Source organism: Buteo buteo, chromosome 14 (genome assembly GCF_964188355.1).
Source record: "Buteo buteo chromosome 14, bButBut1.hap1.1, whole genome shotgun sequence".
NCBI classification, from domain to species: Eukaryota; Metazoa; Chordata; class Aves; order Accipitriformes; family Accipitridae; genus Buteo; species Buteo buteo.
In genome coordinates this window covers 15175998-15236945 of record NC_134184.1, presented here as the reverse complement: position 1 = coordinate 15236945, position 60948 = coordinate 15175998, and the positions used below count along the sequence as shown (strand labels likewise).

Genomic DNA, 60948 nt, shown 5'->3' with positions numbered 1-60948 from the left:
TGTCTGTTTGGCATATAATGTTCCCTCACTATGGTCTCCTGCTTTTAACCATGCCTGTGGCCAGCAAAGGTAATTAGTGTAATGGAGGCAACAGAGACATAGGGATCTGACCAAGCTACCAATTTAGACAAAATACAGCTATGCACAGATATGAGCTTGTCAGAATATACCTGGACTAGTTTAAAACTGCTGCCAAGGCTAATGGGAAATAGCTGTGGCAGCATAGAGATCCATGCGGACTGCAAAATCTATCCTAGACCAAGGCAAATACTCGAGATGTTTCCCACTCTGAGCTCTGTGTTGCACTAATGACATTTAAAGCTGGTTCAGATATATCCGTACGGTACTTGGACATATGCAAGGACCAGATTTACAAGACTGTACACATGTGCGCACACACTGAACAAAGATGACGACAATGTAATTGAAAAGCTGTATTCAGCTATGAAACCTTAAGAATAGCCCAGTGTTCCTGTAATGATGGCTCTGGCATGGACTATATTGCCTAAAAAAGGAGAAGAAACGAAAACCAAGCCAACCTCTCCTGTTTCTCTCCAGGAAATTCAGTACCAGTGGTTTCTTTAAGCCAACTTCCTGCTTAAAGTAGCTATCTAAAGCCATATAGGGATCAGAAATTTTGTGCCATTTACATAATTAAGAACATGGAATTAAAAATAAATAGCTTATAAACAGAGTTTGAAAACAGTGAGGAAAACATATACAATCAGTAAATTCACAGCCTGGTTTCAGGTCAGTCCATGAGTAAATTAGGTACATTAATATCATTAGATTTACATTTGGAAAAATCTATTTATTTCCTCCTGACATTATCTGTACTAGAGGTTTGAAAACCAAGGCTTAAGATGCAAAACAAAGCTACAAAAACTGAATTTCTTTTTTTTTTTGTTCAGTTTTTGGATAGAAATGTACAACTTTTATTCTAAATTCTTTATATGGTACAGCAAGCAAAATAGGACAGTAAGCATAATATTTACTTAAAATAGTACAAAATTGTAGAGTAATGTAAATATGCAGTATTGGTTTTATGTATGTTTATTAAGATAAATTAACCCAGTTCTAAAATCTACCTATTATATAAGTTCCATTGGAAACCTTAAAAATTTGAATAGGCTTATATAGGTGAAGAAGTGTAAAGTTAAATATAGTGCTTTCTTATTTGCTGGTCATTGATTGAATAATGAATGAAAAACAAGTTTAAAATTGCTAACAGTCTTGTACTGCTTGCCTTTGCACAATTATGTTCAGACTTGTCTGAATTCAGATCACATCCTTCAAGTCAACTTTTTGCAGAACTGAGCTTGCAACAGCTATTACTACCAAGAAGATTCTTTTTTTGGTTCGTTTTCATGGTGGAGCAAAGTTTAAACTGTTGTAAACTTGCTGACTAAGAGCAATTAAGTCTCTTCTTTCCTAAAACAAATCTGAAGCAATACTTTCTTTAAATGTCATTTTGACACTATTTTGTTCACATGCTATTTAGAACTGTTTATGCTTCCTTAAATACAGATCTTTTAAAATAAACAATTTACTGCAGGATCCAGAAAACAGTGCTAACATTTACTGTAGGCCCTTAAGGTTTAAGGTCAAACTGAAAAAGTAAATCTTAAAACTAGTATTAAAAAGTGTTTTAGTCAGCATGACTTGTTCATCTAAGTAATAAAGTGATAACAGTTCTGAAATACACATTTCTCATATTCAATATGTATTTTGTACAAGAGAGTACAAGAGAGACGTGGACATACTGGAGAGAGTCCAACATAGGGCCACCAAGATGATGAAGGAACTGGAACATCTCTCCTGTGAGGAAAGTCTCTGAGAGCTAAGACTGTCCAGCCTGGAGCAAAGAAGGCACAGAGGGGATCTCATCAATGTGTATAAATACCTGCAGGAAGGCTGCAAAGAAGACGGAGCCAGGGTCTTTTCAGTGGTGCCCAGTGACAGGACCAGAGGCAGTGGGCACAACCTGAAACACAAGAGGTTCCCTGTGAACATCAGGAAACACTTTTTTGTTTACTGTGAGAATGACCGAGCACCGGCACCGGTTGCCCAGAGAGCTTGTGGAGTGTCCATCCTTTGAAATACTCAAAAGCCATCTGGACACGGTCCTGGGAAACCAGCTCTATGTGGCCTTGCTTGAGCAGGGGGGTCGGAGCAGATAACCTCCAGAGGTTCCTTCCAACCTCAACCATTCTGTGATTCTGTGGTTCTGTGATTTAAAGGTGCCTTAGTGCTTGCTGATTACTTTGCATTATAGATCAATATTATGTCATAGTCAAAACTTCTGGAACCAGACAGTTAAATTAAAATATGCAGATAACACTATTTTGAAAATACAAAAATCTGACAGCAATGCATGACCTTCCTATTATAGCCTTCTACCAGTACAATGACATAGCCTCCTATCTAGTTACATAGCTTTAAAAAAAAGTTACAATGTTCCAGAAAGAATACTAACTGAAAGATGGACATATTTAAAGCCTAAATTAGTCACATTGTCTGTTATAAATCCCATAAAGTACACTGATAATATTCCTGAAGAAAAAGAAGTTGTGTCTCTGTATCCCCTAAGTTGTATCACCCATCCAAAATTTGTCCCTAGGTATGAAACGCCCTCCCCCACACACCTTTACTACCTCTACTGACCCTTTCCCCAATCTCTATGGAATATTTTCTAATTTCCCTACTAAAGACATTCTGGTTCTTGCCTACTGTCCTTTCTTCCCTTAAAAGAAGTGATTTGCACAAGTTCAAACCTGAAAGTGACATCTTAATATATGCTTACTCAACTGTATTCAAACATTTACACACTGAAATGCTATCCGGCAGCTATCAACTAGTGCCCAAGTTGGAGTTTCTAAGACAGTGTATTCCACAGACCTGAGATAAAAAAAAAAAAAAATCTTAAAAAACCCATGGAGGTCAGCTGACATTTTCAAAATTTCAGATCAACACTCCACTTCTGATTCGTACACCACTTTTCAGGAAACATCTTCCCAGGCCGAGGTGTCACATGCAACACTTCAGAAACAATTTACCTTGGGGAAATTTGTTTCTAACAGTATAGATGACACTAGAAGTTAAACCTATTACATGAATGGTCCAAATCCCATTTCCCATGAAATCTGGTAATATAATTAAGAGATTTTCCTTCTATTTGGTAACTGAAGCACAGTGCAGTAATCTGTACAAACTATTCTTAAACTCAGTATGACCTTTACTAATAAGCGTTGCTTTTAAGACAGAATAATTAAACATAGAAAATTTCATTGTGTATAGAGGGAAAGGGGAAAAAGGAGGAAATCCTGTTAGGAAAATAATAACATTAATCCATTTCTAACCCATATTTCTCTGCCAACATTTTTTCCTAACTGCTAGGGCTTTTGATGTGCAACAGAGTTCTTCTATGAGGAACATAACAAATGCAACAAACAATAGAGTAGGCCCGAACTTCGCAAACTTGTTTTGTTCGGGTAGCTTTAGTAATTGCTGCATTAACCAGCTACGGGCTGCAAGCAAGGGCCTGGGCACACAGAGAAAGCCTCATGCTTCCACCTCCTCCTCCCTCATAATCCTGTGTATCTTCACTCTCACCCCCCATCTAGAAACAAAACTCTGAGCTCACTCTCCACTTCTCTGCCCTCCTACACGCACTTAGTGGGACTTAAGTCCACTCCCCCACGTCCTCACCCAGGTTAACAGTAATGACTGCTTGCACGAAAACTCCTACCTCACTGCACAGGTCAGCCTCTGTCCTAGCCTGGATAAAGGCAGTGATCTCGGCTGCAGGATAAAAAGCTCCGTGTGCAAGCCATTAGCGACAGCAAGAAGCTGCTTTTTTGACAGCATTTACCTTGCAGATCAGTTATACTCCGCTACACGTACAGATGCTCCACTGCAACTAGGAGCTGCATCTACAGCTATTTTGAAATTGTTTCGTACCACAGCTACATCTCTGACAGTTTGGGAACCTAGGAATGAGTCAACCTCATCTGATATGCCGCTATGGGGGAAGGCGTTTTTCAGTTTTTACCCCAGGAGTTCATAAACATATACAGTTTTAGGAGGAAGAGAGAAGAAAGTCACATTTTCTTGTCACAGAAGGGTGTTTGCACATGGGCTCATGACTCATCAACCACTTCAGGTAGATGCCTATTCCTAATCATTCTCCAGGTCCCCAAGATGGCTTCTGTGCCATATTCTACTTCTCACCCTGTGGAGATAAATATCTAAGCAGGGCATGGGTTTGGGGCCTAACAGCCTCACAGAACATTACTGCAGATTAAAGAGTGGGGAAAGGGACGAGATGCAGACACCTGTCACCAGCTGGGCGCCAGGTACGCCTCTGGGAAGAGGCCGAGGATGGCTGCTGACACGGCCAGCAGGCTCAGCTCAGCACAGCACAACGTGCGGGCCTGCAGCAGGGCCAGGGCCTCCAACAGCCCTCGCCCTCGTGGATCCGCAGGACGAAGCGACCCTCGGTGCCTTCAGCAGCGGCAGACAAGATGGCGATGCCCACAGGCGGGAGGCCGCAGGCTAGACCGCGGGCTCAGCAGCCCCCGAAGGACACAGGGGGAGAGGACCGAGGCCGGGGCGGCAGGCGGAGGAGGAAGCCGGCGCGGCGCGGCCCCGCCTGCACGCAGCGTCCAACGTAGCCACGGACCCGCCGGCGTGGGGACACCATGGCTCCCGCCGCCCGACCACGGCGCGGGGCGGGGCGGCCCCGGCGCGGCTCCGCGCATGCGCGCCCGGCAGCCGCGGGGCTGCGGAGGCACGCGCTGCGGAGCACGCGTTTGGCAGTGCGTCAGTGAAGAGGGGGCGGTGCGTCAGCGAGAGGGGGCGGTGCGTCACTGAGAGGGGGCGGTGCCCGCGCCCCGCCCCGCCGGCACCTCCCCTGGCGGGGGCGGGGCGCGAGGGGGCGGGGCCTGCGCCGGCTCCGCCGCCGGGGTGGGCGGGGGGCGGCGGCGGTCGTCGGGGGAAGGAAGGGAGGGAGGGAGGGAGGGAGGAAGGAAGGGCCGAGGGGCCGGTCGGGGGAGCTGCGGCCGCCGCCTGTGCGCCTCCGAGGGCGGCCGGGATGGATCACCACCAGCCCGCCAGCCGATACCGAGTGGTAAGTGCGGCGTCCCCGCCTCGGCCCTGCTCGCCTCCCCCCGCCTCCTCGGAGCGGCGGCGGCGGGGGGGGCGGCCGGGGCGTCCTTCCTCCCCCCGCGGTTCTCGGCTCCCGCGCGCGCGGGGCTCTGGCGGGGCCCCCCCGGCGTTTCTCCACCGTCGGTACGGACCCGAGCGCGGCCCCGTCCCACCCCCCCCCTCCGCCCTGCCCCGGCGGCGGTGGCGGCGTGGCCTCTGACAGCCGGGCCTTGCCCGGGCGGCGCGGCCCCGGCGGGAGCTCCCCCCCCGCCCCCATCCCCCCGGCAGCCCTGGCGGCCTCTGAGGGGGCGGGCGGGCGGCCGGCCTCGGCCGCGCTGGGGGCCCGCACGGGAAACCGGCTTTGCCCGCCCCCCCCCCTTCCCCGGCGGCGGGTCCCGGCCCGGGGGCGGCGGGTTTCCCCGAGCGCGTCCCCCGGCGGTGAGGCGGCGGCAGTGGGACGGGGCTGAGCGGCCGCCTGGCTGCGGGGCTGGGGAAGGGGCAGGGTCAGCCATCTCTGGATGGTCCGCGCCGGGGAGCGGAGCGGCGTTTCTGCCCTAAAACCGTGATGTTCGGAGCAGCTCGTGGCTGCCGGGCTGCGGGCGTGTGCGTGCTGTCATCTTTAAGCCGGGGTGCGCCTGTGTACACACGGACTTACTGAAGATTAGGCGCGGGGGGCTGTAAAACGCAGGAGGCTGACCTTCGGTAAGCCTCCGTGTGCGGGTACGCAGAGGCACAAACACACCCGAGCACACGCTGTCTCGTTAAAGAACAGTCCTCGGTGCTTTGCAGCTCGTTGAGTCCAGTTTAAATGCCCGTTCTTTCTTTCCTGAACTTCACTATAGAAATAATCATTTGGGATGCAGAGATTTTTCCTCCTGCCCAAATCGATGGGTACCCCTTGTTTCTCGCAGTCGTTAGTTCAACATCAGTTATGTTAACCTTGTGGTCTTTAGCGTAGTGTCCAAATAGATGAGCTTTCCTGATTATTGGTCGCAAAAATGACTTAGGTGCAGTCGGTCTCCTCAAAAGTTTCAATTTCATCCTTCAGTTCCTTGTACTTCACGACTTTGCTATGTATGTAAGGGTATACTACGAAAGTCTGAAATCTTTGCTACTAATTCAAATTTCTGCTACAATCTTACAGCTAAATCCTGAATTGTTTCTCTTACTGTTTGTGTTTTACAGCTTGAGCAGTGAAAACAATGTCCACGGAAGTATTACTTCTGTGCACATGTGGAGCTATATACTGATACTTACATTCAAATTGTTCTTAGGTTATGATCTAAAAAAAAAGTAATAAGAAAACCTTTGTAATAGGTTTGGAATATTTATTTTGTTAGTCTTGCAGCTTGGGAAATTTCTGTATGTTTTTGGACGATTATATACTGGGGTTGTCATGTAGCTGACGAACACACCTGGCACCCTGTGACTTTTCAGGAGTGACGTATGCCTTTAGCATGCTAGCCGGTCACCAAGTGCTTTCTAGCAGGCTTCTTTTCCTGTGCCACGCTACCATAGCTTGGAATTGGCAGAAGTCCTAAAGGCTTTCCTTCTTTTTTGCAAAGGAGAATGAAAATGCTGGCAGAGCATTTTCTTAAGAGCCTACAAACACTATCTTCCCTGAGGCCTGAAGTAACCTGGGTACGTTTTAAAAGATATTAACAATATATGCTATTAAACTTTAGACAAATATGAGGGAAAACTTAATTCCATTACTCAAAGGAGTAGAAAAAAACCCAGTAAGATGGAATGAAGAAATAATTTGTCTCCGTAATATTTTTATGTTAAATCTGATTAGGAACTTTCAGCGATGATGCTGGTGCCCAGCTTTGGGTAAACGCTCTTTGGTGTGGCCTTCCAAAAGGGCTAATCTTAATATTCAACAGCAGGAGTTGGCCTCTTCAGTTCCCTGTGTATATTAAACTTTGTGATCGATTTGTGTCACTGAATTTTGTTACGGAAGTGTTCTCTGAAGCCTTTGCAATTACAGCACATTAAGTTCCATTGAATCTGTTGTAAGTCACAATGGAAGTGCCATCTTAATCTGTGATGTACTCCAGAGTTTAAAATATGACCTTACTGATTACTGTCCCATAGGAAAAAGCGTATTGTTTTATCTTCTCTCTGTTATATCTGACTGCTAGACATTGAGATTTTTGTAATGTTATTTACTTGCTCTGTTGGGTCAGAGAATGGAAAGGAACAAGGCAATTGCAGATATACTTAATTAGCACCTGATTATTCAAGCATGTGATCTTAAGTGTTATGATGTATTTGCTTACATAATGGCTGTGATAGGTGCTAAGCAATAGATTATTGCAGATTTATGGTTGTGTCCCAATTCTTAAGCACAAAATACAGAAGAGAAATATGCATTAACGTGGCTAATATCACATTAGTTTTGCAAACGTCCCACTCCCTAGTGCTAAGCTTATGAAATCTGACCCATTCTGAATAATAGTAAAAACTTTTTTTTTCAGTTGTACCCGTTCTTCCTTTACTTCTGACTGATCTGTTTTGCTCTGTTCAGGGCAAGTTCTCTTCTAAATAAAAAGAATTATAGGTGTACATTATTATCGAAGGAATTACTGACTTGCATTTCTGTTCCTGGCAGTGACAGTAGCGCTTCGCTGAATTTGAAGGAGCTATCTCACTGCTGCCTCTTTTTATTTGTGGTTTCTTCAAGTAAGTTAAACTAAAAGACTTCAAGAATGGCTGGCAATTTAGTTTTGAGCTTTAGCACAACACGCCAGTTTTATGACTTCTTATGAAACAGAAAACGTCTGATCATAAAGCTAACCGTCAGCTTCTCTTGTTTTTTATCTCTGTCAGAAATAGCACTAAAGCTTCGTTCTGCATCTTATTCTTTCTTGTGCATCTGCGTTTTATTTAAAAAGCAGTTTAAAAACGTTCAAACCAGGCAACTGTTAAAAGGCTGGTACTTGGAATTGCAGCAAAGTGAGTGTTATGAGCAAAGAGCAGGGTACATCAGCATTACGTAACTATCTGCCTCAGGCATGTGTGATTTGTATTGCTTTCTGCCCCTCCTTTTTTGTCCTCTCTTCATAGGACAAAAAGACAACTAATTGATGGGTAAGAATTTGTCATGCTTCCCTGCAGGAATATGACATCAGAAGTAAATTAGCCAACCTTTGTTGTTTAGCTTTACTTCCCTTTTTTTCCTTAGTCACTTGCATGCTGCAATCCTGTTGGTAAACGTGTCTTAAATTTTACATTCATTACAGTTATAGTCAGTTCAGTTGTGTCGTTTCCTTATCGTTGTATTTTTTTCTTTTTCTTCCCCTGTTCTGCTTGTTGTTAGGTAAGGGGACTGAGGCATCAACTTTAGGAAAATATAATAAAAATTCTTCAGTGATCATTCTGATTCTTTTACCTTCTAGCTCTTTGTCACCTGACCTTAACTTATGCATTACTATCTTGTCTGAAATGTCTGCTCCTAGTCCAGCTTGTTTGCAGAAAAAGTGATTCGAATGATGCTTTGTGAATCTATACTGAAACAAAGAAAAAGAAATGCAGCCTTTTTCTGCAGTGCATAAAACTGGGTGAGCAACTAAGTATTAAAGCTTGAGATTGCCTTTTTTTTTCCTCTGTGAAATGTGATTTTCCAGATAACTGAGTCACGAGGGAAGAATTCACGTGCATATGAGTGATTTAGGCACAAAAATCCCATTGAAGGCTGCAGGACTTACATGCTGAACTGCTTAAGAATGACAATCAATGCTGGTCTCCCCCAGTCTTTTTTGATTAAAGCTTTGGATTATCAATACAGGGTCAGGTAGTCATCAGGCTTTGACTTATGGGGTGGTCAGAGGTAAGTGGTAAAATGGGTAGGTAGCAAACTGGGACAGATGGAGCCAAAGGCAGCAGTCCACACTGATGTCAGTTTAGCTGTCACCGAACTTGCCATTGCCACTGTAGCACCAGGGTTTGGTGGGGTTTGTAAGTCATGTGTGATGCAAGACTCTGAGACGGCAGCCTGCTGTTGTACAGGTCTGTAAGGGGATAAAGAAATTGTGATTTTTAAAGGTGTACAAATGTAGGTTGTGTGTGCTTTATAGAAACAGGGTTAAGAGCTGAAAATTGCTACTGTAAATGCTTTATTCCAATCCATTTGCCTGCATAATGCTGCGTGTTGTGAATAGTTTTACAATTACCTCAGATAAGCCTTAATTTTCTGTATCTCAACTCCATTGTTATTGACTCTTTACTGTCATGGTGTTATCTGCTTAAAAACCTTAATCAAAGTCAAGTTGTCTTTGTAGGTCTCAGACACATGAAAGTCAACCTACACAGGAAATGTGCACAAAGAAAAATCTCTTCCTCCTCCTTTTCACGGGACTGAGCCTAATAGTGATTGGCAAATGAAAACCGAAATATTGTTTATTCTACACCCTTGATACAAGACCCCTGGCTTATATCTAGCATATTTTCTATAGTATTTATTGTCTTAGGAGAACTCTTACGTAATTGGTGTTACTGAATAGATCGAGCTGGCTTAAGTTGTGGAATTCCTGTTGCTTTCCACAGATCTGGTGGTGATATCATAACTGGAAGATAAAATACTGCATCTAGGGGACTATGTTTATAATACTGAAAAATACTGAGTAAAGATGCATGAAGTGATAAGCGTTACTGTTGCTTGCTTGTGAGAATTGCACTGATGTTTTTAGTGATATGAACCTTTTAATCACTGAAGATAAATTTTTTCAGTGCACTGGTTTTTTTGCACATGAAACACCTAGCAGAGACCTTATAATAGTTTAGAAGGGCAAATGAGGATCTTCGGAAATGAGGTAAATGACCCTTTCAAACAATGGGCTATCCTTGCATTTTAATTGTTTTGGGGAATTTAATAATAAACATTTTAAATTTTGAATTTATTTCTGTAACATTTTTACATGTGACAGATTTGTCTATTAAACATAGTGGGTTTTGTCTTGAAAGAATAGCTTTAATATTTTTATAAACACTTCTTCCTATTTTTTATGAAGAATCCTGCTACAAATGAAGAAGAAAAATTAGAAACATTGAGGTATGTTTGCAGCTACAGTAGTGATGCAGTTAATGCATTTTACATTTTTCTTTCAGTTTTTCATTAATTTCTAAATACTGTCATGTTTTATATGAACAAGGAAATAAACCTCAAGTCTCTTTGTATGTTTTGTCTAAGTCAAGGTCATGAGGTACTGGACAGGTACAATCCTTTCTGCCTATTCCCTTTTGTAAATTTAAAGCAGGGTGGTTTAACTTTGTGTATTGCCATCACTGTCTGGTTTTTGGATCTCTTTTGAAGGGTCATAGATGTAATACCCAGGTCTGCAACTGGGTCACAGGAATAAACACTGGCTCACTGGTACAGCATGGGTGACAGCAGTTACAATAGCTTTCTGGTTCTTTATGTGGGCACAGGTTGTGGCATGTGGGCAGTTTCCTCTATGCGTGGGCATAGAGGGACATAAGGTAGTTCACACACAAATTGGTTTAGTTATATAGGGCACCAGTTTTACCGTGCTGAACAAAATAAAGTGAATAGTAAAAACTAGCAAAATGTAACTGATTTGCTCCACTCGGGTTTTTCTCCAAAGAACTTGGTAGGCCAAAATGTAAGGTTGAGTCTGCACGAGGGTAGTGCAGGAGGGGAGGGTAGGAAGAGGACTGTCCTTTCTGGTGGCCTGTCTTGTGAAGCTGTGGGATCTTCAGGTTCTTGAAAGGTGCACAAAGCCAAAAGAAAGATGTATGTGATCTGTGCAGTGACACTAAGTCATGTCATGTAAAGCACAGCTTCAGGCTGTGGCACACATACATGCCATGTCTAGTAAGTCTTCTAATCCTATTAAAAAAGGTAGATGTTCAGTAACAGGAATAACATGCCTTCAAATAGCAGGGTTCTTATCAGAAGTCAGCTGCGATGTGGCCAAGCTAGATGTTCTTTTCATGCTACTTTAAAAAAGAGAAACTCTACGCACTGTCTCAGCTTGTTCGTATCTGAAAAATGTGATGGGAACCACATCAGGTTAATCTGGGAAATCAAGTGCTACATTAATACAAAATGTTAGTAGCAGTCGTCTACATGAGGATATGAGGTACTTTTGACAAATGGCTAGTTCCAGGCTTATTTTGAAACTTTCTTCCCAGTGATAGTGTTGACAAAACAGGGAAGATGTGGCAATGGGTAATGTCATCATGCCTAACTTTGTGACACCTCAGCGCTCAGTTTACAGTCATAGATTTGAATGTTCTATTGAGTTTCATAGCCTCAGATCTTCTTCTAGACTTCAGGTAGGTCAGCTACTTTGGAAAGGGGAATAAACAAATGGGCATATATCAGTATACCCACATTAGGCAAGCCATTTTCAAACGGAGAAGAAAAGTAATCCTGAGACATTATGAGTAAAAAAAAGAGTGAAAAAAAATTGGCTACTTGTTAGGTTGGAGAGGCACTGCCAGCTCTTCCTACTGAAACTGAGCTACTGCACAGCCAAGACTGTGGGTTTGAGCTGCCTCAGGCTTAGGTGTCCCACTTCCTGGACAAGTACTGTCACAGCTAGCTGATTTTAGTAAAATGGGCACCCCCTTCGCCAGCTGTGTTTTTAATGAAAATGACTAATTGCTTCTGTTTTGTGCTGAAGTCATTTCAGACTTGCACAGACAGGGTTCACACAGCACGTGTCAGGATGCGGGTGCCTTACGGCTTTGAGATTTACAGCGAAAGTGGAAAATATATTTCCATTTTAACATTTAACTGTTTTATTCCACTTAAGCATCGTTTCCATTATTGTAGGCTAAGATTAACCTAAAACTGATACAGCCTAACTTAATCACTCTATAGCCAAAACATTAGATATTGAGTCACCCCCCAATCCCATCCCTGGCTGTGCCTCCTCCAACTGTGTTTGGAATGGACAGAATGATTTAGAAGACAAGTCTCCAAACTTGGAGTGGTGTAGACACAACAAAATCTGGTCAATAACCTGTATATTACTTCATTTCTGTTTGTAATCCCATTTTTCTTTTTCTTGAGTTACCGTTCACGGTGCTTGGCAGAAATTGGTCATCTTCCTTGTAAAACGTGGCTTTCCAATAAAAAAACTGAAGAAAAATTTTGGTCTCCAAGTATTGTATGATAACTTAACATATTCACAAACATAGTTTGTCTGTTTTAGCTTTGTCAAAAGGTAAAATACTGTGCAGTAATCCTATTAATGTTGACTGATTATTGTTGTAGGAGAGGTCAGAATTGTGCCCTTGGTAAGGATGTATATGTAGCTTCAATTATTGAATGTGTTTTTTGCTTTTCCCTGATTAATCTGGAAAGGTTATGTAGAGCAGCCTTGCGGAAAGGTTATTGACAAGAGGATGCTTACAGTATCAATTATCTCCTTATTGCAGAAAATAAGTTCTTTCTTTTTTTTTTTTTAAGTAGCACAAGCTCATGTTTAAGCATTGCTTTGGTAATGGTTAGTGTAGTTAACAGTTGTCATCTTTGAGGAGTGAGTGATGCCTTTGGTAAAGCATGAGAAAATTGGGATAAGAGTCCTGGGTGATACTGAGGCTGATTGTCCATTTTGATATTGGTACTTGGAATCAATTGTCTTGTTTTGGAATTTAAGGGAAAACAGCACTTAAAGTATTTTTAAGGAGTGTACTAAAGCATTAAGACTCTTAATTGAAACTCCAGAGTTGTGGTCACAAAGTTGATTTGCATCAAATGCATAGAATAAACGATTAGAAAAAAGACTTGCACAAGTTGTTTACTCTTAAGAACCTGTTCCAAATTCTAGAAGGAGAGTGCATAATTTGAACAAAGGAGCAGGCCACTAAAGCCCTGCTGTGCTGCGCCACAGTGATGATGAGAGTGTGGCCCATGTAGCTTTCTCGCATACCTAGATGTCTGCTACTTTTTTTTTTTTTTTTTTTTTTTTAATACTCCCTATGGTGTAGAGGTAGCACTAGTTTGGTCGTCTTCTGCTCTCTTCCAAAGAGGTGAGCTTCCTGGACTGCTACTTTTTTTGTTTTGTTTTTGTTTATCTGCCTTATAATCAAACAACCTGCTGGAAAGTGCCTGCTTCCAGATGTATGCATCATCCATCTAGCAACTGAACGGTCCAGAGAATTGTCCTCTGGGCCACATGTTTTGCAGGTTTGCTTTAAAATGCTTAGTCAGCACTCCTTAACAGTAGGGTTGAAAAAAATCAGTACTACCTGTTGAGACATAAACATGCATTCTTTAAAGAAAGGGCCTTTATCGTTCATTGCTGTTGTGTGATTTGTGTTTGTCTTTGCTACTAAATCTTTTTAGAGCTGTGAATCCCATAGTGGATGGAAGAGAAAGACAACAAATCAAAATGAGAATCTTTTCAGTAGAGCGTGTTCTTCTGCATGCAACGCACAATAAGTGTGTTCAGCTGGTGGTGTGTATGTGTGTGGGTTTTTTAAGCTGTTGAAATTTCTGTCTGTATTATCTCTGTAAATAGAGGAGCTTGAGTACTCCATTTCCAGTTACTAAGAAAATGAGTTATGCTGAAAAAGTCAGGCACGATTGACCCACTAATAAGAATAGAGAGTTTGCTGTTATTAATAATATCCTCTGTTTTATATTTTATTTAATTAATGATTTCATTTTGGGCTACTCTGTACTGTTGAGTAGGCAACTGTTGCTCTTGGCTAGTTTTATTCAAGTACACAAGTGATAAAACTTCTGTGTTGTCAATAAAGTTGAGACATTTGAAGTTTTTCTTCAGAGTTTCCTTGCAGAATTTTCAAGGACACTTACTTACATGTGATATAGGAGACACAAACTCAAGTCCTTTTTTTGCTGCTTTTCTCAAATCAGAGACTTAAGGTGAAACTGTAAGCTGCTTCTGCAGTTCAGTTTCCATGATACTTCTGCAGGAAGAAACTCCTCTTTTTCATTATCTTTCCCTTTGTAAAATGAATTTGCCATTTTTAGCATCCTCCTGCATTGTCTTCATTAGGAAGCTTTGTGTGTGAGCCTTTCTACTGTACTTGGGCCTTTAAGTAAAATACACATATATTTAGAGAAATGTTCAGCTTTTTTCAATTAACATTGAATTCTTCAGCTCAGATGAATGTAGGCTAAAATAGAAGCTGGCACTAACTGTTGAATATTGAGTTTACTCTTGGTAAATGGACAGCCCTGTCCATTTCCTAATTTTACAGGCTTTCCTATTCCCTCTACTTTTATGGTTTTGTATGTGCTGTGCAACTTCAGGGTGACCGGGATCCATTTTCTGTAGTGATTCTGTAAAGCTGCTGGTAAGTAAAGACATGACCTATTGACTTGCAGTTCTTGGAGCTGTCACTGATGGTTTACTGAAGCTGTCAGCTAGTGGCAGCTGCCAACAAATCCTGATGAAGCATTGTCCATCGTCAGGGAAGATAGTGAGAATGAGCAGGAAGCATCATTGTATGAAACCTGGGACCTGCCCACGTGTTGGGTACTGTATGCAGCTCTGTTCTCTCACAAGAGGAGCCTAGAGGAGCTACAGAAGGTAAAGGGAAGCAGACTTCTTAGAAGTGGTGTCTGAAATGGGTGGTGGGAGTTGGAAGTGATCAACGCTTACAGAGTCACCAAGGCAGTGAATAAAGCAGTTGTGGAGCTGTTATTCACCAAAATGTGCAATATTGAAACTGGAGGGTGCTCACTGAAGTTTGATTTAAATCATGGAAAAGAAACTACACAAGCTGAAGTGAGCATATGCAGTTTGTTAATACACAAGATCATTGAGGCAGATAGTACTGGCAGATTCAGGAACACAAATTCATGCACATCAAATCCATAACAGATGCAAATGGAATAGGCAGAGATGTACACTTTACCAGCCATAATACAGTGGCTGTTAATGTCGGGGAAGCCTGAGGAAAATGGATGGCAAGTAAGTGACTAAGGCTCGTGTGCTGTCCATCAGCGGTGACGATTGTGTTGGAGATGGAACACTTCCTTAGACTGACCACTGGTCTCGGTAGCATACTTCTGTTTTATTAATGGGTCTCTTACTTCTGACTAAAAAGCATTCAAGGAGGAGAGCCTCATTTTGTACTTTTTTAATAGAATTTCAACCAGTTCCTCAAGCTGTTCTTGAGTTACCATTTGACACACAGAAGGGTACATGGTAATCTTTTTAGTAACTTCTATATTCTAGAGTAGATCAGAGTTACAATATCTCATTGTGTTCAAGCTTTAGAGTAAGCTTTTACCAACTTTTTTCCTAGAAATATTTTTATAGTCACGCTTGAAGATTTGAAAAATGTTGCTCCCAGGCGTAGTCTTTGTTAGTATTAGAGACATCAGGTTTTTGTTGACAAATTTTATTATCAACTCCTATAACGATGCAATAGGAAAAACTCTTGGAAACTATGCCCAATTTATAATTTTGCAATAAATATGAAACATATATCTGCTTGGATCATACTGAAATTCAAGTATTCAGAATTATTTCTGAATAATTCTTTAGTAGAGAAGAAACCTAAAAAAAAAAAGTCGAGAGAAATGGATGTATTTTAAAGGATAACACTACACTTCTAGTAGCGTTAGTCCCAGAATATTTGCTTTTCTAAAAGAGTTCTCATATTGACACATGGTATGTTACTGTTCTTTACTAATAGCTCTACTTTTGCTGTTAATGTGGGGTGTAGGAAGGAATAGATGTCTCAGAAGCCATGGAGAGTGAATGCAAATGTGTATGTTGTGCTGTTAAAGGTGTAATTAATTGTTTAAATCTGGATTGTAGTCCACAAAAAATGAAAGAGCAAGTAAAATGTTCTATGTAAAGTAGCCATTGGGATGGAGAAGGAGGTATATGTACCTATATATATCTATCTATCTACGCACACACACATTATATATATAAATTATTTTTTTTTTCCTTCATAAAGTCCTGATCACAATTGTTGTGGTTTGGTTTTTTTTTTTCTGACATGCTTATAAGCTGCTTTTAAAGAAAAAAAAAACACCTTGAAAAATCCAGTAGGTTAAAGATCTCGGGTTAAAGAGAACTGACTAAAATTATTTAACTATCACTTAAGTGAAGTGCATGTAAAACACTTTCACTTGCTATTGATCACTTCATTTTTACATGAGGAGTCTCACTTTGGCAGAAGAGCCATTCTGTTGCAACATATTTTTCAACAACATTCAGTATAAATCTCTTTGGATTCTTTTTGGTAGAAGTTTGCCTCCAGTGGTTGTCGGTTTCCATGGTACCTAATCCTTATTTAGCAGACACACTTGGTATTTCTGCACAGCTGTGGAATGGCAGCAATGGACTTCTGTTCTGCTTTCCTGCTTCTAGTGCAGATTTTACACCTTTGACCTTCTAACATACTGACTACTGTTGAAAACTTGCTGCAGAGATGCATCAAGAAAAAAACCCACCACTCCACTGTCATGAAGGGCTATTGCTAGATCTGGGTATGTGATAGTTGATGCTTGCCAAGTGATGGGATGGTGGGAAAAAACCCGATGTGGGTCTGTTCTGTGCAGTCGGGAATTCTGATCAAATTTGATCCCTTAGTTTTGAATAGATAAAAGCAAAAAGTAGCTGAAAGTTGCTGGACTCTTGTGTTTTACTGGAATGTACTGAAGTGCCTTATAAGCTTAATTGCTTAGTACCTTAGTAGAGCATTTATTAGTCTGAAGGCTCCCCAATCTCTAGAGGATAAAGTTTCTCTGGAGTGTTGTGGCTGTGGCCAGGACCGTGTTTCAGGAGAGTGTTTGGTGCTGCCTTCCTACTAGCTGGTCTGCACGGGTTTGTGGCAGGTTGGTGTTGCAACAGGAATCTGAAGAAAAAGTCATGAGGTTGTTGTAAACTACCTTATTGGTAGAGTATAAAACTGATACTGAGGATAAAGCTAGTAAGTTAGAATACAATGTGGTTTGTTGTTTTTTGTTTGGTTTTTTTCCTCAAGAATTTTGCAAAATTGTGAAATATTTCTTTCAAAGGCTGTTGTGGATATGTTTTTTTTCCCTGATAAACAAGGAAATTAAAATATTTATTTTGCAGAAGGATTTATTTATCTCTTCCACTCTTGCACTTCTTATCTAAGTGTAATTACAGATTATTGGTTTTAGTTTTGATTGTTCAGTGGCTACCAGTGACCTAAATTAGGGCTGATTGATCTTAACACTTGAATGGCATTTATGGGTTAATGGTATAGGTTTTATGGATTTTTCTAAAAATAAAAAAGTAATAGTCAATAGCGTGAGCTGTTGAGATATTAGGTGTCATTCAGAAACAATAGAGATTGGTAAAGAGAGGTCAAAGCTGTCTCCAACATGAAGTATTTTATAACTGGTTCAGAATTAAACTTTGTTTCAAGATTTCCTTTTGTTTTTTTCCCTTGAAAATCCCAAGGCTAGTATTTTGCTATTTACAGATTAATAAACCTATTTTTAGACTACTAAAGCTGAAAAAATGCAAAATGTTGTTACAAATCAAGCATTTAATACACAGCCTGTATTTGCTCAAGTAAAATTATTTTTATGTAAATAGAGAATTCTGCTTTCAAGCCTCAATCTCAAGGCTCGTTTGTAGGGAACAGTTTAGTACAGATTTACAAATCATTAACAGTAGGCAGGTGTAAAAGACCTTTGAATTTTTCAGCAAATGAAAATATCAGGTGTAATAGAGAGGTGGGAAGCTTCCTGAAAGCTTAATGAAGATGATAGCAGTTTTCTTTTTAACCTACTGTTGGGTTACACTTCTCATATTTACTACAGTAGAGTTTCTGTGGAATAAATACCTGTGTACCAGTATGGAAGATGTCATGAATCTAATGCAGAAATGTTGGAATACTTTTTCTGCACTGCACAGGCAATCTTGAGATGAGTCTTTCATGCCCTTCCCTCCAGCATAAGAGCTGCAGTAAAGTGGATGGTTTTGGTTGACCTTTTCACATAGTCTGAAAAACTGACTCTAGAAGACCAAAATGTTAATTTCTACAAAGTGAAGATGGTGAACCTCTGTTGTTAAAAGTGTTGGTTTTTTGTGGAGTAAGCGCACCAATTGACTGGTTTGCATATGAAGGTTGAACTTGCATGATCTACTTGGTTGTTTCCACGCTTTTACTTAAAGCAGAATATTAGATCCAGCCTTATGGAGCTTCTGTGCATTGTATTTGTTTTAATGCAGTTTGAAAGAACCCATGAACTGGTCAATGTGAGGTCAAAACTGGAGGAGCCAAGCTTCTTCAAAAATGTAATATCATTTGAAAGGCTAAAAAGGAGGACGTGTTAAAAGTGCTTGTAATTTACAGTTGCTATTGAGAATGCTGTGAAGCTCTGTGGTGCCCCAGGCAGAACCATCACTACTAAAACTTACGCAAAAGCTTACCTAAAAGTCATGCTTTGTCAACATGAGCTAGTAGTAAAGGTATAAAAGGAAACAGGAAAAGAAAGCTGGCTAGTTGTTTGGTTGTTTGGGGTTTTTTTCCCCCCGTGTGGCAGTATCTTTGCATAATTTTATGCTACACTAAAGAAATCATATAAATACCATGAAAATAGTGTATGTTTATAAAAAAGGTCTTTTAAAATGCTTGCAATGTGCTGTTGAAGTTACGTTGCAATAATTTTATAATGTACTGATTTCTGTAAATCATTTTATGAAACAGGAAAGCAGCAGCTTTTAAAACGTGCGTAAAATCAGGTAACAGAAATAGTGACTGCTGTTTGTGTGTTACACTGAGCGTGACTAAAGCTACAGCGTGCTGCTTTAATGCACTTTATCAGAAAACATCGTTCTAATCTTGTGTATGTATGGTACGGGTGGCATAAACCATCTTACATCCTTTTTCCTGATTTTTTAAAAACTTGGCAAATTTTAGTGACTTGCCTATATTGCCACTCTTGAGTCAGTTCATCACAAATGAAGCAAACTGTTTATCCAGGCAAGCAAACTTTTGTAGGTCAGACAAAATTACCATCTGCAGGTAAATGAAAAGTGTTAAGCAGAGAATGAGATCTTTCTCCAGGTTTAAGCTTTTATTTTGAAAAGCCTAAGGAGTAAAAGCATCTGCATCAGTCCCCCCAGTAAAGGCTTCTGTACTAAGCACTTTCTTGTGGTTCATGTTTTTTGTAGGCTGTCAGCTGATTGCAGGCACTGCACTGCATCTGATTACTTTGGAAATAATTACACAAATAAGATAAAAGACTTAACGAAATAAATTACAGGAGGAGATGCAATACTTTTTAAAATAAATTATTTATTAAAAAAAAAAAGTTATAAAATAAAGGTAGCTGTATTTTCCACAATATTTTGGTGCTGAAAGGTCTGACACATATTTTAACTTCTTCTGAAATGAAATAGTGAATCATTGTTTTATAGAGCTTTTCTTGGAAAGAAACTGAAGAACATATATGGTGAAAGTCATATGAAGGAAACTAATGTTTTTTTCCTGTACTGTACACTCGTTAGTAGTTACCATGAGATTTTGAGTCATTGGTAGCAGAAGAGTCATTGCTCCTTGACTGAACTTTGAATTTTAAGTGTCCTAACATAGATACATCTTTAGAATTTAAGCCTCATGACTTTTGAGCCTGTAATGTACTGTAGTTCAAGGGCTGCAAAAACAGGGATTGAAATACTTGTATAAACAGTTGAAGAGTGTGTCCTGGTTTCAGCTGGATTGGCAGTTCACCTGGACAGAGTGATATGTCTAATAACAAAATATTCCCTTTTTAAATTGTAAATCTCCATATAATCAGTCAGATAACCTGCGTACAGACCAAGATGTGAAGGAAAAAAAATGTCTTTGCGTCCTGCTTTTAAGATGCAAGGGTGGGAGGCAGGGAAAGGTACTAATTTACAGTTGTCTGTAGTTTAACAGGTCCTGGCAATTGTTTTGACCATAATCGTGGCAAAAGCAGCTGTATTGCTTACTCCCGTATACTGGTTCACTGGGGGCTTGGGAGGGGGCTAGGATGATGAACTGCGAGTTCTCCTTAGTCCTTAAGATTATTTTGGCCACTTTTTTAATTTACTATTGGGGGAAAAAAACCCAATCCTTAGATACGATTTTTATACTTTTAATGTTAAATGCTGTTTCAGGTAGCCTGTAAGTACATAGCATAAGTAATGCCTTGAAACAGACGTTTTCTGTTCCCTTCTGAATGTTTTTTAGCTTGGTTTCTATGGCAATGAAACCTATGCAGAGTGTCAGGCCTCTTCTTCCCCTGTCTCCAAAAATAACTTCTAAATTTACCAGCCAGTGTAAGCCAAAATTAAACTGGGAGGGGGAGGCTCAAAGGTAGTTGGATTCCTACTGGTTTCAAGCAAACTGGTGACTCCACAGAGGAGAATGAGTGCCCTGTGAAGACAAGGCAGAGTTGCTGCAAGACAAAATGATATAACCACTGCTGTTTACCCTGCTGGCATAGGCAAAATTTCCAGCTTGCTGGGGCAAGTTCTGCTGTAGCTGTGGGTTTATATTGTTTTGGTTTGGTTTTTACCCCAGTGGAGTCCCTGGAGGGGCGCTGCCTTGAGGAGAGACTAGGAGACTAGACACTTGAATGAGAGCTAACAAAAGCTGGTTTCTGTTCGTGGAACAACTTCTGTTTGTTATTCTAGCTGTAAACACTCAAGCTGCTTAATCCACTTCTTGTGATCTTTGTGATGGGGTATTCTGTAAGGAGTCTTACAATTTTTCTTTAAGTTGCTGCATTAGGATAACCTTGATGCCTTTCAGAATTTCCAAAAAGTCTGTATAGTAGAAGACAGGATAAATAGAAATGGTTGGTCTCTGAATATGAGTCCTACAAAATAAAGATCTTTTGAATGCACTAAAGGGCATAATGGGACTCTTTTGTATGGACCCCTTAGGATGGAATTTTTCTGTTTCCTAATTGCAGTTGCTGTAACAGTTGAATGACTTGTTAACTTGGTGTTTGAAGGCAAGAAGTCTCATGTGCACGTTCTTCTCCCATCCTCATGTTACCTCCTCCATTTGTAACTGTTATGAAATTACAGATAATTTGGAGAAAGGTATCTTTTAAGAAAGCATGTAGAATACACAAAATTAATTCCCTTGGTAATGTCAAAGTGGGTTTTTAGCATTAATATGCTCTTCGATCAATGAGCTGCTGTGGATCTCTGTGTGTCTTCAGGATAGTGACAGCACATACTATGGCTTGGTAGGGAAAAGAAGTTGCAGTGATTGAAGTGAAGGGCAAAAGGAGAAGAAGAATGGAGGTAACAAACAGAAATCCATTAACCTAGGCTTTACTTCTTCCTCTACTCATAGACCTGGTTGTTGTGGTGGGGTAGTCAGAACTACACACATCCTAAATGAGGGTGTGTGTACCAGCCGTTAGTGTAGAAGTATGCCAGAAGTGTTCTGTTTTTTGTCTCACTGCTAATCAAATGACAGTTTTATTTAAAAATGGTTTTATTTTAGCTACATCCATTGCAATACTAGATGTTTCTTGTGAATGACTGTACTTAATTTAGAACCATAACATTTATAGCTCTCAGGCTGTTTTTCTGACCTGCTCAACCTTTTTAGAATTGAATGTTTTGTCTTCTTACTTGCTTGCTTTATCCCTAAATATATTAGGTTATTTTGAAGTGGTTTTATTTTCTTTGGCCTTAACTACTCTAAATGGTTATACATATTTCTCAGGTTACTACTTCTGGATCACTGATTAGCCATTAAATGACCTGATTGCTCAGTACCAAAAACCCCTCAATAACCCCTATCAGTTCCATTGAAGGTGACTTCTCCTTAATAGTATGTGCTCATATGTGTATTGTGCCTTCTCCTTAATAATATGTGCTCATATGTGTATTATGCCTGTGTGTATATATATATACACACACACATATTTGTGTATCTATATATGTAGATTATATGTATAGATAAACCCTTTAATCTTTAAGCTATAGTTATTTGAATACAGTATTTGGAGGGACTCCTGAAAAACAGTGAACAATGCTTTAGCCAGTAACTTTAGCACTTTTCCTAATTTGTGTTAAAGGATTTTCAAACATGGGTTTCTCTAGGTTTGCTTTATTAACAACTCAGAGTTGGGCCGCCACAGCAGTGAATGGCAACCTTCCAAAAATTTCTCAGTCTTATATACCTTTTTACCACCTATTATCCCAGGCCAAAGTCTGTAATTTTCCAGTTGATCTCAGTTCCCATGTTGTTATCATTCATCATCTTACCTCATCAGTTCTCGTGTCCCAGTTCTTCTGAAGTTAGTGGTCATAGGCAGAAGGTCTCCGGTCACCACAATCACTTACCTTCTTACACATCAAAGATCACCTTTGAATTTCTGAAAATGACTCAGTCTATTCTATTAATCTATCTTGCTCTAAAGTTAATCACTTACTCCTGTGTCTTAGGTCTCAGATGTATGATCCTTCTTCTTTTGATTCAGCTTGACTGGGTTTTAAGCCAGCCATGGTGAGGGCTACACATGGGACAAATAGGCAGCTTGTGCATATTGTTTTATAAGCACCTGCATTCTACTGATCACATCTAAAGCAATCTCTAATCATTAGTTATATGTCTGATATGAACAGTCTTAGAAACAATGAGGCTTAAGGCCTAGTTCCCTTTACAATTGACACATTTAAAGAGAAGAGTGTGGTAGAAGCCATATGAAAATTGCATGGAGTTATTCTGTTCCACTAACTTCTTTGAAACATTTTCTGTTTTCCCTTGAACCATCTTTTCAATTTACCTGCCTACCATTGAAATGTCTTCCATGTTTGTAATTCGTGCTGTAATCCTTAGGTTTTCATTAGAAAGAAAGGCGTGCAATTTTTGACCTGCAGAAGTTGTACGTGAGCCAGCAGCGTGCCCTTGCCACAAAGGTGGCTAATGGTATCTTGGGCTGGACTAGGCAAAGCGTTGCCGTGAGGTCAAAGGAGGTGACCCTTTCCCTCTGGTCGGCACTGGTGAGGCCACAGTGCTTTGACCAGGTCTGGGCTCCCCAGTGTGAGAGAGACGTGGGCATACTGGGGAGAGTCCAGCAAAGGGCCACCAAGGTGATGAAGGGCCTGGAGCATCTCTCCTAGGAGGACAGGCTGAGAGAGCTGGGACTGTTCAGCCTGGAGAAGAGGAGGCTCGGGGGGATCTCGTCAGTGTATGTTAATACCTGAAGGATATTTATATACAAAGAGGACAGAGCCAGGCTCTCTTCAGTGGTGCCCAGTGACAGGATCAGAGGCAGGAGGCACAAACTGAAACACAGCAAGTTCCCAGATTCCCTCAGGAAATGCTTTCTTTTTTTTTAATTTATTTTTTATAATGTGAGTGTGACTGAGCACTGGAACAGGTTGCTCAGGGAGGTCGTGGAGTCTCTATCCGTTGGAGGTCCTCAAAAGCCGTCTGGACGTGGTCCTGGGCAACTGGCTGTACATGGTCCTGCTTGAGCAGGGGGGTTGGACCAGATGGCCTCCAGAGGTCCCTTCCAACCTCAACCATTCTGTGAACTGTAATATATTCTGGACACAAAGCAATTTTGGTGTGAATGTTACACTACTTAACAAGGAATTTAGCGTTCTTTCTTCTTGGAACGTGCTTTTTTCAATAATCTGATTGTAATTTGCCTGCTATGAAATTAATTTAGTATTCTTAATATTTTTGTTATTGAAATTAAAATAATGATTTTCTCTAGGGTGTTTGCAGAAACTACCAATTTGAAGTTACAGAATTCTTTTTTTCAGATATATTCAATTTACTAATCTTATTATCTGGGTTTTTAATGTGGTGCTTCAGTAGTTGCCTTCTAGGCATCTTGTAGTTTACACTAGTGGGAACTAGCACTTTTTTTGTTTAACGCTAGTACACTTTCCTCTTAAAGTTTGATTCATATTCTAAACACTATATAGTTAGCTAAAATAGTAAAAAATACTTTCTCTTTAGCTAAAATAATAAAAAATACTTTCTCTAAGAAAAGATATTAGTTGGTGGATCCAAATTCCATGGTTTTAATCAACATTCTTGCTTATCCAAATTCTTATTTCTCTATAAGCTTAACTGGACGTGTTAACTGCATTTTAAAAAAACTAAACAACCAAACAAACTGGCAGCTTAAAGTTTTATAGGGGAAGGATTCTTTCCAGACTGTAAAGAAAAGCAGAATGTTTTGAAAAGTCTTAGAATTTGAGTGGGCAAGCTCTCTGACAAGATGCAAGAGTATAGGAATCCTAGTTACAGAAGCAGAAATGTGTCATATTTTTTTGTTTCTTCTAGATTAATACAATAAAAGATAGTGTTGCTCATCTGTTGTATTTAAAAATGGGTTAATACATTTTATGAATTTATTTAAGAAAAAATGTAATAGTGTGAAAATATTCATATAATATAAAGTATTTTATAGTCATCATTTTCCCATATAGTAAACATTAAAACCCCCAAATTTTTAAGACTCTCTGAACATCAGTGATGAAAAGAAATCAATTTCGGGGTTGGGGGAATTAAAAAAAAAAAAAGGGCAGTTAAGATTATCTTTAGCTGTTTGCTTAAAAGGTTTTAACTGGACTACTGAAAGTAGTCATGTGCTGTTTTGTAAATACTTTTTGTTTTGTTGAAGATGGTTCTGCAAGTCCTAGGCTGTCATGGAAGGCGTTCCCTGAACCCGTCTGAAATCTGTGTGTTTTTCTTCTAAGCTTCACAATGAGGATGACCCCCCAGAGTCTTCAGGAGCTGAGCAGCCTTCCACATCTGCAGAGACGGAGCAGACTCCCCAGACGGCAGCCTTGTCTGAAGCAGACACTTCCCCTCCACCTTACTGTAGCATAGCTGTAGAAGCAGCTGCGACCTCAGGTATTTTTCTTGCATAACCGCTTGTCAGGGAGGAGTGTGTATGAATCAGCACTTGGTTCAAAGTGGTACGATGCTGCAGTATGGTTTTTTCTTCTTCTTTTTCCTATGCACATAATTGCAGTAAAAAGCTATGCTTTCATGCACAGCCTTTTGTCTGGTTTGTTCAGAAGAAGCAGGCTTCTAAATTACACCTATTGTTCCAAATTACTAGACTAAATGGATGTTCATTAATTAGTGTAATAGGTTTTATTTAAGTCTGCTCATAGTTCTGTTCCACATTTAATCTACATCTTTGAGTAGTGCTCCATTATTAGACCTCATTAGCAATTTCTTCTTTCTAGGAAAAAAAACAACAACAACAAAAAAAAAACAACCCCAAAAACAACCAAAACCCCCCACCAAAACAAAAACCCCAGAAAAAACAAAGCACTGATTTGTCAAAACTCAGATTTCTTAAGTGTGTGCCATCGTTTGGTGAAAATATTGCCATGAAAACATTCATTTTGCTTTAAAGGCTCTTGATAAAAATTCTTGTGGAAAATGAGTAACGGGTATTTTTCTGCTTTTATTCACTGCTCCCTTTCTCGTGTGGTTGTGACTTTTCTTTGGGGTATGGGAGACTTAGCAGCAGGCAACATTGAAGTCCCTGTTTAAGCAAAGTTGCTTGGATTTGCATCTCCCATGTGCCAAATAAATATTTTAAAATGAACCTCCAACCTAATTTTATTAAGTTGATTAAAGGAGCAATTTCCTGTCCCTGTTCTGTGAGACAGTGATTGCAAGTATAACACATAGCAATGCAGAATTATCGCTATATATAACATCTTTGTGTTGGTGTGCTGACAAATCTTTTTACCATGTGACCTGTGTAGACAAGTCTTTACCATGTAAGCAATCTTGTTACAAACTACTGCTGGCTGTAGGAGGAAGCTCAAGGTGTATTTTAAATAGTTTTTATTCAGTTTGTTAATAATTCCATTCTATATGATGATGTTCTACTATTTCAATATATAAGAATGAAGTCTCTGGTCCATTTTGGTAGAAGGAACATTTTTAAAAGAATGTAGTGAAACTGAAATCTTGGAAGAACTGATTTTCATAGAACAACTGGAGTTAGCAACGAGGCCATGCTAATGAACGTACAGCATGGTTATTACTGGACTTAAGTAACTAATTGATCTTGATAATGAAAAGCTTTTTTTTTTTTTTTTTTTTTTAGGATGTTTCTGTGCACGTCATTTGTATGTTTTGATAAAAAGCCTTTGGTTGGAATGCCTGGGGATGTAACTCAGCAAATATGATTTTTGTTCATAAATTTGTTGGCTCTTTGCAGCATCTAAGTTAAGGTTTCTGCCTTGAGTAGCAACTAAAAGCATCATCAAGCTGTTCGATATTTTGTTTTATAAAAGTAAACTTTTTTTAAAACTTACAAGAACTTGAAATACAAATATCATCAATTTCAGCCTCTGTTGAAAAAATATACTTTAAAGTTCAATAGTTATGTGCATGTAAAATTTAATATTGTTGACATCTTTCTGGCTTAAAAATGCATAACCTCTTTATTTTGAACAGAAACACACAATGAATTTTATCCTGTACCACCTCCATACAGTGTAGCTACCTCTCTTCCTACTTACGATGAAGCAGAGAAGGCCAAAGCTGCAGCCATGGCAGCTGCTGCAGCAGAAGTTGCCCAACGAGTAAGTGATACAGTTCTGCTTTATTTCAATTTTGTGAAAGCTAATTTTGTTAGGCTAATCAATTATTTATAATAATTGGGCCCATATTATGGCCCATTTATTAAAATAATGGTGGGCTGGTGATTTAAATATTTTGGATGCTTCAGTTTTGTATAGATAGTGTTAGCTGTGAAGTACTATGAAAAATGTATCATATTCACTTTTTTCTGAGGCATAGCTGCTGTCTAAACAGCTTCAAAAGCCAAATTTTGCCCTGTTTTAATAGTTTATCCAGTAATTTGTCATCTTTTAATTAGGTATCCACTTCTAATGTTACTTTGTAGAGTTACTCCTGATATTTAATGTTTCAGATAGTTGAAAAAAAACCAACCAAAAAACCAACTCAAAAAAACCAAAGTACGCCTTTAGAGAGGAAGGATAATTCCAACAGTCTGGAAGGAGCAAAACCCCAAATAATGTAGATCTGTTTTAAAAGGAAAGGTCCCTGTGGTTTGCTCCATGAAAACTTTAATGCTGAAGTTCAAAGACATGTTCCAAGTACTTAAACAAAAAACCCCCCACACCATGAATTGTGGTAAACAATTAAGTAATAGGTATATATTCAGTGTTTATAGTTTTGTAAAAATTAACATTATAAAGAATAGTCTTCAAAATAGAAAACTGATATCTGCAATTAGTGTTAAATGTTAGTTTTGCAAGCAAAGTTCTTCCTTTATTTCTGCCAAATTTTGGAACGTGGAAATTGTGCTGTTTCGTAGTATTGACTGTAATATACTATAACCAAATTAGGCTTCCAGTGCTGTCACTAAAAATCTCTACCTTGAGATCCAATGTGATTGCATTTTACTGACTGCAGTGTGCTTGTGACTGGAAGAAAAATTCTCACCCAGTGGGAGGCTGTTCCTTCCTTAACTGCTGTGCAGTAATCACAGTGCACAATGCTCACTTTAAGGTATGCACAGCTGAAGTTAAAGTGGATTTGTGTAACATCACCAGTGAAGGTGTTATACAAATCTGTTTTACTAAAATGCAGCAGGGAACCAGGAACATTTGCATGGTCACCTGCCAAGTTTCTGCTATGCAGTGATGACATCCAGTTGTAACCTTTTAACTGCTTTAACAGGAGCATGGATTCTATGTAGTCTGTCCTTACTGCTTGTCATATAAGTAAAAATTTTCCTGAAATACTGGTCTGAATTAAACCCTCAATCTGAAATTATGAGCCTTTAAACTTACTTGAAACATTAGCAACCCAAACCTTAACTCTTAGGGTACCGTTACCAGTCCTGTGACACTTCAGACAGGAAGTGTGCAACTCTTTGCCTTGTTGCTTTTAACTTCATATGTGTAGAACCCTATGGGGTGAAAGTTTCAGACATAAAAGCAATCTTTCTTGACCTGAATTTCACAGGGAAAACCTCAGGCTAGGGTTCAGCCAATTTCAAGAATAAAGCTAAGCAAAAAAAAAATAAAAAAAAAAAATCAGTGTTTTGCCTTGTCATTTTAAGCTTTTTTTACTTTGAAGAACTCTTTCTCACATGTTCAGGTCACTGTGTCAGAAACATCTTTTGCCCTTCCCCAGAAAATCTGCCTGGTTTTGGCAAAATGACAAGTTTTTGAAAAATTGATTTCCAGTTGATACACACAGCTTCAAATTTCGTAAATGTGTGGTGATTGTCTTGCATGGACAAGTTCAGACTGCTCATAGCTCTGAAGGGGATGGGACTGCAGGTGTGCTGTTGCCAGAGAACATTCTCAAATATTCTGTATCAGAGTAGGATTACAGGACTAGAAGTAGATACACGTTACGACTGCTCTTGACTGCTTTTGGTGAAAACACTGGAACTGAGAGAGAGGAATTTCTGGTGTGCCCTGAAGTAGTTTTATTTTTCTTGGCCTTCAGTTAGAAGGGAAGAGGAAAGCCACTCGATTCAACTGCAAGGGTATCAGTGGTAGGTGGAGGAAAGAAGGACAGTGAATCTGAGCCTCTCAAGCTTATGTGTTGTAGGAGGAGAAGTCTGGTTTTGGTTGGGCAAGAAGTAGCTGGTTCAAAGTGAACATAAGCAGAGATCAGAGAGGTCTAAAGTCAAAATGAGAAAAGGCAAGGGTGAATGGAGAGCAGTGGTATGGAGGGAATACAGAGAGATTTAAATGAGAAACAGGAGGGAGAAGGATGAACTGGGATTGGTGGAGAAAACTCAAGTGGGACAACATGTGATTACTGCAAGAGGAGCTGAAGCTGGTATGTGAGAAAAGAGGAGTAGGGTGGGAGAAGAAATCCGGAGTTAAGAGGTAGGAGTAGTAGGATATGGTGACAAAGTGAGAAATAAACTTTTACGTAGTCTATTTTCCAAAACATGCAGTAGAACATGACATTCAAGAGCTAGGTGCTGACACCACAAGAATTTCACTTAGGAAAATTCAGTAGGAACACACCATCATTCCCCCAAAGCAGAGATTGGCTAAAAAGTTGTAGACTTATGGCAGTATTAAGTTAGTATCAGAAGTCTACTCAGGGTACCTAAAATCCACAGTCCTGTTGACTACTAAAGATCTCAAGTTTGACAGAATTTCTGCTCAGTTTGCTTCTGTGTTTTTTTGATGGTTTTCTTTTTTTTTTTTTTTTTTTTTTTTTTTTAAGCATATGCATGCACACACACAAGCTGTATTAAAGAAGCAGTGTTATGGTTGCAAAGTTGACATTTGGGGAAAAAGTAAGAAATGATGAAGTTGAGTTACAGTTTTGTACATGATATTAAAATTATGTGCCAATACAGTTTTAATGAATGCCATTTTAATTACCTTACCATGTGATACTGCTACAAAATCCCTGCCTTATTTAATACCTCTGATGGACTTACACTGGGGTGGACTAAGACTGTGTAATAAGACTGTCTTAATTTGGCAGATGACTGGAATAAGGAAAAAAAGGTTATGTTATGGTTAGAGTGGTGGTTTGCCATCTTGAGGGGAAGGATTTTGATCCTTAGCTCTGAATACCTGTGGAAGAACAGATAAGTCCTTAAACTTTGCATTACTGTTATGTAGTTAATTGTTTTCTCACTTTCACTGTCTTGGAGATCACAAGCAGTGACAGCTGTAGGCAGCATCTGACTTTTATGTTACACACTTCGCAAAACATACACAAACAATATAACATTTTTTCAGTTTTTATTTCAGCCTTATGAAACTAGTGCTCTTACGAATGTGAACTCTGTTATGATCTGTGCCTCTAGTTTCTTCCTTGTAAAATGAGGATTTATTGCCTCTTCATTACAATAATGTGAACAGTTTGAAAAAGCTAGATGTCCTTATGTTGCCTTGAGTGATACATGAAGTTAATAATTGTTTCATGGTATAGTCCAAAGTATGCAGTAAAGAAGGCTACAAACCTACTCATTGAGCAAAAGAGAGGGAAATGGTATAAAACGGCAGCACACTTTAAATAAACAGCTTTCATATTTTTTCCCCTGAATCATATAGGCATCTTACAAAAAAAAACCATTAGTGTGATCATAGTAAAGACTTCATCATAGACCCTGCATCCGCAGATTGTATGAACAATCTAAACTTAACATTTACTGAAACTTTCAGTACTTGTTTTTGTAGTCCTTTGTGTAGCTTGTCTTACAAGAATACATTGTGCATAACCATTTATTTCTTTCAAATGCTCCCCGATAGCTCAATGTGTCAAAGAAATGGTAGCAGCCCTATGTTGTCAGTAGTGATAGCATTAGTTATCCTGGCTTTTGATGTTTTCCTTTTCAAATTCTCAAGGTCAGTTTTGAAAGGTTAATTTAAATGGACAAAAATATTGCTAACAGTTAAATGACTTGTATGTTGCAATGAATGGCTTTTACTTAATGCTTTTCAGTTGCATTTGTCTTATGTTTTTCTGTTTTTACATGCTTAGCACGCCCAGTTTAGGGAGTCTAGGAGTCTGTTTGATGAAATATTCCTCAGTCGTCCAGAGGTATGGTATAGTTCTCTCTAGTTTAGACTTTAACTATGAATTTTCCTGCTGGCAAACAAGTGCTTCTGGGGTTCATTGTGCATTTTTCCCCCCACCATTAACTTCTACGTATTGTTTTGTATGCTGAAGGTATTATTTATGGGGTTTATTAAGTAATTTGACCCTTTCCTCAGAAGTTTTTCTCTGTAAATCCACTGCATTGAGAACAGTTGTATCAGTTTAGTTATCCAAGAGGTTCCTGAAAACTCTGGTTGTTTACTTGATTAAAGGTGGCTGTCTCGCTACATGCCATGCTAGGTTTCAATTTGAAAGAAGTTAAAAAGCATTGGGGGGGGGGGGGAACAGTCCTCTTTGCAGAATACTACAGAGCACTGTCGTTTCAGAGGAGTTAATAGACTCAACTTCACTAGGTGCTATATACCATTTGATGTTCTTTTGCTTAGAGAAATTACTCTGTGACTTGCCATTTATGTTGATAATATGTTTTGCTGTTTAGATGTTTCTCTGGTCATAGGAACAGTAAGTTTTCTGTTTATGCAGATCTCAGCATATTTAGCAAACAAGAAATATTGTCCATGATACTTAACATGACTAAATTTGTCAAAGATCAGTGTGAGATACTGAAACAGTATTATATATTTTATGGATTTGTGTGGGTTGTTATATGACAGTCTTATTAAAAAGTCCCTTTTCATTCCTCAATGAATGGTGGCAAACAATTATACTTTGAAGAAAGGCTGGGGCAGTTGACACCAACTAGATCAAATGAGAGCACTGAAGGACAGCCAATATCAGTGGGGCTTGAGCAGTAGCAAATTAGTGTCTTCCATCTGCAGGACTGATCATAAAGCCACACAATACTAAATGATGTAGATGTAGGCTGAACATGATTTAAGCACAGGAAACTATTTCATTTCTTAAACATTCTGATGGTTTTCATATGCCAGTTTTTGGAGACAGTAAATAGAACTTGGTTTAACATGATTCCCTTTTGACTTTCAGTATGATAAATTACAACTTGTTCACGGTTATTGCAACAGTGCCTACTTGCAAATGTCTGCTCTCATGTCCCTGGGTTGTATATTGACCTGTGTTTCTCATGTGTAAGCCTTAGAGAAGCCTGTGCATATAGAGAAATCTGCTAAACTTGTTATTTTAGTTGAGCAAAATTTTCTTTCTCTGAAGCAACATTTTACATAGAGAGTAATTCAGTAATTGGTTTGGAAATGCTAGTATGAAGTACAGGAGTCAGCAGGCAGTTTAAAAAAAAGTCCAAAAATTATTTTCTATGAGGTTTTATAGACCTTCTGAAATTAAAATTGAAAATGTTTTTTGTTGTCCTGATTTGAAAAGGGAACTTTTGTGGCATACTTTTCAGAGAGAAGCACATTTAAATGTAGCTCTGTTAAATGCATTCTTGGCCCTTCCTTCCCTCCCCCCATCAGTCTTGCAGCTACAGCAAGTTGAGCTAAATCAACTAATGCTTTCATAGTCACCTAAGATGACTGTTTAGGGACACCTGAAATTATGTAGAGGTGAATCATAGCCCCTTAAGATGGTGGTTCAGCTAGCTTTTTGTGCATTCCTTAGTATTGTCTATGTGCATAGCAGTGTTTTTAAAGTAATTTATCTGATACAGAGTCCTGGTTAATTAATCTGAAATGAAATAGCACAACTGGAATTTCGTGGCCATGTTATGAAGAGTAATGCTGACTGCCTTGAGTTGGTACAGTTTGTTCTAGCACATTTTTAACCATAATCACTATACCCTGGTGAATTATTTTGCTGTGTTGACAAAGGTGAACATGGCAGTCACATGACAGAGCTTTAGATCACTATGATTATTTAATGCCCTTTTAGTTGTGAACTTACACAAAATAACATTGGTACAGCAACTGAATAGTATGTTAAAATCAGAAGCACATTATTTCATAGTAAGTGTTTGCTGTGGGTGAAACAGCTAAGTAAATCGCAGTTGAACTAATCTCCCTTCATTTCTTTTTTTTTTTAAATAGGTCATTTCTTTTCTCAATTCTAATACATTGTTATTAATTAGAGAAAAAATCAGGAAAGAACGTTATTCATGTCTAGACCATGTTACTGCCGCTACTGGCAGCATTATGTAGCTTGTATCATCCTGCATTGTTTTGATATTATTCCTTTAAGTATAAAAAAGGTATGTTTTACTGGTTTTACAGTTTTCATCAGGCTCTCTTTAGTAAGTGTTGTCATCATGAAAACTTCTATGTTTCCCAGTCTACAGTTGCAGAAATATTGTACTTGTGCACAGAACTGCGCACGTAAGGTCTGCCAAGTTCTGCTGAAATCAAGTTCCGAGAAACAAACCAAACTCATCCTTTCAGTATCTTAAGATCTAGTATTTTGACGCGATGGGAGAAATCTTTGGATTGTTTTGACTGACATTTCTGTTTACTTTCGTTTTACTTAAAGAACTGTGCTTTTCGAGTTCAGAAGACTTTTAAACACTCTTAATGTGCTCGCGCCCTCTAGTGTCCCGAGAGGTTTTCTGGATTTGCATATGTCTTTCTGGAGGTTATAGCATAGTCTAATTGGTTAGTGCAGTGCTGCTGCTTCAGCAATTTATTTTAAGATACTAACCTTATTCTAAAACTTTATTCTGTATTTTGGGAAGCATTAAAAGACTATTCTGGCAGGAAAAAAATGGAACATACTATGTAACGATTTTTCCAAAAAAATTTTAATAGCTTGCCTGCGTATCAAGATAGTTATAGTAAGAAAAGAGATTTCCGCTGGTTTTGATTGTCACAGTACTCATCTGAAATAGTTTCTAGCTTCATTTAAGATGAATAGGCAGTACGTACATATCTTCTACAGAAACTTTTCAGTTAAATTTGGGTTCTGTCATTATAAGCAACAAATAAGACTTCTTTTACAGATATGAATTATTTTTCTTTTAAACTTCCTTGATGTGGATGTGTTACAGAAATGTCAATTTTCTTCTAGCTTTAGAAACATAATCAATACTTTAATCCTACAGACAGTAATTCTAAAATAAACTTTTCACTAAATTATCACTAACCTGTAAATCCAGGAAGAAGAGTATCCACCACGGGATGATTTCAGTGATGCAGATCAGCTTAGAGTGGGCAATGATGGCATCTTCATGTTGGCATTTTTCAGTAAGTTATCTTGTATCCCAGACCTACTGAGGTATATCTTAATTGTACCTTTTTTGTATGGAATATAAAAGATAGCTGTGATAAACTGCATTAATGTACTGTAATGACTGGATTTGTTTACCTGTACACAGATACAAACACTTCCTGCTCTGGATGTAGCAAATATGTTGCACTTTTTTTTTTTCCTGTGGTATCTGTCACTAATAAGGAGGCAAAGCAAAATCATAGTGTTTTGAGGCATAGCAAGGCTGCACTGTTAGCTATGAATTGGGAAATTCTGTCAGTTCCTAGTTGGACTAACAACTTGAATTAAAGGCCAGATCACAGAAGTCTGGCAAGCAATTTTTCAGTAGAAAAAATTGCAAGAGAGATGACGTGCCATATAGAAGTTGCTGATGTTAGCGTAATGAATTAAATAGCTGTGGGTGGATTTTTGCAACAAATCCAACCATGCTCATTTTCAAGTTGAACTAGCATATAAAAATGTACTGTCTTCAGGTAATGTCTGATTGCAGCCAGCGCTACTATAGCACTTCTTCAGGTACTGTGTGTGTGCACTGTGGATGTCTTGTAACTCATGTACTGCATTGAGCAAAATTAGATTTAGCCACTATAAGTTACTTCCAGAAAGAAGCTGCTCCTGTTTTTCCAATTGCATATTTCTTTCTAATTTCTGCGAATATTTTCTCTTTCTGAAATAAATGTGTTTGGCAACCTGGCTGGAAGCTTGGTGTTGGGGATGTAGCTGTTCTTTTTAGCGTTATCAGGATGAAAGCTGATTGATTATCCCCTGAAATCTCCTTTATGTCTTTCAATCTAGATCTCATCTTAGTTCTTGTTTCTTTGATGTCTTTCACAGTCTCTTTGTTTAACTCTTACGGATGCAAGTTACAGAACTTTCACAGAAGTTTTTTTCATGTTGGTGTACAATGTATTAGGACAATGTGGCGTTTGCATCTTGGGATAAAAACATATGTGTCTACCTCGCATAGCAAGTATATAAATACATATATAGGGTAACAAAGTGAGTTTTGTAGTCTGACCTCTTTCTGTAGTTGGACCATAGAAAGAGTATATATTCTTGGGGGAAAAGGGGTGTATGGCTTCATTTTTCCTTTTCCTTTTTTCCCATTCCCTGTGTGCTACAACTTTTTGTATTTAACTTATTTAGGTTCTGTATTGTGTGAACTTGTTCTTGCTTTTAAATCCTGGTTCAGACCTTCATTAGCACTGTACTTGGAGGTCAAGTGGATTGTTGGCTCTGATATGTTTTAAGTCTTTAAAATCACAGCTGAAACCAGACTTGTTAGCTTGCAGCTAGGAGCACAGAAGTACTAAAAATCCTGCTGTGCAGAAGCTGAACTGAAATCAAAGGCTATAGAAGGGCACCAATGATACTCACATGCAGTTGTCAAAAACTGCATGCCCAGAACTGTGTGTCCATCTTTAAGAATGCAGATGTTTACTTGGATAAACTGACAACTTTCTCTTCAAATAGCTGTTTAGCTGAGACTGACTGCAGAGAGCACTGCTTTTACACATTTGACAAAAATACTCTGTAGATGATAATTTTTCTTGATTATTCTTAGACTGTTACTGCCAACTTTGCTTGCCTATCAATGAAATGCATAAAATGAGTGCTTACATATTGCAAGATACTTATGCAAGTGTATGCTTAATTGGGATCTGTGTTAGCTGTAGTGACTGCTGGTTACATACAGAAATTGATAAAGTTTACTTGTTCATGTTCATAGTACGAGGACTTCACTTAAACTCAGAGCATTTATAGACCTGTAATATTAATTTTCAGTAGTTTTTCTTGGGGAAATTGGAGAACTAAATGAAAAATGAGCTTAACTTAGTAAGGCTAGGTCATAAATAGTGGGTGGTGTATTCCCATCCCTCTAATATGGAGATAAAGGTCTCCATAAAGTTGATGTATGTAGATTTAAGAGAGCAGGAATTAAAATGAAATTTACAGGATGGCTATCTTCTGGTTTTTTTCAAGGGAGGATATGTTTAAACACTGCAAGTAGAGGTGGCAGATCACAGAGAGCCTAGAAAAAGTTCCCTCAGTTAAAATGCAGGAGAACAGTATCAGGATCTGTGCTCTAGTGAGAGGAGCACGGAAAGAATTGCTTGTTCCAGATGTGCTCTCCCACCTCCTCTGTAGTGTTGGTAGAAAGATCTTGCAAGGGGCAGGCTGCCTTTGTTTTAAATATAAAATAGTGAAGTTAGCTTTTTAATTTAATTTCATTCAATTGAAGTATAATAAAATAAACTTTTTACTGATCTTACCTGCATATTGCAATCAACTAGTGATATGTAGCTACCATCTAGTGGTAGCTGCCCAGGTTGCATAAAATTGTTGTCTTGAGGCCATCTAGTGGCCAGATCTGTTTGTTTGGGGCTTTTGTTTTGTTTAGGAGCTTGGTGCATGCAAGTTACAAGCCTGTTTCCCATTTAAGTTATAAAGTACTGCTCTGTTTAGCATAACTAAATAGAATGAGGCAAGATTCAGAAACTTAGTTGGAAAAATTTGGAAAACCTACTTTATTTCTAATATGTGGTAAAATCACGTGTTTTAAGGAATTGGTGTTGCTCTTGAAATCTGTGATTATGTTGGTGAGTAAAGAATCTGCTCTCTAATGGTCAGGGCTGGTGTTTGTCAGTTTCTGATTTTGAGGTAAATGAATATTTTTGTGAGTACATTCATTTTGCTATGAATGCGAAATGCAGCACATTTTACTATCAGACCACTTAATGTATTTTTTCTATTACATATTTTTAAGTCAGCTGTGCCTTATACAGCATAGTAGAAACTTCTCAGAATGCCAGAGGAAGTTGTTAACAGGGAAGTTTCTGAGTGATTTTTTTTTTTTTTTTTTGGTATGCACAACAAAAAAGAGGAATTTCTAAGCTGTTTCTTTCTATTTTGAACACAACTGTAATAGTGATAGAGCAAGTAACTGTCATGAGCCAAAGGGTTTGGTTTTCAGCCTTAATCTGTCCATAGTGGAAGTCTTTTGAATCATGTCCGATTGGCTCATGCTGGTTCATTATGTGAAGGAGGTTGTTTTGGGCAGTAGTAAAAGGCTTACATGGTTTTCCCTTATATTTAAGGAGTGCTTTAGAAATACCAACCAGCCTTTTCACTTGTGGGCCCCAGAAGGAATTGCAGAGCTCATCTGGATTCTTTGAAACCATGGAAGGGAGTTTTGGGTTGTCCCTACAACCTAGAAAAATGAATATTAATTTGAACCTCACAGATGGGTTAATGAGGAAGAAATGGAGAAAAGTGTTTGATCATACAGCCGAAGTTTAAGTTCTCATACAGAGATCTGATTTGTTCTTTCTGAACAACATGTGGGTAATTTAAACACTGTGTACAGCTCAGACCAATAAAATGTAAATAGACATATTGTCCCAGATGCTATATTGGAATAGATAATAACCATACCAAAATTTTGTAAACTAATGTTCATACAGTTTTCAAAGCTATTAGAGCTTCAAACAGTCAATGAACTGTACACGAGCTAGGATATCTACTGAGGGGGTGTCAAGCGGGAACAGGTTGGAAGGCAGGATTGTAGCACAAGCTCAGGGTGAGCACAGCCCCCGTTGTGTGCTTCCTGAGGAGCGGTAAGGATGGTCTAGATTCCTGGTGGGAGGATTCCTTGGTGTGAAGTCAGAAACCTGACTTCTGTATGTCTGTATCATGTGTGTTATGCAGGTTTCCCCTAGCCATGCAAGAAAAGCAGAGGGGGAAGTCATTTGACTTGAATTGCAAATGTTGGAAGGAGAGAAAGGAACTGTTTTGGGAGTGCTTATTTCTCTGTGGTTATCAGGGGAGCCTGGCTGACCTTCATACACAATCACCTAACTTCTTTCTTAATGTTGGAAGAATTTTTACATAGTTTCTCCATACGCATTGGATACAATACAAATAATTGGAACAAGGAAGCTTCTAGTTGGGCATTAAGAAAAATTTACCAGCAAGGGTAATGAAGCAGTAGAAGTAAAATGCCTAGGGAAGTTTTTGAACACTCATCACAGAGTAGAAAAAAAATTGATTGTCTGAAGTTGATAGCAAATGCTTCTAATGATCATCATCAGAATTCAGGTGAGCCCTTCAGGAAGGAGCAAAAATGTGTCTCAGTTCACAAATGGAATACATTCTGTGCAGGACTGGGAAGAATAATTTCTAGTAGTGCATGAAGATCTGGAGAGTGTTATTTATTGTAGTATGCTTAGTAAACCTAGGGCAGGTATGAAACATTAAGCTTTTTGGTGTTTGCTTTATATTAAAATAATAAGTCATTGGACAAACAAATCAAGGAATAAAGGATGTAACTGAGCATGGTTGCTTTTTGTATGTATAGTTGCTATTATAATCTTATCACATACCACAGGCTTGAGCCATGTTTAAAATTTGGAACCAACATAGGTCTTCAGACCAGTTTTGCTGGCTTCTTTTCATGATACTGAAAATAAACTTGAGACAAGTGATTAATGTGTAGCTGTGAAAAGCTAAGTAAAAAAGACCAGCAAGTGGAGTGCAAGAACAATTGAGGAAAAAGCAGATTTGTTCTAGTAAGCTTGTTATTATTGATGCATCTTCTGATGTATTGCAATACATACAACTCAAAACCTTTGCACAAGATTGCTTAATAACTTAAAAAACTAAGTTTTCTTTGTTTACTGTAAATTGTGGGAGTAGAATGAAAGGATGTGTCAATGTTTCTTTACAACTTAATGAGCAGTGACAAAAAGCAAGCATGGATTAATGCCTTGCCCCTGTAGTTATTGGAGAATGAAGAATGGCAATGGATACAAGCTTGTTTGTCAAAACCAAGTTGAATTATTTTACTCCAGCTACTTTGGAATTGCCAATAGAGAAAAGACTTTTTCTAATTTTAATTTTTGATTTGAAAAATCCTATGCTGACTACTGCTTCTCAGAAGAGGGCTTTGGGTGTGGAAATAGCTGATGGGTAGCCTTATTTTGTGTGTCAGATTCTAAGACTTTTGCAATATTTTGAACATCCTGTGCTATGTATTTCAGCTGGGGTTATTTTATTGCAAACCACAAAGAGAAATGAAAGTACAACATAATTGTTGTAAGCGCTACATTGGATATCAAGAACACCTTTTAATAAAAAAAGGCCTTTAGTCCAACCCTCCTCCTCCCAAAAAGCAACTTCTTACCTGGTTTTCATTATGAGTTCTGTTGTCATGAGGAAATAACTCTAATGATTAAACTTTTTTTGATGTGAATTACGTTAATATAGACTTACTTTCTTCTGTTGTCACTTCAGGAATGTGTAAAACCCACTTGTCTGTATGGTGTTAGAGTAGCAAAGAAAGAGACTGAAATCACGACGCCAACGCAGTCAGTGTGAGTTTCATCTAAATGTCTGAACTTTATTAAAAGAGGACAATAGTTGAAAGTTAGGCTCAAGTATGAATCTAAATGCTAGCGATCTCTGTGATAGGAAACAATTCTTTCTGCAGTGGTTAGTCTTGCAGTGGGAGTCTAGAAGATGAACACAAAACGTGGCTGCGTGAAGAGGATGGGTAAACAGTAGTTAATGCTTTTTAGTTAAAACTATGATGTGGTTGTAGCAGCTTGTTAGACTTTCTATCTCATTTTTAGGAATGGCTTTCTTCTTTATGATAGCATATATTAGTGTCAGACCAGGAACATTGTGTGAGAATATCATGCGAAGCTGAAGCAGTATGAAGGACGAGGTCATCTCTTTAACTGCTGTGCAGTGTCATTTACATTTCACCAAGTGAGTGGATGCTGGCAAATAGTGGAGGATTTCATTTGTTGCAGAAAGAAGCTTGCACAATGACTTAGTTGTCTCTGTTTAGTAGAAAGAGAAGAAGTAGATACATCTAGAGAAAATAGTAGATGCTTCCTTTTACTAGTCTGTCCCTTCACCATTGTATTTTATGTCAGCTTGGTGGAGAAACTTGTGCTATGGCTTCTCTATGACAATATAGGGTTGAAAATTATGGACAGCTTTTATTGCAATAATTAGGTGAGGCAGGAATTATACAGAAAATAACGTTAGTAACTCTTAAGCAGATGCAGTGCAGGCCGCAAAGCTCTGACAACTTGCATGACTGGCAGAGGATATACATGGAAATCAGAGTGGAAAAAGATACAGATAGGTAGATGAAGCTAATCTTGATGTGGAGAAAAACAATTGGAAGATAGATAAAAATCTCATTTGATGTAGTCTGCTCAGAAGCTGGAGATGCATTTCTGAAAAGAAAGAATGGATTTTGCAACAAGAATGAGACAGTGAAGATAATTTTTGGAGTAGCAATAGGACACAAGGGAGGTGAGGGAGAACCAATGGGAAAGACTGAAAACATGTAGACATTATTGTGGCCCATCTTAATTCGTTAAAATGATGCAACACCAAGGCAGTGTTGGGAGAATTTCCCTAATAATGTTGCCTAGGTTTTATGGAGGTGGAAGTAACATGTTTCTCGTGCTGCTGAAGACAGGGAATTTTGATTAGGTCCTCGCTGCAGAATTTTTCTAGTGGATGGTTACAGATCAAAACTTAAATAGTGAGATTTTTTCTTCTGTCTATAGTCCAGTTTTATTGGGGTATGTGAACTTGTGTAGTTTACAACTTTTGTGTAGTTTATGCCTTTTCTTTCCCACTTGCATTGTCTGGTTATATAAATTGGTGGAACAGCTCACTGGTTAAAGGAGAAAAAGCTACTGTGAACAACATTGAAACATGCCGATACCTTTGCTTTCAGGAGTTCGGCAAACAACTTAATGTTAAATATCCACCTAATACTCATCCAGAAGGAGGTTAAAATTGTCACTGTGTTCAACTTTGATTATAAGAACTAATTTTTCTCCCTCCTATATTAATTATTGGGAAATCTCTAATTTTTGTAATGTGTATACAAATTAGTTCAGGTGTTATAAAAATCCTTATTTTTTTAATATATACCTATTAAAATTTTAAGTGTTCTGGGAATTCCGCTAGTCTGCATAGTCCATTAGAAACATGGCTATCTTCTGTCCGTTTTTTGCATGCCTATCTTTAGAGCCATAATGGAAGTCCCCCTTTGTAGCTTGAGTAGTACAGGCAGTACAAAGGCAGAGAGCAGTAAGCTGTTATGCTGAGACAGGAACAGAGACACGTTGAAGAACTAGCTTCTAAAATCTGTTACTCTTAGAAATAGGGTGGATTTGGAGATCTTGCTTAAAATGGGGAAATCCCGTTTTCAAAACAATGTATCCAAGCTTTCTCAAATGTAAATGTTTTTCTTGTGTTTTGGAAAGTTAGGTAAATGTTAGGGTTGTTGTTCTTATGTAACAGAAATGCTCTCTTCTGTTTTTCTTCTCTGAGTATACCAATTTGGATCAGCATTTATTCAGAGTTGTTTGTTGTGTTTTTGGTGTTGTGGCTTTTGGTTTGTTGGGGTTTTTTTTGTTTGTTTTTTTTTTTTTAACTTAAGATTAGTAATTAGCATAAAAGTAAGCTTTCTCATTGCACCATCTGTTACCTATGGCTCTGTCCGAGGCAAGATGTTTTCTCACTTGTACAAAATGACTGTGTTGATGTAAAGTCTACCAAAACTTCTGTTGGAAGTTCAGTTTCTTTACAGTTCATGGAATCCCACTGCAGTTTTACAGACTAATTTTGCATTTGTGGGCAAATAATTGCATCTTCATGTGGATTGTTGGAGGAGTTGTAACAAGGTTTTAAATTACAAAAAAAATGTGATTGTTTACAGATAATCCTCCCAAAATGATTTTTATTTAAGAAAACTGTTGACCAATTTTCTGTTCCTAGTGTTTTGCTATGTGTTCAAACTTTTACTGAAAAGGCAGACTTTTTTTTCTGTGGTGATTTACTGTCTGAATTTTATGTGGGTTTTGTTTTCTCCTCAAAGTTTGAGGATTTAAAACTTTAAGGATTTGTGTGCAGGGGTTTTGTTCCCCTTTGCCCTGCTTCCGTTCCTGCTTGCCTCTTTAGTGGGTTTTGTGTGTTTTTGCGGGCTTCCCAAATGTTTTCAATTTTCCACCATCTTGTCCTCTCCAGAAGTCCTGAATTGTCTTCTACTGCCAGCTCCCCCAGCTTTTCTGTGTGATGGTTTTCTCGTTAGTTGCCCTCCCTTACTCCCAAAGCTGGGACATCGCCTAATTGGGAATTCCCACACTTTGACCTAATGCGTGCAAACTGAAGTCAATACAGATGATGTTGATTGTCAAGTACGTATGCAGATATGAAACTTTAAATTGTAAAACTACTGGAGTTGTGTAAAAGTGTTAATTGAAGTGACAGTGGTAGTTATGCTCAATGGCCTTTTTGTTTCATGATTTCTTAAGCTTCTGTGTAAAACTTCCAAGGCTTCTTATATCTTATGCTTGAATATAGACTAAAAGAGAAGACAGTAACCAACGAAACATCAGCTTCTCAACTTCTCTTCGTTTCTATACTATGTTTACAGAGCAAGAGTGGATACTTTTATTCTGTTCGATCCAAACTGGATAAAGCTGAATATGCAGCCTTGATACATGCACGTATGTGTGCATATAACTATTTTTTTGGTAATAAAAGTGTAGCAAGGTTGTTTTTTTTTCTTTGTTTTGATCAAGTCTTACATGTTATAGTCCTTTGTTTGCATTTACCCTTCATGTCTAGTGTCACCTGATTAGATTTCTGTAGCAATGTAATACTTTATGTTGGAATTTTCTCTTGTTTAAAGTAGTAGGTTCCAGCCTGTTTACCATTTGCTTTGTTATTAAGTGACTATACTGTGGGGAATGTCTGGGTTCAAAGTCAATCTCTGAAAGCCTGAATTACCGGAAGGGAATTACTGACTGTGTAAGCATGTCCTTATTAGTTTAAAAGTTAAATTAATGTTAAGTCTGTTTGCTTAGCTATACAGATTAACAGAAGCTACTGTTTCTTTTATTTTGTAGTGGCATTTATTTTCAACTGGATTGGATTTTGTTTATCCTTCTGTATAACAAATACTATAGCTGGAAGGTATGGTGCAATCTGTGGATTTGGTCTGTCCCTGATCAAATGGATTCTCATTGTACGGGTATGTTTCTTGATTCACACTGTATGGACTCTGTTTGTAGAACCAAACCATAACAATTTATTCAAGGATATATAGTAATGGAATTAAAAATCAGTATATTAAATTCTAGTGCTTAAGAGAGTGTCTAGAATTTTCTCTAACTTCCACTTTAGTAGAGAATTTACTTGCTATATATTCATATGTGCTTGCTAATGATGAAGCCTAATCATTTTTTATCTGACATAGCATTTTACATTCATCTTTCCACTGAAATAAATGCAGAATGACTCATTCTTTGCTCAAATATTTAAAAGCATACAGAAGAAGTGGAGCAAGTACCTAAAATGTCACTGGTATTATAGTGTCCTATATGGAAGATTTATAAATGGCTCAGCCTATTGGGGGGGTGGGGGGATGGGAATCAGAAAACCATGTATTGGATTCTTTTATTCCTTGTAAGATAGATACTGAATCAAGTCAAAATCAAATATGGAGTTAGTAATATTTTTACCATCTTACATGCTCAATTTCTTGGTATTTTCACTGCAAGGCTAGATACTTTTCAGAAAGCTATGTTAGCCAAATGGAAGTTACTTAGCTGACTAAGTGGATGCTAGATGAAACGTAATGTTTCTTTCTGAACTTGAATTCTACATGTCTGTGAGACACAACATTTAAAATCTCATCCTGTCTAATGAAGAAAGAGATCTTAGATAACTTAGTCATCTTTTATGCCCTGCCAACTCTGAACTATTTTTATTTTTTTTCTGTGTGTGTTCTAGTAACTTGATTTGGTTTTAGTACGATAGTAAAAGGATTGTAGAGAGAAGAGATTGCGTGGTTCTTCCTGGACATGTCCTGCATCCTTCTCAGAGCTGAGGGTGATTTTGTTTTGGTTTTTTGCTTCCCCAGAGCAAGGGAATGCTACTGGACCAGGTGTGATTCTGGTATATTTAGTTGGAATTCAGGGTTTGCAATGGAATTTATCTTAAGGGAGCAAGAAGACATGAATTTTTCAACTATGCATTCATTGGGGATATTATCAGCTTCCCTTGAGGCATGCTAAACAGAGAGCAGAACTTGCTCATTGTATCAGTTTTATTATTCCTGTCTGCTTTAAACTATGCTCATACCAAGCACAAAATTAATATATGCTAAATTTCCGTGACGAATTACTGTGTTCTAGACTATCTTTAAATTCTTGTATATAATCTGTTGCTAATTCTAAAATATTAGAGCTGACCAATTCCAAGACCTCAGGGGTCTTTCTTTTCATAGTGAAGATTATCATCTTCCTGTGTTGTCTCCCTTTCTAGAGATAACAGCAGAAAGCTCATAAGGTCTATGTCGACAATTCTGTTTTAATGGCTACACACAAGCATGTGTGTGTGTGCACAAAATTGTTCTGTGCCTTTGTTTCAAGCTCCTCCGAAGGCTTGTGCTGCTCCTTCTCACTCAGAGTCAGTAGTATAAAACTTAATAGTGTCTAAACAATCCGAGTTCACATATTCTCTCTATCAGTTTTTACAGGGGGGTGGGAAGGGGTGGGGGGAACAAAAGCACAGTTTTGCTGCTGGGGAAATTCTGCAGTCATGGCTGCTTCTGCCTAAAGAAAGTATGAGAGTAATGCACATAGGCCAGTATCTGATTGCTGGTTTTAGTAAATCTTCTTTCCAATTAAATGAAATTGTAACTTTAAAAAAAGAGTATTGGTATATATGTTTAGAGAACTGAAAATGCTGACTATCAAATGAGATGGGATTAACAATGTTGTCAGCTTCCTGGGAATTGAGTATTCATTTGATATTTTAATGAAGTGTCAAAATATGAAATGCTTGCTCTGCCGAATCATAGAAATTAGTGTTTATATAAGGATAATGTAAGTACCAATTCTTTAGTTCAACTTAGCAATTCTGTTCCTTGATTATTTTTTTTTTTTTGCATTGCCCACAATAATAAATACAGTACAAGATTAAACCTTTAAAGAATTCACATGATCTGGCTTTATTCTGGAGAAAACGTGTGGCTCTCAGTGCACAGTTACTTGAAGAAAAAAACAACAATCTAGAGTTCTTTAAATGTCTTGGATTCTTATTTCTGGTTGCATATGTGGCCCAGTATATTTTTTTTTTCTTTTTTTTTCTTTTTTTTTCTTTTTTTTTCTTTTTTTTTCTTTTTTTTCTTTTTTTTTCTTTTTTTTTCTTTTTTTTTCTTTTTTTTTCTTTTTTTTTCTTTTTTCTTTTTTTCTTTTTTTCTTTTTTTCTTTTTTTCTTTTTTCTTTTTTTCTTTTTTTTCTTTTTTTTCTTTTTTTTCTTTTTTTCTTTTTTTCTTTTTTTCTTTTTTTCTTTTTTTCTTTTTTTCTTTTTTTCTTTTTTTCTTTTTTTCTTTTTTTCTTTTTTTCTTTTTTTCTTTTTTTCTTTTTTTCTTTTTTTCTTTTTTTCTTTTTTTCTTTTTTTCTTTTTTTCTTTTTTTCTTTTTTTCTTTTTTTCTTTTTTCTTTTTTCTTTTTCTTTTTTCTTTTTCTTTTTTCTTTTTCTTTTTTCTTTTTCTTTTTTCTTTTTCTTTTTTCTTTTTCTTTTTTCTTTTTCTTTTTTCTTTTTCTTTTTTCTTTTTCTTTTTTCTTTTTCTTTTTTCTTTTTCTTTTTTCTTTTTCTTTTTTCTTTTTCTTTTTTCTTTTTCTTTTTTCTTTTTCTTTTTTCTTTTTCTTTTTTCTTTTTCTTTTTTCTTTTTCTTTTTTCTTTTTCTTTTTTCTTTTTCTTTTTTCTTTTTCTTTTTTCTTTTTCTTTTTTCTTTTTCTTTTTTCTTTTTCTTTTTTCTTTTTCTTTTTTCTTTTTCTTTTTTCTTTTTCTTTTTTCTTTTTCTTTTTTCTTTTTCTTTTTTCTTTTTCTTTTTTCTTTTTCTTTTTTCTTTTTCTTTTTTCTTTTTCTTTTTTCTTTTTCTTTTTTCTTTTTCTTTTTTCTTTTTCTTTTTTCTTTTTCTTTTTTCTTTTTCTTTTTTCTTTTTCTTTTTTCTTTTTCTTTTTTCTTTTTTCTTTTTTCTTTTTTCTTTTTTTCTTTTTTCTTTTCCCTCTTTTCCCTCTTTTCCCTCTTTTCCCTCTTTTCCCTCTTTTCCCTCTCTTCCCTCTTTTCCCTCTCTTCCCTCTCTTCCCTCTCTTCCCTCTCTTCCCTCTCTTCCCTCTCTTCCCTCTCTTCCCTCTCTTCCCTCTCTTCCCTCTCTTCCCTCTCTTCCCTCTCTTCCCTCTCTTCCCTCTCTTCCCTCTCTTCCCTCTCTTCCCTCTCTTCCCTCTCTTCCCTCTCTTCCCTCTCTTCCCTCTCTTCCCTCTCTTCCCTCTCTTCCCTCTCTTCCCTCTCTTCCCTCTCTTCCCTCTCTTCCCTCTCTTCCCTCTCTTCCCTCTCTTCCCTCTCTTCCCTCTCTTCCCTCTCTTCCCTCTCTTCCCTCTCTTCCCTCTCTTCCCTCTCTTCCCTCTTTCTTTTTTTCCCTAGTAAACTGAATTATGTGTTTTCTTGGTTGATATTACTGAAATGTCCTGGAAATGGCAAAGGGGAAGCACTGTGGCAGGATGCAGTAAACATACTGAACAACAGTAGGGTGGGAAGTGTGTGAAAAGTGTGCAGAGCTACTGAATAGATCATTTTATTCCTTCTGGCAACTTTTCACACATCTCCCCATTCCTACTTCTAATGTGACTTTTGGAGGCATCTGATTAGCCTTTTTATCAGTGAAGCATGCAGTCTGGAGTCTGGTAAAGGCACAGATACCTGTCTCCAATACCATCACACCCTGCCCTCCAGCTGCCTCCCACATCACAGGGAGGACAAAACTGTCTACCATGGTCACTAACAGGAACAGTTGAAATGCCACTTCAAGGTTCATTTAGTTGCGTTCAGCTCACTGCTGGGAATTGAATGCTGGTTTGAAAATGAAAAGACTTTAATGAGTTGGGGGTCTTTATGGGGCTGGTATTCTTGGCAGCGATTAACAGTAGGGGGTATACAGAAGGTCAAAAGCTCTTCTTTTGAGGGGTCAGCAGAACATCCCTGTCTGATAAGCTTAAACTAATGTGGCTTTTCGTGTTAATATCTAAAGCAGCAGGCTGCTGTAATGTGTTTGGGATGGCAGGCATTGGGGTGAAAAAAGGAAAATCAACAAATGGTGATTCATTATAATAGAAAATGTCGGATGACTCGGGCATGTAATACAAGGTTTTTTAATTTCTTTTTTTATATATACACACACATATTTTTTAGAGGTTTTAAAGTAACTTTATCACAGACCAACTGACACTGGAAGTGTTATTTGTATATTACGCTGCTGCACAAATACTGGTTTTGCATTTTAGTTGAATATATTACTTTTATTCAAACTTGCTTTCTCCTCTGTGCTTTCTGTATTTGCATAGTGCATTAAATGTGTTTTAGTCATCTGTCTCACTGCAGCTAAGCCTCGTGTATGAATTTCAGTTTTCAGATTATTTTACTGGATATTTCAATGGACAGTACTGGCTTTGGTGGATATTTCTTGTACTTGGTAAGTGGCAATTGAAAACATTTCTGTTTTGATGTGGAAGTTCTTAAGGATGAGTCATGTCATTGTAAGTAAGAGTTCTGTAACATGTTTAGCTATGTGTTTAGCTGCTGATAGTCTTGTGTGCTGTTTTTATTTCTATAGTATTCATGAGGTCATTGGTTACCATAGTGGTGTTACTGTGTGAACTGCAGACTGTTCAAATAACCTTTAGCTCAAAAAATTTTCATCTACATATGTAATTATGTACATACCTGAGACTTGCAGTTTGTGCTTCTTAAGCTGCTTTTACTGATCTAAAGGTGCAGACTGTGTAATGAAACTTCAGCTTTGTGTAGAGAACATATTGAAAAGTGAGTGATATCTAGTACTTACATGTATAAACCTGTATGTCAAGTATTAAATTTTAAGATATGTGACTGATCCTAGGATGGTGGAGTCTGCTGTCTTGTACATAGGTCATGAAATGTCCTTTCCTAGTTCTTTGAAATGCATACTGCATCAGTAGTTTCTCAGTTGGACAAGAGAATGGCTTCATGCTTTCTGATCACAGTGCTCCCACGATGTCAGTTTTCTCTTAGAGGTCTGTCTGCCCATGTTCAAAGTCTTACGTGCATCAAATTCTGCTCTTCTGCCTGTTTTTAATTAGGATATACCAAACCCCAACCACTATACCTTTTTTCCTACTGTGGATTTTGTAATTTGAATATGGAATCTGGAATGATTTTCTTTTACAGAAGTGAATGCTACTATCCATTTTCTTTTCTAGCTCTGGAAGCGTAGTAAATTGTTGGCTGGTTCAGTAGGTGGCACTCTTCCCTTTGAGTCAATTGACTCAAATGTCTAACAGCAAATGTTAGAATGAAATGATGAGTAATTTAAAAAACAAAACCAAAAAAACACTGAGATCCTGACTGTTTGTGACTATTTATCTCACAAAAAATGCCAGAAATCTTAAAAGATGTTACCTAAAACTTTCTCTATCTGCCTTTTAGTAAATTTTCAGGGCATTCATCAGATTTGTTAATACTTGGCTCGCTCTACCATTCACTTGGTTGCTTGAGATACACAGAAACTGCAGATGTTTAACGCATCACTGCACCAGTCCCTTGAATGCTTTAATACTCTGTTTGAGGTGATTTCGCATTTAAGTAGCAAGTGAAATGACTCTTTACAGGTACAAACATCTCCAGATAAACCTTTAAGTAAAACAAACCCTTGTGGTGCCTGAAATTGGGGTTTGACATTGTTTTCACTTGGATGAAAATAGTGTGTTCTTCCCCTAACATTTTCCCCCACCGTGTCTATCAAAAAAGCTGTGTGTTTGTAGTTCTTCTTTTTCCTAGTCTTTTACAGCCCTTGTTCAGAAGTTAGCTCACTTTAGATTTAGGAAATCCTTATCTTCAGCCTTAACTGTTTGAAGTTTTTTTGGCATGCGTTTGTTTTGTTTTTGTTTTTTTGTTTTTTTTTTTTACTTAGAAAGTTTGTAATATGCCTTGGAATAAAAGGCACTGTGAGGCATGCGGTATGCATCCAGCAGTCAACATTCCCTTGTCTTACGAATGTTTTGCATGTCATACACCAACAGTGTTTTTAAACTGATAAAGTGGATATACTGAGATTGCTAGAACACCATAGAAGGATTTAACCCAACCAAGCTACTTAGTAGGACATGGAGGAGTATTATTAAGTCATGGGAGCTCTGCCAACAAGATCTGTATTTCATTTTTTCAGATAACTTTCCCATTAGAGCATGTGAAGTAGCATGTCCTGCATCTTTTCAGATGTGAATGAACTGAGTTGGATTCTTTCTTTTGTGTAGTCCTTTGACATACTTGAGCCCGCTTATTGCCATCTTCTCTTCTTTCTGGTGTTCACCTATCTGTTTCTGCTCCCTTCCCTTCTTTCAACATCTGGAAAAATCTGCTCATGCTTCATGGAAAAGCAAAGTGGTCTGCTTCCAAGGAGCTGTCATGTATAGTGAACAAATTGAAGAGACACACAATTCTAATTTTTAAATTTAAATGTTAGCCAATGTTTCTTTTTGAGGAACACAATGGAAAGTGTTTTTTTGTGGGGTTTTTTTTTCTTCCCTAAACAGAAAATATAAAATACGGGTTGAACTTGGACTGGTTTTCCAACATATGTTATGCAGAAAGTATGCTTTCAGGTACCTTAAGAGCTGCCTGCCCACCTTTTGCTGTTTCAGCTGCTTTTCAGTTGAACGTGGGACTATCTCTGGTAATGTCTGGTTAGCAGCTTTTGTAGTAGACTTTTGATCCAGATCTTAGTGCTTTCTTCTCCATGCAGAATTCACCTTAATCACAGAAATGTGTCTGGCTTAGGTCAAAGTTCCAATGGCTAGCAGAGCATTCTCTTGTTTGGGTTTTTTTGTGTGTGTCCAGATGAGGTTTTGGCTTTAAAAAAAGCAACAAGAAAGTAAATAAAATAAAAATTTACAAGTAAAAAGTATTTGGAGAAGAAACAAGCATAGGAACAAAAAATTTAGTCTCAAGCTGGAGAGCAGGAAGAAAAAGTGCATCACATAGCAAAATACCAATGTAACCATCGAGATTGTTTGTTTATTAGGATGTAAGATGATGAAAAGAATGAAATCCTTTGTTAAACTTGTTAAGCTTCAGTCTAGTTTCTTCATTTGAACCTTTGGAATCTTAAGGTATACATGTATGTATATACATAAGCATTTATCTTCAAGGTACCTGTGTGTTCATTTAAATGAGGAGAATTGCTCTCTAGGCTCACGTTTCTCTCCACCGGATATGGAATTCAGATTTTGACCCCCTCAACTCTTTGGGCAGATTGGTTTATCTGTGTTGGTTTCTCCCTGATCCAACTGATGAATGGATTAATCTGTTGAAGATTACTTAGTGGAGGAAAATGGATCAAAGAGCTACGTCCACTATGTAACGATGTGGGTTTTTGGGTTGGTTTGTTCAGATGTCCAGTGAATCTCTGAATTGATAAAATGATGTTGACATCATGTTAGTGATTTCCATTGTTGCAACTGCAACTTCTGTGTGACTATTCTGTATCTCCTGTTCCTCTTATCAGAGCTGAAATATTCTTTCAAATGCAGTTAAATTTAAAAGTTTTTAAAAATAATTTGGAACGTGGATGTCATGGTTTAACCCCAGCCGGCAACTAAGCACCACGCAGCCGCTCACTCACCTCCTTCGCAGTGGGAAGGGGGAGAGAATCAGAAGGGTAAAAGTGAGAAAACTCGTGGGCCGAGATAAAGACATTTTAGCAGATAAAGCAAAAGCCACACATGCAAGCAAAGCAAACCAGGGAATTCATTCACCACTTCCCATGGGCAGGCAGGTGTTCAGCCATCTCCAGGAAAGCAGGGCTCCATCACGCATAATGGTGACTTGGGAAGACAAATGCCATCACTCTGAAAGTTCCCCCTTCCTTCTTCTCCCCCCCCCCCCCCCTTTTTTTTTTTTTTTATTGCTGAGCATGACGTCATACAGTCTGGAATATCCCTTTGGTCAGTTGGGATCAGCTGTCCCGGCTGTGTCCCCTCCCAACCTCTTGTGCCCCCCAGCCTCCTTGCTGGTGGGGTGAGAAGCAGAAAAGACCTTGACTCTGTGTAAGCCCAGCTCAGCAGTAACAAAAACATCCCTGTGTTATCAACACTGTTTTCAGCACAAATACCAAACATAGGCCCATGCTAGCTACTATGAAGAAAATTAACTCTATCCCAGCCAAAACCAGCACAGTGGAGTTGGGGGGGGGGGGGGAAGTAATCATAACACACGTTGAGTAATTTTCTTTGAATCAACTATTGTTCTTCCTCCTCTTGGACAGGTGCATTTTCCTGGATGGTTAAGTCTTAAGGCATAATCTACTGTAATTTATTATTGTCTTGTTGCTAGAGCAATCTGTACTGTCTTTTTTGTTGGTTTTGGTTTTTTCCTTCCCTCTTTTGACTTGCAATACATTTATTTTATACATTTCTAATGGTACATTTTGTGGTTTGGTTAGTCTTCGAACACACTAGTAACTTATTTTAAGAATTCTACTTGAAAAGAATGTGCAGTGTGTATTCTTTTTTTTTAAAATTCATACATGCAGTCTTTTTAGCAGATGATACTTGAACCCAGAATGAGTGTAAAATTTCTGAAAAGCCTTCCATAAGGCTATGTTGTAATATCACAAGATAAAAACAGAAGACTGATGCATAAAGACCTCACTTTACTTAGTATAATCTAGATTTTTTTAAAATTATTTTAATAAGAATAATGTGGGATAGCGTGTACTTAGGTTGTTACACTTCATTTTGTGCATTTTCTACTTTTAGGACTCCTCCTGTTCTTTCGAGGCTTTGTTAATTATCTTAAAGTCAGAAATATGTCTGAAAGCATGGCAGCTGCTCACAGAACAAGATTTTTTTTCTTGTACTGAAGGTAAGTAATTTTGGTGATAAGATTATCTCTCCCAGGAAAACTGAGAAGAATGAAATACTTATTCAAAATAAATAATCAAACTTCTGTCACAAAACGGAAGTCGCATGGGTTTTGAACATCTGTCATGAACGTTGTATATATTCTACATGGACTTGGAAATACCCGAAGTCCCTATAAGTCATGAAATTTGAAAGTAAATAATGTATCCTTGTTGTCTCCAGTCCTCCCTGGAACTAATGTTCAGAAACAAAAAGGAAGAGGAACCTGTTGTTTTTCCTAAGCAAGAAACAATATCTGCTGCCTGTCAGGATACTGTCCTTTGTGTTGGAAAACTGGCTTTAGTAGTCAACCTGTTTTCAGCAAGTTAGGAAACAGTAATCTGCCTGCATATTAAATCTGATTGACATGGATCTGAACACGCAAACAATAGATGAGTATTGTCTCTCTTTACATGACTGGATTAAGACAGTCATGTAGAAATATGATTATTGTGTATGCAACAATGTGCTTTATATATCCTTCAGGTAGCTGACTAATCAGTCTGGCACATATGACTTTTTTTTTTTTTAAATACTTTTTATCCGTTAGGTGGATCTATTGGACTTCATTGTGTAACTTAAACCAGGGGTCTGAGTTTGTGTTCAACTTCTTACTTAAACTGCATGATGAGATAAATTTAAGCCTAGAAATAAGTACTGTAGCATTTTCATTAGTCTGCAGTTTACTTAAAGTGCTTAAATACTGTATTTTGACTTAATTGAGAAGCTATATTTGCTGTAATAAAGCAGCTTTTCATAACTTTTCTCCAAGATTGGTCACAGGATCAATATGAAGTAACCAGCAAGACATTGAAGCCTGAAAAAAACTGAGACGGTATTTGCCTAGAAAAAAACGGTTACTTTTATATGACAGTGATATATATTTAGAAACAGCTAGTGATAAATATCTATGCTGTACTATATAGTTCTTGATCATGGAAGAAATCTATTAACATATCTGTAACATAATATTTCTTTTTAATGTGCCATTTTGTCAAAATTATGAGGTAGGTTAAAGTTAAATAACTAAGGCATATATTGCCTTTTAGTAACCAACCTTAATTGGCGTCTACATGGCAGCATTTCCTTTTTACAATAGTTACATGCCACTCCTTCTCTTAGTAATGTGGTAACCTCTTCAGAATGCCGAAATTTGTAGAGATGAGACTGAAAATATGTTAGCTTTCAGTACAATAAAGTTTAAAAAAACCTATTTCAAAAATACTTGGTAGGACTAATGGGTATTTGAAAACTAGCTTGAAGAGAATAATGAGAGTGTAGGATAATGTGGTCTAGGATTCTTTGCTCTCCTGCAGTTAAAATTCTGCTTTGGGACAAAACACTGTTTAATTCAGCATTAATTGAAGTTAAAGATTTGTCCTGAGTTCAGTGGCTTTGATTTTTTCCTTTACCTGTAAGCATCACTGACATGTATGGGCTGATAAGGTCTGTGGAGTGTTTAGAGAGTGGGACATGTAAATACTATTTTTTTTGAAGCTTCTTAAGTAGTGAAACAAGAAGTTCAAATTAATTGCTGTTACACTTAAATGTCCTTGTTCTTGCATAGACAGGTAACTTCTTCCACAGTGACTATTAGTTTTAATAAATAACAAATATTATCTTTACAGTTACAGAATACTATCAGGTGTTCTTTTTAAATGATAACAAAATCACAGTAAGTTTTTTTTGCTTTTTTCCTCCCATCCTGACATGCGGGGAGGGAAAGGCTGCTGCTTTGCTGCTTCTAGGTTTAACATCAGTTAGCAATGCTAATTCTAGTGAATCACTGCGGTGAACTGAAGTATAACTCTTTCTTTCTCTAGACTGCATGGAACAGACATTCCTTTCCTATACCAGTGTGCAACTTCCAGCTGATCTGTAACCCTCCGAGTTAATAGGATAGAAGACTACTAAAACAAGAAGACAAATTAGTGAAGATACGGCTTCAAAAACAAATGACAGGATGGTTTATGCTCTAATACCAGTGCTGGTCATCCTAGTAAATATTTATAATTGCTGCCTTTTGTTTTAGCACATTTGTATATGTGCTTATTAAAAAGATAGTATTGAAGTACGAATAAACCATCTGTTAGTATAGATTAGGTACAGTCAGACTGGGTTAATCTGTGTTTGTTGTATTTGAAAGACTTAAGTGGTAACTTGTTTCACAGCACGTATGTACCACTGACTTGTTGATCTGAACTTTGAGTACAATGAAATGCATTAAATGATTCAGATTAACCAGTTCAGACAGGTTTTTTTATATCATTTAGATTCATTTAATGATTGTGTAGAACATTAAGTTTACTAAACCCCGAAGTTCCTTATTGTCACGAACTTGTATTCACCAATATTTTATCAAATTCAAACCAATATACTGGTTTGCTTAAAACTGATACTCCACTTTGAGTCCCCCTGTAAATAACTCTGCATAAATGACTGTTTGAATTGCTTCTTACGATATATGTCAAAATATATTTTGTAACAGCATATTCTCTAAATTTTGTTTAATCTTAGAGCTACATACATATTTTTTGTTAATTGGCTATTAAGGGTATAGTTACTATTAGGTGTAATTTTGGAGGTAAAGGCAGTGAATTGTTTGTCTCATCCTAACTTTCCTCACATGAATTATTATTAACTGGTTTGGGCTTGAGCCTGAAAGTCGTTATTCATATGCATGATCCCTTTAAAAGATAGAGTTTGTTCATGTTAGCAGGGATGGACAGCCTTACATCTTTAGTCCTTGGTTATGCAGTTGGAACCTCGTAGGTGCACCTCTGTTCCTGAAACGAGAGTATTGAAAATGTATTCCCTGGGTTATAACACTGTCTCTGTTTAAGAAGTCTTGAGTTCAGTATAAATAAACCATCCACCCTGAGGGCTTCTCAAAAAAAATTCATATAGCTGTCTTACAACGCTTGTTTAGAATAAGTACTTTGCCATTTCCTAAGAATAAACTAATGTAATTGTAAGGTAATTTTGGAAATAATCTATGAATGAAAAAAAAAAAATCTTTTCAAGCTCTGAAAGTAGAAAATGTGTGTTGCACCTCTCCCTCTATTCGTTTAAGGTATACCATTACTTTCTTAAAAATACCATCTCTTTAAAGGGTACTGTCTACTGTTCATGCATGTGTGGTTTCCTTTAAAGTTTGAAATTTATGCTTCTCCTTAAGTAGGAGAATACATCTCTCAGTCCTTTATAGAACTGGAATCTCAGTTGCAAAAATACATTGGTTGTTGGTTGCACCTTTGAGGAAAAAAAAATACAAATACTTTCCTCCAGTTTTTCTTTTTATATTAGAATTCTGCCTTTTTATTACTAACATTAAAACCAGTGAGGTTTATGTTGTTTTAAGCTAGTGCTGTATTCAGTTTTGTATCTATAATGAATGTTTAAAATATACATATGTAAACTGGTCACATTATTCATTTTCTTAATCTTTCAGAGATACTGAAAGTGACTAAAAATTTAGGGGCACCTCCACTTCCCAGCTTTTTATGGAAAGAATAAAATTATTATGTTCAATATCCGATTGGGATTTCCTTCTAAACTTACCTGTTCGTTTCTGTGTTCTTTTGCATTCATTGTCCATATGAAAAAGAAGCGGATAATAAAACATTGCTTTGTTTTGCTAGTTAAGACTTATGCTTTTTGGTTTTTTTGTATTTCACGTTGAAAAATGCATGCTGCAATATTTGTGTCAACGTGGAATTATAGACAAATTACTTGGCAAAATAGGTACTAACCAATCCTTTCTATTCTTCATTTCATCTCGTGTTTTATGGCAACGATATGTAAGGACATGTCTTCTAATGAGTCGATACAACTCTGCAAAGCATGCAATATTGATTCATTTTCTATGTTTACCAATATCAACTAGTACTATTTTCCAACTATATCAATTTTCTCAAATTAAGTAGCAGTCTTCCGACTGAATTATTTCTTTTTGCTCCACTGCATTTTACAGAAAGCTTCATACAGATACTTGGTTTTGTTGTGGTTTGTTTTTGTTTTGGTTTTTTTTCCTGGAGTAGCTTGCAAAAGTCCTCATTTGGACAGAAAGAATATGTAGGGTTAAAAATGTACACATGTTATCTAATCCTCCATAGTTGATGCAGCAGTTTGGTAGCCTGAAATCTCATCAGCAGGAGGAAGGGAATTGGGACACTGTTTTCAAAGACTCTGCAATCTATTCCAGATGTGTCAAATGCTGCATATTTTCCTTGCTATTTCCTGTGAGCTTGGTTAGGAGCAGCTGGCTCTGTGGTTTAGAGACACCTGGCCAGCTTTGCTTTGTGTCTTAGCTGGGGAGGGGCAAGGGGGGGCTCCACTGCTGCAGTGAAGTTGACTGTAAACAGATTTTGTATGAATGCAAATAAGGCTTTGAAGTTTGGGGTAAAAACAGCTGGGGGAGGGGAGGTGGGGAGAGAAAATTCCATTTTATTCAAGCAACTGTCACAAATGTAATTTCTTTAGTTTTGTCATCTACTTTTATTGATGTGGACACTACAGGAACATGGACATCTTGAATTATGACTCAAGTAGCCTGCAACTCGTATTAACGCATTTCAGAAATGACCCATCACTCACACTTCCAGTCCTCTTACAGAGAGGAGGTTGTCTCCAAGCATTCTCTTTGCTATCTCACCTGGAGTATGGACACCGTCCTCATCCTGCAACACCTTTTAACCTGGTTTTAGCTCTTTCTGGGTCTGCTTCCCTCCCTTTGAACAATGACAACAGGTGAGGAAAAGTGGGTTTATTAATGTGCTATCCTAACATCAGAAAGCTTTTAATCTCTTTTCTACTTTTTGAGAATGTTTTCCCATAAAACTCTGCATTAGTCCCTCCTGTGTGGTTGCTTGCATTGTTCACTTGAACAAAAAGTTCATCTCATGAAACTACTATTGCGTCCTGGATTTTTGAAGAGAAGGTGAATAACCTCTGGTATGGAAATAGATAGGTCTCAATAAGGAGAGGAAAATTCTAATTATGCTAAAATGTGATTAGTATGTGCACAGCTACCCAGAAGTAGTGGAGTCCAGTGTATGTTTGTCCTATGTATGTTGTTCTTTTCTACCATCCCAACATCCTTATCTTTTTCCTTTATACTTCTAAGGATACTTTTAGCATCTGTATCTTTTCTACTTGGCATATCCTTTCCACTTCCATGCCCCTTCTTCCTCTGTGCACTTGTTATGCACCCCACAAGGACAGGCAGAAGGCTGCCCTACTGCATGTTGGCTGCAGTTAATAAATAACCACCTAGCAATTTGTAACTTTTTTTTCTTAACTGCAGTGATGCTTTGTATTTTTATACATCCATATTTTATAGATAAGCCAACTTTTTAAAATCAATGACTTTCAGACATCTGAAAATGCTTAAAATATGTGACTGTGCCATTCATCTGTTGTAAGTATTGCATATGCAAGTGGAATTAAAACAGTGGCAGAATTTGTTTTAGGTATATTTTCCTTTAGTTCGTGAAGTGTCTGCGCAATCAACTTTTTTCTGATATGTAATTGTTGTTTGTTGGGGTTTTTTCCCACCCTTCCCAAATGAAAGAAAAGTCAGCTTTCCTGGATTTTTGCCTGTGGTATATTTTCTACCTAAGGAGACTTGCATGCAGTGAGACTTAAAAGTATTGCAAACAGCATCAGCTTTCCAGCTATTGTTTGTAATTTTTTTTACCTAAACCAGAAAGGTATATATTCAAAAAAGTTTAAAACACTTTAGTTCTTTTATATTGAGGCATAGTTACAGTTATCCCCATGTTTTTACAGCTGTTTGTGTAGTCTTCACTCTTAATTTTTCTTGTGGTCAAAGAAACACAGTGTTTGTGGGGGTATCCTTAGTGTAATACGAGAAGTTGTTCATTGATTCTTCATTATACACGGCTGCACAGATGCCCATCCTTCTTAATTTTCTAGGTTGGTGTAGTCCCATGACTTCCAAATGCCCAGTTGCACATGGAACAGACCGCTGCTGCTATAAATTGTTTATTAGTAAAATAACTATAAAGCAAGCTTCACTTGCATGTGTTCATTAATTGACTCTTGTCGTTTAATATAATTGCAGTAACGTTGCTGGTCAGTCCACTTCTGCTGCTGCTGTACGTAGCTGGTGAGAGCTCACTCCTGGAGTCTGAAGCCTTAGGTGCATTTTTTCCATTAGTAGTGACCAGGTGTTGGAGCGAAGTCTGCAGGTCTTACTGGTGGAAGCGTTACTGGAATAAAGCCAGTGCCAATCGTTGGCTAATTGCTAGCACGAGCACCTGCAGGACTATTGCTTAGCTGGTCTGCTCTTTGAGTCTGACTTCTAATTAATGAATTAATTTGACAGTGTTTCTTGCAACTTTCGTAGAAAGTTTTCATATGGATTTTTGTCTTAAAGGATGATGAGTTGTTTTTGATGGATCAAATTTACCTCTACCTCTTGGAACAAGGAACTTCTGAAGACAGCCCTACTAGTTCACTTCTCTGTATACACAGCACAATGGAAATAATTTCTGCAGATTATATTGATAAGCTTTGATACTATTTCTACCCGAAATGTGAATCAGATTCCACTTAAAAGCTGTTACTTTCAGGATAGTCTGACGCTGGTTAAGCAAAACCGGGAATTTCTATTGTAAATAATTGTCGGCCATCAGTTGTAGTGTTACTCGACTTTGGATTTTCAAGTGCTGCTCTTTTTTTCCCTGAGGAGTCAAAGTTTTGGTGTTTTTTGTTTTGTTTTGTTGGTTTTTTTGTAGGAAACTTGTAACACTTATTCCAGTTTTGCTGGTGTTGATCATAACATGGGCATATGTTAAATGCAAGAAACACTGACGACATAATCCTGTGGTTAAAACACTTTAAGTGTATGCTTTCAGGAGACTTAAATGTTTCTGAATTCTGACTGAAAGCTGATGTGATGTGTTGGACTTGGTGGGTAACATACGGCTTGGCTCTGCCTGATTCCTCCTTCATAAGGATGGTGATTGCTGCTACACAAGTGTGCTCCAGATACGTCACAGGTTGAAGCTGAGATTGCTGCATATTAAGCAGAGATTCACTGTGAAGGGAGCAAGAGAAATAAGGAGAGGAATGCTTGGACCTTTAACTCTGGGTTTGCAACAGCTGAGGTAGCAAGGTGTTTCTGGCAAGCTGGTGGGAGCACACTTGAGTGCAGTCCTTGCCCCCTTCCTCCCCAGTTGACCAGCCACTTTGTGTACCTAAATTTTGTGATGCTGGGCAGCTTTCTTACCATTTCGCTTAGTGTGGTAGCTCCATGAGGTTCAGTTTAGGATGGAAAAAGATATGTTCCCTCCCAGCATGTTTTTTAAAAATCTCTTAGATGGACGCAATGCATTCATGAATACTTATTCCTGGTCTTGACTAGACCTCTGTATAACTGCCTGATACAAAGGGGTCACTAAGATTTGTGACTGGCTTCTTAGGAATTTTACTCATAAAATTTGCACTTTTTTAAGAGAAACTGCTGCTGACTATAAATGTTATCTATCTACTAACAGCAACAGCTGTAGGAGGAACATAGCCTGGAACACTAATAGTTCTTACTAATAGTGTCTAATATAATACATATTTCAGTGAATGAAAAAGTTCAAGTACTGTGTTAAATTTTTCTTGTTGGAGTGGTTTTTTACTTGCTTCTGACTGTGATTTTTTTACTTTTAATTTGTATGGATTTTTTTTTTCCTTTGGGGCCTGTAGACAGCTAAAGGGTGAATGTTGCAGTTCTCAATGGCTGAGTCACTTAATTTTGTTGTTCTTAGAGGGTCGTGCTTCTTTGAACTGTGAACGTGAAAATTACTTAGGGAGGTTTCAAGAGCAATGAGTTATCAAGGATTTAAGAATCAAATTAATCAAGAATGCATACCCAAGAAATAAAGCAAAAGGCCCCCCCCCCCAAATATCAGTCTTTCAGCTTTTCAACTTTTATCATGGCCGCTCATGCAAAAGCAACTTTAATTCTGCGAAGTCTTGCCTTGCAAAACATCAGCATTAATAAAAACTCAGCAGAAGAAAGTGTCCTTCCAATTATGCTCTTACAATTGAATTTGTATTTAGTCTTCCCACAGTTAGCATATGTATAATCCATGTTATAAAAAATCCCTACAAAGAAATTTAATGATTTTGTAAGTAGAAGAAGGTATCTGTCCTACGATAATAACTAACTTAAAATTTTGTGTACTTGCCATTTTCAGAGAAATGTCTTCGGTAAGGTGTTGGGGTTTTCTTTTTACCTCTGTGATCAGACTCTTCAATGGGATGTTGTGAAGTGAGTACAGTTCTTAAGACTGGGTTATATATGTTAACAAGTATGTGTAATGCAAGATGCATAATTCTTGCCTACCTCAATTCTCTGGAAGATGCATAATGCAAGAAGATCCTTCAGCTTTGTTGATTCTGTAGTATAAAAATGAATAATTTTAGAATATGGGAAGATAATTTCTTCTTCATTTGCCTTTTGCTTTCAAAAAATCAAATAACTGTGCAAGGTGTCCTGCACATGGGTCGGGGAAATCCCGAGCACAAATCCAGGCCAGGCAGAGAATGGGTTGAGAGCAGCCCTGAGAAGGACTTGGGGGTGTTGGTTGACAAGAAGCTCATCGTGACCTGGCAACATGCGTTTGCAACCCAGAAAGCCAACTGTATCCTGGACTGCATCAAAAGAAGTGTGGCCAGCAGGTCGAGGGAGGTGATTCTCCCCCTCTACTCCACTCTTGTGAGACCCTACCTGGAGCACTGCATCAAGCCTCAGGGTCCCCACCATAAGAAAGGCATGGACCTGTTGGAGTGGGTCCAGAGGAGGGCCACAAAATGATCAGAGAGGTGGAACACCTCTCCTATGAGGAAAGGCTGAGAGAGTTGGTTTTGTTCAGCCTGGAGAAGAGAATGCTCTGGGGAGACCTTATTGCAGCCTTTCAGTACTTAAAGGGGGCCTATGAGAAAGATGGGGACAAACATTTTATCAGGGCCTGCTGTGATAGGACAAGGCGTAATGGTTTTAAATGAAAGGAGGGTAGAGTCAGACTAGACATAAGGCAGAATTTTTTTACAATGAGGGTGGTGAACCACTGGCA

The 60948-nt window shown here is 38.0% G+C and overlaps 1 protein-coding gene across 1 annotated transcript; it reads left to right on the top strand.

Moving 5' to 3' along the window:
* The first annotated feature begins 4994 nt into the window (after positions 1–4994).
* NDFIP2 (Nedd4 family interacting protein 2) lies at positions 4995–55500 on the top strand. The gene is made up of 8 exons (XM_075045981.1): positions 4995–5128; positions 24801–24957; positions 26530–26657; positions 33704–33791; positions 42759–42883; positions 47322–47388; positions 51710–51815; positions 53677–55500. The coding sequence occupies exons 1-7, from the start codon at positions 5093–5095 to the stop codon at positions 51811–51813; spliced, it is 705 nt and encodes a 234-aa protein (XP_074902082.1). The 5' UTR covers positions 4995–5092; the 3' UTR covers positions 51814–51815; positions 53677–55500.
* Positions 55501–60948: the final 5448 nt, after the last annotated feature.

What these genes read in the sequence shown, in the direction of transcription:
- NDFIP2 (XM_075045981.1), top strand. Translation starts at nt 5,093, where the DNA reads ATGGATCACCACCAGCCCGCCAGCCGATACCGAGTG. An exon ending in CAGCAGAAGTTGCCCAACGA is followed by an intron (nt 26,658 to 33,703) that starts GTAAGTGATACA and finishes CTGTAAATCCAG; the next exon opens with GAAGAAGAGTATCCACCACG. An exon ending in AATGGATTCTCATTGTACGG is followed by an intron (nt 42,884 to 47,321) that starts GTATGTTTCTTG and finishes TATGAATTTCAG; the next exon opens with TTTTCAGATTATTTTACTGG.